At 44.4% G+C, this 72,089-nt stretch overlaps 1 protein-coding gene across 1 annotated transcript; it reads left to right on the top strand.

The window, feature by feature from the left end:
* The first annotated feature begins 13,480 nt into the window (after positions 1-13,480).
* On the top strand, positions 13,481-56,820 carry RPL3P (ribosomal protein L3 plastid). Its single transcript, XM_086815629.1, has 5 exons — positions 13,481-14,033; positions 52,845-53,054; positions 55,658-55,762; positions 55,846-55,959; positions 56,077-56,820. Exons 1-5 carry the CDS (start codon positions 13,605-13,607, stop codon positions 56,245-56,247), a joined length of 1,029 nt encoding a protein of 342 aa, XP_086671755.1. The 5' UTR covers positions 13,481-13,604; the 3' UTR covers positions 56,248-56,820.
* Positions 56,821-72,089: the final 15,269 nt, after the last annotated feature.

The raw sequence follows: 72,089 nt of genomic DNA, 5'->3' as shown, positions 1-72,089 counted from the left end.
ACATGATGAAACAAAAGAGAGAGCATATGTTTCATGACTCCTTGCAGTTTTACAAAATTTAAATAGAATTTTTTAAAACCAAGTCCTCAATAATTTTACATATAATTATAATTATAGAAATTGATTAACTGCCATCTTGGCCGGTGGTGGGTCTATGTGCCACTCCCATGCCTGAAATCCAATCACCCTCACCCTCTGTAAGGTGTAGCCACTGAAACCCTCTAAGGGGAGCTCGGATCCAATAGAAAAAGTGAGTAGACCACTGCCCCGTGGACTGCCACAAGAATATCGTGCTTGGTAAACACACCTAACCACACTAGGGGAGTTGGATCTGGGATAGGAGTCAGCCACTCCTGAGGAATAGCTGAGTTGATGTCGATGCTAAGTGTGTCTCTACCCTGGATCCCTGTTAGGCCTCTCTCTTGCACCTTCTTCGGGGGTAACTGCATGCATGCGATCCAATATCCAAGCGACCTCGTAGGTCCTATACTCAACGCGCCCCATGATACATGAGGTTGGGCCCCCAACATGTGGCCACTGGTGGGTAAACGGTTTAGGGTTCCATACCAATGGTTGCGGAAGCTACTCCTTTGAGGCTACCGGAGCTATGTGCCTAAGGACCGGCCTTAGGTGATCCCAAGCTTGCAGTAAACTGGGTACAAATCTGTCCTCAAAAGCTGGACTAAAACCGCGAGCCCACATCTGTGAAGATCCATTTGGTAATTTGCAGCCAAGGGCCCCCTAGACTCGGGGTGCAGGCTGAAATCCAGGCCAAGAGAGGAGCTCACCACCGAGGAGGAGCCCTCTAACAATCAGCTTGCCTAGTAGGACACATGACTCTGAATAACAAGGTCTATGAGGCCTAGCCCCCCTCTACGTCGGGCTGAATGATCACTCTCCATGCCACCTTGGCCCTGGCAAGCCTCCCATCTCACTGCCGGCCCATAAGTTTCGGATCAATCGCTGTACCTAGCCAATACATGCTCGAGAGAAGGCCTAGCGTGAGTGATGTACCACATGGTGGCAAGAAGAACCTGGTTCACCACCACCACTCTAGCTCTGCTAGTATAAGGAGAGCCTCGCAGAACTCCAGTATAAAAGCTTCTTCCGAATACTCAAAAGAAGAGGGGCGAGCTGCTACTCAGGAGAAATATCAATGCCCGTCTGATGATGAGGAGAAATTGCAAAATAATTATAGTTAAGTTCCATATAGAATCCAATGGGGAGTTGAGTATTAGATCATTATAGAGCACTAGGTTAAGAGTGTAGGAGGGTACTTATCTTTATGATTTGGGGACTCATATTCAGAGGCACTACCTTGATGTAACCTCTCCTTGGATGCATCTTTTTCGCTCTCTTAAAGAACAATAATATATATGCAATGACCAAACGTATTTCCAAAAAATCTTGTCATTGCAGGTTAGCTAACCAAAGAGTGTTCTCACTTGCCAATCAATATTACATGTGTTATGGGTGCTCTAACACATATAATATGGATACTCTAATTGGATATGGCATCCATGACATTTTATTCATAGTGGTGTAAGCCTATGTGGATAAATTGTTTTTGTTGAACTGAAAGGTGTTATCTCCATTAATGCCTTGTACAACATGAGCTTTGGCTTGGTAAAGGATTACATGTACAGATCATGGCCTCATATATTCTGCTAACATCAGAGATCTTGAATTATTTCTTTCCTTGGATCCTATACCTATGGAGAAGTAAGAACTTGCATTACTTCCTTCCTTAGATCCTTTACCTATAGTGGAGTAAGAATTTGCCAGATTTATGTGATAAATTCTTTTTCGATGTCTTTGTGGACTTCATTTGGAGTATTCTATTTTCCTCCATGCAGTGCTTATAGAAATGCTTATTATGGCTTATAAATGTCACCTCAGTGGCACTTATAGAGAGGAAACATAAGCAATTGCTAAAACATTGGAAATAACTGCCCCTAAGTCCTCATCTTGTTGTAGTGTAGTCCTATGTAAAAGAAATTCTTTAAGTCAAGAAAATGTTCTTTTTCCTTGATAACAAGTGTACTTAGTGAGGAAATATTTTTTGCAATATCAACAAAATATACTTACAATCCTTTCCATGATATAAAAAACTCTAGTTTCTTATAAAGATGTGTTGATGAGACCAATGTATGAACATCAATGCTATCTCTAAATGCCATTAGATATGGAAGTATATTTACTTCCATAAAGTCTTTATCCTCCTCATTTCCTTCATATACAAGTGGAAAGATGCAATTATCTATAGGATTCATGCTTAAGCTTTGTCTAAACATTTTACAGATGCTTAAACATTACTTTCACATTTTGTTTGTGTGGGCATTATAATATTGGAAATGGATTTTTATAGCAATTCTATTGACCCCACACCATAAACAACATCAACTAATATGGCATTAAGTTTTGTAATATCGTGAGAATTCTCATCTAAATTCTTTAATCTAATTGTAAACCAAATTCCTAACTCAAAATATTGACTCAACTTCATAAAAAAATCAACACAACCATGCCTAAAAACTATCAACTCCATATAATTCCTATTACCATGTAGCTTTGATATTGTCTCTAACATCTTTCCAATCCTATGTAAAAGCAAATTGCCATTTAAGCCGAGAATATTCTTTTTTTTCTTAATAGCAAGTGTAGTCACAATAGGAAATATTACAAAAAATACTTGCAATACGTTCCAAGATATGTAAGAGTATAGTTTCTTAGTTAAATGTAAGAGCATTTTCTATATTTATATGCTAGGACTTACCACATATTAAATCTAACATTAATGTTAAAGTTATAAACTACAAGTTAAATCATAGAGCATTATCTACTTGAATACTCTCATTTTTACCACAAAATAATTATAACATTGATCATCTAGTAAGCATATATCTGGAAATCACCACAAATGACGAGGCGGTAATGGTGGGTCGTCGATGAGCAGGAGTTAGTAAGAGGGTGATGTGGCCCTATGTGCCATGTCATATTTTCGAGCCTCAGCAATATGATGTGGCACACAGGGCCACATCACCACACACTGGCATCTGACGTGACGGCAACGCGAAGTGGCATCTAACGTGGCATCTCACATGATGTGGCGGTGGCGGCGTCTGACTGTGGCATCAGACGTGGCAGCGGTGTCTGTTTTGTTGATCCAGCTACCAGGCGACTGTGGCATCATCTCACGTTTTGGTGGTGACGAAAAAAATATGACATGGCATTCAGATGCCACGTCATCATCCTCAAAGTCTATAAGTGGCGAGCTTTTCCAACGTTCGTGTATTCGTTTCCACCGTTCATATTCGTCAAGGTTTTTGTTTATCCAGCGTGATTCAAGCAACCATGTTTGTTTATCCCGATGTGATTCAAGCATTCAAATTCATGTTCGTTTATTCGGCGTTTGTTCAATCATATGTTTCCATTATTTTTTCAAGCGTATGTTTCTCCTTTTTGTTCAAGCGTTTCTCACCTCTCATGATGCCCGAACATGTTTGATAGAACTAGGTTTAATATAGCACCTATTCAACTTCACGACTCCATCTCAAATTCGTGCAATTATATTCAACTAGATACAACTTCCCACTTAGCCCTACTCAACTTGATGGAACACCTTCAAACTTAGCCCTACTCAACTTGATGGAGCACTTGCTCAACCTTGTGCATCTTATTGTAGCAAGATCCAAAAAAACTAACTCAAGTGATTGTTGCTTTGGTTTCACATTAGTACAACATTCTTACCAATCTCATCGGTTGGTTGAGCATCATATTCTTGGCTGGGCTTACAGTTGAATGTGTTATCAATCCCTTGGCTTAGATTTGAATGAGTTATCAATGGTTGGCTTGGCCTCCTTCACCTTATCCTGCTACTCTCCTTATAATCTCTGATTAATCTGTCTAGCTCTTCAATGTGCACCCAAAGTGTATATTCTTCATTTGATTTCTCTTCCAGTTGCTTTTTGGTAGTACCATAACATTTGATTTCTCTTCCAGTTGCTTTTTGGTAGTACCATAACATGATTTCTCTTCCAGTTGCTTTTTGATTTCTCTTCCAGTTGCTTTTTGGTAGTACCATAACATGAGAAACATGTGTGAATTTTGCATTCTATACATATGGTGGAGTAAGAACTTGTATTACTTCTTTCCTTAGATCCTTTACCTATGGTGAAGTAAGAATTAAAGGCATGGATTTGGGGCACTAATCAACACACAAATTATCCTTGTTTATCACTAATTAATGCACAAAGCGGAAGTCCAAAGCATAGACTAGGTTTACCTACTAGAGATTTTGACAACTTTCTAGGGTAAAGAAGAGGGTAGCAGAGCTCCCAAAAGTGCCTAGAAGGAGGCACCTACTACTAGCTATATCTCCCCCTCTCATTTGTGTTTTCAGGGAATAGTAGGTATGTGGGGGTAGAAGGGAAAGTGGACACCTCTCCTAATTCACTCTATAAACATGGCTTCCACTAAAAGGATAAATGAAAAAAAAAATTATTCTATGCTCCGATATGCCTTGATTTTTTTAAGGAGGAATCATTTTGTGTGTGTGTGTGTGTGTAGCTTGTACCATAGAGAAAGCACTCAAACATGTTGCACACATTGCCTCATGAAAATTAGCTTATAAAGACTCCAGGGAGAGATTAATATGCTCATGTTACTCTGTTGATGATGTTGGATCAAGTCTATGCCAGGAATTTGGGTCCATGATTATGTATACAACACCCGCTAATTATCTTAGCCAACTATGGTGTAGATGAATAATTGGAGTGGTTAGGTTAGGTTTCGAATTGGGTTAGATTTAACCATGGTTAGTATATATTTTTGTACAAAAGGGCTTCTTGATGTCTTTTTTTTATATTGCCCACCATAAGGAGCAAGGAGGTAACGTTCTCTCTCTATGCATATCCCTCTCTCTCTCTCTCTCTCTCTCCCCCCCCCCCATACACTACGCACACATATTAAAACATAGTCATATACAAATACACTCACTTTGCAATGTTGTATGTTGCAGAATGGCTTCATCAACCCGATCTTGAAAAGCTCGTCAAACAACTAGACATCTTTAACATTTCTCAACCAACATTGTCTAAGAGCACTGAAAATGCAGGGCCAAGTGAAATTGTGTCAAATGTGGTCTAAGGAACAAATGTAGTAGGCTCCTCTACCCTACAGAGCTCTCAAAAATGGGTTGTCAGGCAATTGGTAGAAGAGAAGGATGAGAACTTACCCTCTCTATTGAAAAATTTTGGGAGGCTGGTGCAAACTGAGATGTTGCAAGACTGGTTGTCTTCACACTTTGTCAATGATGTGAGACTACCACATGTACCCTTGAACGTGCTTTGTGTGAATCCAGCCATTCAAACTACATATGACCATCTACTGGAACTTGAAGAGAGCTTCAATAGGCATATGGTTATGTGCCATCAATGGGAGAGTTCATTGTTTATGAGTTTTTCCCAAGGAAGCCCCCACATAACATAACCCTAAGGACCCAAGATGGAGGAATGGGTTTTGGTGGCAACAATCGAATATGTTTGATGAAAATCTCAAAGAAACACAAAAGTGGGCTCACCTTCCCAATAAAAATTTAGTTGTTTGGGACGGAAACCATAGACTTATGTCATAGCTTCATACCATTCAAACAAGTAAGTTAAATTCACACTTCTTTCTTTGGAATGTTTTCTATCTTTCTTGAAAGCTCCAATATGATTTTCTCCATTGTCTTGGATACGTAGAATGGTTACATTTGAAGGATATGTATCCTCAAGTTTGGTGTCGCGTCATTTCCTTCACAAAGGAAGAAGAGGCAGAGTTATTAATGAACCTTGCAAACCTTAATAGGTATATAAATATTCCGTAATACAGATGTTCAATGTCTTGTATGCAAGTATTCTCTCTGAAGCTATTAATTGTTGTTTTTTTTATCAGGGTGACTCGTGTGCATGTACCACACACACCAGGCCATGATATTTTTCTGATGCAATGTTTTGGTCTAGCAAACACGTGAATACTCTGCTCTGCAGAAGCTAACTGACATGAACGGAAGTGGGCAACCAAAATAGTTTCTCGCAATAATAAAAAAGTGGGCAAACCAAGTTGGTACAGTGTCCCAATGGCATTGTTATCCTAATTTGTTTTTCAAATAATATTTGTGCATGCCTCTAACATTTAATTCAACGACGTTACTTCTTTAGCTCAGGTTTTCTTAAAGTTTTCCATCTTGATTTGTAAGAACATGATAACTTCAAGAAGATGATTCAAACAAAAACGAGAGGATTGCCTAAGGAAGGGGAATGCACGGAAGATGAGGAGGAGGTGTACCAGAATTACTTGAAGGAAACAGAGATGATTTTCACAAAAAAGGGGTACACATTCATAGCCATTGCAACAACTCACAATCGAGAAGCTGCAACTCATTGCCCACTCTAGCTTGCCTCCAAATGAGTAAGTTTCATCTGCTGTGCAAAAACCGCAAGTTGGTTTTAGTAAAGTTTTAGAGTGTAATGCATGGCTACTCTATTTTTTTTGAAGGGCAAGTTGGTTCAAACCATTGCTAAAGGAGAGAATGCTATGAAGTCTGCATGAGTACCATGCGGAGAACTTGCATTCCGCACGTTCTTCAACAAATACGTGTATTGGCATCACTTAATGACCACATTACTTGATATGAAGTGCAAAATAGAGGAAGAGAAGCCAATCTTACGGGATGTTCATGCGGAAGGAGGAATCAAAGGGAACAATGTCCCTGAAAGATTATTTGAGCGATTGCAAAGCAAAACATTTTGACACCGCATTTGTATCGTGGCAAAAAGCAATGCGGTCTTCGATCATAGCATCGGCTCAGCCACGTCTCATATGTACATCAAGACGCGCCATATACAGGTGTGCTTAGAATAGAATATTTCATTCCAATTTTCTTGTACACTAGGTATAGGTATGCTGATAAGACTTCGTTATTATCCTATTTATTACCAGGTGGTGGATTTTGATAAGGGACATAGTTTCTTTCCCCGAGCTTCCTCATCTCGCAGATGAGTGGGTGTTGAGTGAGGTTGAGGAAAATGGCATATATCCAAAAATCTGGATAGAAGAACTTGCTCGAACAGAGGTCTGGAGTTTGTTCCCATGGTGATTAGATTACACCAATGGGACATAACCCCCTGACAATATTATCCATGCCGAGTGCTATGTGATATATTGCATGCATTGCTCTATGTTAACCATTTGTTTGACGTAATTTTGTGAAGTAGATCTACATCAACCTAAGCAATCTGGAGCTGAGGGATCCAAGCAACCTATAGGCCATGGCAAGAAAGGTGTAACCAGGGCAGGCAGTGGGGAAACATTGCCTACAAATTTAAAAAAAGATGCAAGTGGGCAAGGCAAAGGTGTCACTAATCTTGGCACCAAAAAAGGGTGGCAAGTCAAAAGAAAAAGGAAGAAAGTCACAAAGAAAAGAAAGGTTGTAAGCGAAGATGAGGAGGATGATGACGATTCAGAGGAGGACGATCACACAGAAGATGAGGAGGTGGAGGAGGACGAAGACAATGACACGAATACTTCAGAGAGTCCTCCAAGTAGTAATGGACACTAACCTTATTTTAGAACTGTTCAATCGTTTCCTTTAAAGCATGTGTTTAATTGTGTAACCATGTTTGCAAGTGTTTCAAAATATATCACCGAAGCACATGGCTATTTTGGGAAACATCATTGAATCACTGAAATAGCCGACAATATAATTGGGAGAAACATCTCACAGTAGGTGCATGAAAACCACAAATTGTATTTTGAGCATAAGAATTTGTAGTTCTAACAAGGTTCTAACAAGGTTCTAATACAAACTTAGCTCCCAGGCATTACAATGGGCTGGATAAGTTTGTTAGGGGCTTGAACAAGTTTTGAAATATAGGAAGCTAGCCCTCATCTTTGGGAGGATGTTCAATGGTGTGGACAGATTTTCCCACACGGTTGCCTATAGACAAGGACACTCCGTTAGTCCCTCACTGGAACATTTGGAATAAAGAGCTTGTTGAGGCTGCATGTGTTCTTGGAAATGAGCTCTTAAGAGAGGATGGAACCTTTGTAAGCACTTGCATTGGTGATCATTTTGGTGATGTGGTGGAGACAGCCAGAGCTAATTATTTTGCTCTACAACACACTTTATATCTTGAGATGCAAGAGAGCTACCGTCGCTCTGATAAGATAGATTTTGAAGAGGTATGAACCATAATTTTCTTTTCTTCTAGTATTGGGAAATTAAAAGAAAACTCTAAATTATTATTCAAACAAATGAGGTGTATGTCATGACTGTGCAGGTAGTAATGTTGATTGTTGGGGTATTTGTTTGACACCCACCAAACCTCCAACCTATATGGTAAGGATGCATCTGCTACGACCTCTGGGTTTACACACTATGACCTCTTAAGTGAGTCACTCCGCGCGACGTGCCACTCATATTAGGGGGATAGATAATCAACCACTATGGGGTGCAACTGAGTGACCCGTTGAGATTGCAAGGTATAGAATAAACACTACTTGTTTATAATTGGTAATGATTCGATATAATGTAAGACATTGATCTTAAGTTTTTCTTAATTTTAGCAGGTGGCTCCTTGATACTTTCACAAATTGAAGGGGAATTAGTGCTGGATTGCTTTGCAGGGACTGGTGTCATGGCTAAGGTATGCAAGGAGCTTCGCCAACATTGTATAAGCATAGAAAATGATTGGCTGTGCTATAATCAGGAGTTGGCTCATTTGCAAGATGTGCCCATAGACCTGGGTTCCACTTGGTTTCAAGGTAAAGAATCCAAGAAAATTATTCAAGCAAGCATGCAACCTCAAATTTTGTTGGAGGAATCTTGGCGTGGACAACCCCAATGGTTGCCAGGGTATGCTTCATATGTACCACGTGGTGCTGCTTTTACATCTCGACAACTTTCTTATTATCCACCACCACTAAGAGTAGAAATGATGCCATACACTTATGGTATACTACAGCCTAACTTAACCAACCCATATCAGTATCTGCATTGGGGGGAGCCTCCACGACCCAACATAAACCAGCAAGATCATACAACTTCAAGTAGTGCTGGTGCCTCACATGGAATATGAGTCATAGAGATGACCATGTCATTCGTTTCCAAAAACATTTATTGTTGCTTTCCATGGATTTTGTATTCATGTCTCATGTATGGAAGTGATATTTATCAATATCTTGCAAAAGTTTGAAATGTGTCAATAGAGAGAGAGAGAGAGAGAGAGAGAGAGAGAGAGAGAGAGAGAGAGAGAGAGAGAGAGAGAGAGAGAATTGTCCTATGTGTTACATGTGAAATATCTTACAAATGTGATAATGCATCAATATATATATATATATATATATATATATATATAGAGAGAGAGAGAGAGAGAGAGAGAGAGAGAGAGAGAGAGAGAGAGAGAGAAATGTCCTATGTTTTCAACCAAGCACACTTATTGGTGTTTTCCATGGAATTTGTATTCAATGTCTTCTGTATGGAAGTGACTTTTATTGATATCTTAGAGTCTACATGTGAATTGTGTGTGTGTGTGTGTGTGAGAGAGAGAGAGAGAGAGAGAGAGAGAGAGAGAGAGAGAGATAGATAAAGAGAGAGAGAGAGAGTTGGGAACAAGAGGTGCTCATGTGTTACGATTTCAATCGCTCGCCAGTTTTGCAAGACTGCTCGCCAAAAAAAGCACCCCCTCCCTTGGGAAGCTCTAAATGGGTAGACACTCTCATCCTCGACAAACAACTCATTGGTTTCGGTTGGCAAGCTTCTTCATGAGAGTACAATGGTTTAGCTTATCTATTAGTCTTATGAGTTTAGCTTATCCCTTAGTCCTATTAGTCTAGCTTATCCCTTAGTCTTATGAGTTTGGCTTAATAATCAATAAACTAATAATCTTACATTCCCAAGAAAAGGAATGTCAAGTAAATGTCAAAGAAAGTAGTAAATAGAGTCAAAGAAAGCAGTGAGTTGGAGCAATCTTTGAGTTTGAAGGAGTACAAACACAAGGCACGTCACTTGCATATATCACTATGGGCAACATATATTTTTTTTTTCACATCTCACATCTCACAGCATACACAAACATGTGCAATTGCAACACGAACCTCGTTAATGCCAACCCTTTAGGTACATATTTGGATGGGGAGACCATGGCGGGTGCAAGTCTCACCTAGGGTACAACCCATCACCTAGAGAACCCTCACCTTTGGAGGTACCTCCAAAGTGCTTTAATTCATGCAATTCAACACCCTGGCCAACTTATTTGCCATAAAGAAGCCCATTATGCTAGGAGCTCGATGTTGCACCAAAAGGATTCTGACTACCGTTTATCCATGCAAATCATTCCATGGTGGTCCTTGTGCTCATCATAGGGTGCGAACTGCTTCTACCAACTACCTAATTTTGAAGGGTCCCAACCATTTCCACAACAAAAGGAGGCCTCTTATGAATAAGTTTCTCATTGCCTATACATTTCATGCCACCTCGACAACCTACCTTACCACTAGGGCTATCTAAACCTTATCACTAATATGCCCTGCATTTGGTTGTAGATTGGTCCCAAACCATACAACTTAACCTTTCATGCCAACTTCATTGCGTCTTCTAGACCATACACACCTTTCCACCCTGTTAGCAACTTCACCACCAACTTCCACTTTGTCAACAACTTTACCACCAACTTGGGTGATGCGAGGACACGATCACCATTAGGAAGAGGGATATGCTAACCATTATGTAGGTTAACATGGTTTCACTGAAGGCACTTTGCCATCTTCCCTACTCGAACAAGCACTTAGCTTTTGTAAGACGATGCTAGAATATATGATGCAACCTTATCTTGTGCTTAATGTCATTTGGGGAAAGTCTAAGGACTTTGTATGGACTTGCTAGAAGACCGCATATAAGAACTCAATGATGAGCTTAAATCTATGGGAGAATTTGGTTTTGATCAAAACTCAAAAAAACTGTAGAGAATGTATGGCCTCTTGAACTATAAAGTCTAATTATCCACTTACATCATGATTGGTGAAATATTAACTCTTCAACCAGCCCTAGTTATGCAGTAAATTTAGGCAAAATTAGCTCTAATTACTTGAACGAAAAATTATGTAACTCTAATGTACTTGAGAGAGTTAATGGGTGTGTAATCATAACCACCACTTTGGGAGCTTAGTCAAGTCTCCCAAGCACCAACTTAGTATAATTATCCATATAATTATAATATAAGCATTTAGAGTCTCTTTTATTACTGTCCAAAAACTTTGTCTATTGTTCAAATTATGTTCATGATTGTTGTGATTGTTCATTCTAGTAGTTGGTTCATTTGAATTGAGCTATGATGCTTCTAAAAATTATTCATTTTTTACCTCATGTATCTCAAAGACATGTGAAATGTCAATAGCCAATGGCTTGCTAATAAGACATTGGGGGAAAAGAAGCACACCTCAAACTCATGACCCATTCACAAGAAAACAAAGGAAGAGAAAATCTATGGTGGAGGTGTCCAACAACTTTTGATGGTCCCATTATAAGATTATTACTTTTTGCTTTAAAGTTGTGAGGGTGGTGGGCCAAGTGGTGAAGGCATCTTTATTGATAGGATGTGGTTGGACATTCAATTGTACTCTATTGCCCACCACAGTGTCTATTGCCCACCACAGTGTCTATGCTAGACAAATCTTGAAGAAAAGTTATGCTACTATGCCCACATGGTGTCTATGCTAGACAACTTTGTAAGAAAAGTTTCCCTACTATCTGCATGTTGCTCATTGGTGTCTATGCTAGACATTTTTTTAAAGGAAATTGTTTATATGCTCTTGTGTGCAAAAATGTCATAGGACACCTCTTTTTTTTGGACAAATGAGTTCATATCATATCACATAATAATTGAGTTCAGTGGTGTCTTAAATTTTGTTCTACAAGTGTTGTTTTGTTTGAGCAAATTGATTTGGTCAAACATATCATATCACATAATAATTGAGTTCAGTGGTGTCTTAAATTTTGTTCTACAAGTGTTGTTTTGTTTGAGCAAATTGATTTGGTGAAAAAAAGACAAGTGTAATTGCCCCAATTGTGATGAGCCCAAAACATTACACAATGTTCTAGAGATGTTAGTTATTGGTAGATTCATCATAACTACCTTAATTAATGAAGCCTAGAATGCAAAATTAAGTAGGGAAAGTCCAGCTTTAGAAGACCAAGCCCAGCTCCCTATTGTCCTTGTTGTGATCATCTATAGGGTCTTTGTTAATGAGAAGGTCATTGGCTCCTTTTTTGGCTAGAGTCCAACTTCCTATTGTCCTTGTGATCATCTATAGGGTCTTTGCTAATGAGAAGTTCATTGGCTCCTTTTTTGGCCATCACACCCATGATGTCCTCTCCTCCCTTTTCTTCACATAGTAAACCTAAAAGGCAAAAAGGCGGAGATTGAATGTGGGTTGGGTCGACGATTTGAATTTGGGATTGGCGATCCAAAAGTGCATTTATGGAGGTAGTTGGCACCGATTTATATGTACTTTTTAGGTACTACATGGGTCGTTACTCAACTTTATACCCTCTTATAAGAGAATATTTGATTGGTACCTTGAGAGCCCCCATTCTTTACGCTCAAGTGTGTGGCAATGAAGATCATTTACCACAAACATCCCCTCATCAAACCACTTTCAGGCTTTGGTCACATCAGCGATCTGGACATGAATTTGACAGTCTAAATTTGTATGTGGTGGGCTCAAAGGCGAGAAAAGCACGAAAACTAGGTGATCTCAAAACTCATTTTTAAGGGAAAGGTAGATCTTAAAAGAAAAAACACAGGTGATGGCTCTTGCACTGAGCTACTCTGCTGATAGAAAAACATATTGTCTAAGGTTGCGGGGGTAAAGAACATGGGAGATGGATGGGGAGAGAGAGAGAGAGAGAGAGAGAGAGAGAGAGAGAGAGAGAGAGAGAGAGAGAGAGAGAGAGAGAGAGAGAGAGAGAGAGAGAGGACGAGAGTAGAGATTAAAGGCAACTCATACTAGCCCTTCCATGCCTTCAAACACAATCCACTTCCACCGTACTTTACTGCATGCAGCACCCATAAAGGTGACTAAGAGAGCTGCGGCCCTGCTTGCAAGTAGCCGAAAGAGGGAAAAAGAGCGAGGGCCTCCTCTTCTTCCACGACTGCCTCTAGCCTAGCAAGGCCACCCACAACCCTCCTCATCACTTCGCTTTTCTCTCCATAGTGCTTCATACCTACTGCACAAACAGAAAGTAACACCCACTCTTTGTGGTGGCATTTGTCATGTCATGGGAGTGCATAAAGGGTTAACTTAGGTGGTTCATTTTCAGCTATTTTTGTAGCTCACTCACCGGGCCGAACAGACCTAATTGGTTTTTGGTATTGGACCTAAGCAACCAAGAGGTTGGCATTGGTTATTAAGGGACCGGCGGGCGCGTGTGAAACCTACCTCATTTATATAGTAAGATACACGAGGCCCGGATGTCGGGTTTTAAGCAGGCGCTTGAAGGATTTGAGCTATGGTGAGAATTTAGCAAGGGTAGCAGGGATTTGGCGGGCAAAAGCCACTTAATGCACTTCAATATGCTAGCCAGATCGCTTCTTGCAAGGCTTGCTCTGCACCAGAAACCATCATCATCATTACCATCGGTGTCCACATTTCTGTTCTCGCCGTTGGCTTATCTCCGTCAATCGGTCCTTTTCGAGAGGTTTTCTGGCGACGGAAACTACCGATTTTTAAGCGACGCGGCAGCGGTTTCCGTCGCGGCGGCACCGATTTCCGTCGAAGATGCTGCTAGGGCTAACGGAATCGAGATAACAGCGAAGCCCAGAGAGATGACCCCGCAGTCTTTTCGAACTGGGGCCATTGCCATCAAATGTGGTATGACGGCAGGCTGGGATAAATGGGGCGCCCGCGTACCTTACACAGTCCTGTGGTTTGATGACAACGTTGTCACTCAGGTGAAGGTCAAGGGAAAGGACTGCACCACAGCCCTCCAGGTACATGTTAACCTAGATTAGGGCTTGCTGCTTTTTTTTTTTTTGGGTAAATTCTTTGAGAGTTTTATAAAAAGAGAAAAGCTTTAAAAGTTAGATTAGAGACTGACGGTTTTTCTAAAAAATTCATTTGAAGAAAGTTTTTTTTTTTTGGAGGGGGTTTTTTCGAAGTGAAAACCAAATAGGTCATCTGTAGCTTTTTAAAAAAGTTCTTTTTTTTCCAAAATTCTTTGGGAGTTTTCTCAATTGGGCCATTTGTAGTTTTTTTCCATTTTTTTGGGGGAGAAGTTTTTTTGAGGTGGTTGATTTTAAGAAAAGAAGCACAAGTCAAAATTTTCCAGACTTGGAGTAGCGAGTGACATTGTATTTACCTTGGTTAGCCTAAGATGCTTGCACATCGAGAGAAGGCCATGTGACATTGAGAAAATACCCATCTCAGGCTACCCAAGCTTTAAATATAGGCTACCCAAGTTTAATAAAGAAAGCCAGGCTACCCAGCTGGCGTGGCTCATCTTAGGCTACCTACTACTGCACGACTCTCATGGTCACTTAGGACAAGCAGAGCGCCACACAAAAAGCAAGGAGACGCCCTAAGCAAGAAGGTGGTTGTAGACTCGTGGGGGCAATGCCCTGGCGAGTTGGCAGCCTAAGCAAAAAGGTGGTCGTGGCAACGCCATGGAAAGACGGCACCCCGCCCCTCCCTCGCCAACCAATCATCACCAGTTTCTTCTGGACCGGCGGCCTAAGCAAGAAGGCGGTCTTGGGTGGCAAGTAAGGAGAGGGTTGTGGCATGGCTCAAGCAAGGCAAAAAGTGGTCATTGTGGCTCAAGAAGGAGAGGGAGGAAGCGATGTGTAACTTGGTTGAACACAATGCTAATCAATACACTTAAATACACTAAGATTTGAAGGACACTTGCTTAAATACAAGAAGTAAATTGCTGAATTGACAAGAGGCACACAATGAGCCGGAACGGCCGACCCCTCCCTTGAGTAAATTGTATTACTATTGGAGAAATTCAATACATAGCTTCACGGGCATCCATTGCCAAATCCTCCATGCCAATGCATATGAAATTCAGCATTTAGAAAACAATGGTATGTCGATGTAGATCACCAAGGAGCTGCCTTGATGTCCGGCCCGACTTCAGTGCCCATATTCTCTACCATTGGCTCTATGTTCTACCAAGCAAGGTAGCAACATCTTCAAGAGCACATAGGACAAGAGAAATACTACACAGGGCGGCTAAACAAGGAGTCCTGCGCTTCTACTGTGTAAGTGATGACAACACATTGTCCAATTAGCTTACCAGTCTTCATAGAAGTTGTTGCAAGCGGAAGCCTTCGCGTTGGAAGCTTTAGAAGTGTTGATATCTTCGATTTGCCGCAATCCTTCGCGACAAAAGTCTTCAAGAGGATGAAGGGAACCTTGGGAAAGCTTCCCCTATGGTTCAACTTGAGAAAGGAAGGCTGAAATTAGGGTTTTCAGCAAAAAGACCAGAAATTACAGCAAAAATGAGAGCTGTTTTGCTGAATTTCAGTCATTGGGAGTGAGTAGGAGAGTGATTAGCACTTGGAAACACTCTTGGAGGCTTGGAAAACACCCTAGCAAGTTGGATATGGCTATGGAGAGCTTGGAAATGGAGAGAAATGGTGGAAAAACAGAGTTTTCAGCCTCCAAAAATCCTCATGAAGAGAAAACACGAATTTCTCTTAATAAGTAAGTGAATTGGGGTCCAATCAGGTGAAGGGACATGGGGAGATGCCCATTTATGAGTAAAAAGGGAGGATCAGGTCCTGGACATTGAGTCTTGTCCGCCTCGGGACTTCAGTGAGTGTGAACTTGGAAGCGGTCATAATTTATAAGTGACTTTTGGGCGCCCAAACTTTAATGAAGTGGGAACACACTCACTTATAAATATTGGCTAAGTCCTAAGGGCTATTTGAGCCTAGATTGGGTAATACTTACCACCTATTCACATGCCACACAACCATGTCAGCAGATAGTTTCACACGCACGGTTCACGGGCGGGCGTTCCCTTACCCGGAACTACACATAGGTCATGTAGGCATGAAAACAGCATGCAATTTCATTTGCAGGCAAGCACATAAAGATGTTATGCAATGCAGCATTGGCATGAGCGATTTCCGTTCATGAAACCATATAATACCAGGATGTGCTCAGTGCTGCCACAAGTAAAGCATTTGCCTTCACGCATATATTGCTCCTTCTTCTCAGCACTAAGACCAAAGTTTGCCGGCTTATAAGGGCGCTTGTTAGCAAACTTATTTTCAGCTTTTGGACCTGATTTGGCTTGGTTTTGGTCCCTTTTAGGTGGCTGTCCATCATTTTGCAGGTTTTGGACAGCCCTCTCTTTGCCTTGAAATGAGGGTTTAGCCTTATTGGATCGACTCAATTTGAGTTCCAATTGCTCGGTGGCGGTGGCGGCGGCGGCTGCGATTAATTGGTGTAAGGTATGACCAGGATACATTTGTAATCCCGCTTTGTACACGGGTTGCAATCCCGATTGAAACCTTCTCTTCCTTTCCGCCTCGGTGACATGCATAAATGGAGACACCTCCAAGAGCACTTTCCAAAACTTTTGTACATATGCATTTACCGATTCCCCCTCATTTTGCTTTACCCAATCCCACTTCATTGTTATCGCATTCAATGCATTGGGAGGCAAGAATTGAGCATAGAACCTCTCCTTGAACTCTTTCCATGATCTAACAGGATTCGGTGAGAGCTTCTCCGTGAGCCACCAATGGGCAGCAGTGCCTTTCATGAACATGCTTACATGCCGGATCATGGATTTCTGAGTGAAATCCTCATCACTGAAAGCAATATCAAACTGGGCAATAAAAGCAAGTGCCTTTGATGCATCATATTCTCCATGATATGTGTCAAACTTCACAGATTTGTCTCCGGCTTTGAAGTCACGAGACTTTGATGCATGTGTGTGCATCTCAACATGTTTTCCCCCATGTTTGTCCATTGGGACAGTCCCTGTAATTGGCATCATTTTTGGACCAAAAGGTGATGCATAAGGCATAGATACATGTGCCCTGTAAGCATGAGGCATGGCTGGCCCCTCAACATGCATTGATACATTTTCAGCCATAGCTTCTTCCTCACGAGCACACTCGAAGGCATGAGTGGCATGAGAGATACGCGGAATACCTGCACCAACAGAAAATTGCAGCCCATGTTGCATGTGTTGTGCATGTACATTTTCAGCCGGCAATGGTATTTGACATACATTTTGACCACTGCCATAAACATTGTATCCTTCACGGGCTACATGAGATATTCCTGCATGGCGTGAAGTCACTGATTATTCCTCTCCCATAACATGGAGATTCATCCTCTTAGACATAACTTCTTGTTCGGGCACCAGTGGGGATTCCAAGACATGTGGGATGGTTGCCTTTTCTGCATAGGCATCCTCGGTACGAGCCAAGTATGCACGTGCTGCATCCCTCGGTTGCATGTGCAACTCTTGAGCAATCATTGCCATTGCATGATCCATATAAGATTCAGCTTTCTTGGCCTTCAAACGATCATGTACCAATGGATCCTCGCGGCGATAGAGATTCAATTCTTCTTGTTGTGCATGGAGAAGAGCCTGCATACGAGTAAGTTCAGCCCTCAAAACTATGGACTCTTCTTCTTGCATCTTCTCTTTGCCACGGGACGGCTGTCCCACATATTCATGTTCCCTATTGTGCACCACATGAGTTTGCTCATCCTGTAAAGCATTGGAGGCATGCATTTCATTGTCCCTGCCACTTGTATTAGCATCTCCAACATTCATTGTATGGCTGTCCATAATGTTCTAAGTGTAGAGATAGCTAGTGTTCACGGTGATCGTCTCTCACGATAGAAGTGAAAGAGAACCGTATGCTCTGATACCAATGTAACTTGGTGGAACACAATGCTAATCAATACACTTAAATACACTAAGATTTGAAGGACACTTGCTCAAATACAAGAAGTAAATTGCTGAATTGACAAGAGGCACACAATGAGCCGGAACGGCCGACCCCTCCCTTAAGTAAATTGTATTACTATTGGAGAAATTCAATACATAGCTTCACGGGCATCCATTGCCAAATCCTCCATGCCAATGCATATGAAATTCAGCATTTAGAAAACAATGGTATGTCGATGTAGATCACCAAGGAGCTGCCTTGATGCCCGGCCCGACTTCAGTGCCCATATTCTCTACCATTGGCTCTATGTTCTACCAAGCAAGGTAGCAACATCTTCAAGAGCACATAGGACAAGAGAAATACTACACAGGGCGGCTAAACAAGGAGTCCTGTCCTTCTACTGAGTAAGTGATGACAACACATTGTCCAATTAGCTTACCAGTCTTCATAGAAGTTGTTGCAAGCGGAAGCCTTCGCGTTGGAAGCTTTAGAAGTGTTGATATCTTCGATTTGCCGCAATCCTTCGCGACAAAAGTCTTCAAGAGGATGAAGGGAACCTTGGGAAAGCTTCCCCTATGGTTCAACTTGAGAAAGGAAGGCTGAAATTAGGGTTTTCAGTAAAAAGACCAGAAATTACAGCAAAAATGAGAGCTGTTTTGCTGAATTTCAGTCATTGGGAGTGAGTAGGAGAGTGATTAGCACTTGGAAACACTCTTGGAGGCTTGGAAAACACCCTAGCAAGTTGGGTATGGCTATGGAGAGCTTGGAAATGGAGAGAAATGGTGGAAAAACAGAGTTTTCAGCCTCCAAAAATCCTCATGAAGAGAAAACACGAATTTCTCTTAATAAGTAAGTGAATTGGGGTCCAATCAGGTGAAGGGACATGGGGAGATGCCCATTTATGAGTAAAAAGGGAGGATCAGGTCCTGGACATTGAGTCTTGTCCGCCTCGGGACTTCAGTGAGTGTGAACTTGGAAGCGGTCATAATTTATAAGTGACTTTTGGGTGCCCAAACTTTAATGAAGTGGGAACGCACTCACTTATAAATATTGGCTAAGTCCTAAGGGCTATTTGAGCCTAGATTGGGTAATACTTACCACCTGTTCACATGCCACACAACCATGTCAGCAGACAGTTTCACACGCACGGTTCACGGGCGGGCGTCCCCTTACCCGGAACTACACATAGGTTCTGCAGGCATGAAAACAGCATGCAATTTCATTTGCAGGCAAGCACATAAAGATGTTATGCAATGTAGCATTGGCATGAGCGATTTCCGTTCATGAAACCATATAATACCAGGCGTTTCCAGGCAAGTATATGCGATACCAGACCCAGTGGAAAGCCAATCCTCCAGGCGTTTCCGGGCATGTACACAAAGTCACAAGTCCCAGCGGAAAGCCAAGTCCTCCAGGCGTTTCCGGGCATGATAACATCAAGTCCCAGCGGAATATCATATCCAACTATGTAGCATGACACGTGTCAATCACCTGCATAGGCATATTCCATAAGCCATGGACACCAATCCAATATGTACATAGTGTGAAAGCAAGAGTGAACCATTTGGGTGGCCAAATGGTGACACGATGTCGGCTTAATCAGCAACAAGCGAAGAGGAGGCGATGGTTGTGTGGCAAGGCTTAGCAAGGCGGCGCTCAGTGTCCTAGGAGAGGTGGCTGTTGCAGTGCCGGAAAGAATTAAGAGAAGGCCCTGACGTGGTACAGCTTAGCACAACGGGCAAGAAGGGAGACGGAGTCAAGCACAGAGGGGAGGTCGGCCTGTCGTAGAGCAGTGCAAGCGAGGCAGCTTAGCAACAAGCAAGCAGGTGGCGTTGCAGCATGCCGAGAAGGACATGAGCCATCGTCAGCAAGGCGAGGGCGGAGACAATCGTGTGGTGGCAAGCTAAGAAGGTTGCGGGGACTCAGGAGCAGGTAGAAGCGATTGTCGGAGCAAGCATGGAGAAGGTGGAGGCGGCTTTGCTGATGTGACGCTTAGCATAAGCTTAGATGAGGCGGGTGTTCGGGGCGAAGATGTGCAGAGAAGGTGACCCGTCATATCTGTGCTGTTCTTTCTTTTTTAAAATTATTATTTTAATTAAAATCCCCTCCCCCCAACGTTCAAACAAGTATGCCCAAAAGTATATTTCTTTACCTTAGGCCAAGAATTACATGTTGAGATATATTAATGCTATTTGATCAAGACTCCTTGATAGCCACTTGCAAGAGAAGCGTTCTTGATTTGAACGTTTTTTTGTAGATTGTGGCGTTGGTTACAAGGTTGATGATAACTCGTACACATTGACAACGATTATTGCTCTAGAGTCTACATTAATCAGCAATGGTGAAACAATAGCACACGAGACTCGTTGCATCATCGACTTCAGTATTGCAGGTTGACAAAGGTATTCCTATTTTTCTCTCTTTTATATTCGAACAAACTAATAGACACTTTCAACACTGAAGGCATGTTTACCTTGGGTAGCCTAAGATGCTTGCACAAAAGCAAGCATCTAGAGAAGACCACGTGGATACCTAAATTTTGAAAAAAGCACGCTTAATAAAGCTACACACGCTTAATAAACCCCAAGGTAAACACAACGCCTTGCACTTTGCCCTGCGCTTCTCCCCCTCCTGTGCGCCTGGCCTGCGTTCGCCCGCAAACGCAGCCCCCTCCGTTGCCTGGTAAACACCTTGCCCTGCTGTGCTTCTCCCCTTGGTGCGCTCCACGCTTTGAAGCTTGCAAAACAAGATTGTTTTTTTACCTTCTTTTACTGTGTTTTGTGTGAGTGCTTGGGTAGCATACTTTGTGTAGTGTAGAGCATATTTGAAATGCTCGAACGAACATGAATTTGAAAGCATACTTGGAAGCAATGCTAGATTGACATCCGCAATTGATGAGCTTGAACCGTATTCTTATGTTTGATGGGGATTCAAAAGTACCTCGCAAATTAGAAAATTACAAATTCATTATTACATTTGAAAATGAGTGTCACCAATTGGCCGACCATTTGGTCCATCTCCAGTTTTTGTGTCTCGTTCACTTGAGGCCAGGCCAGTGTCTCATGTGAAGAGGCCAGTATTTCTGCTTGACATGGACGGGAGCCAGACTGGTGCCACCCGTGTGTTAGCAGGAAGGTGTCGTATGGACGGGAGCCAGACTGGTGCCACCCGTGTATGACCTGGAATGTGTTCTATCCATGGGATTGTCACGCCATGGAAGAGCCAGTATTCGTGCCGTGTCTTGCCTATGGGACTGTCACTCCATAGGGAGGCTCGTGCCTGGAATTGTCTTACCTATGGGACTGTCACTCCATAGGAAGACCAGGATTTATGTTTTATGTCGTGCCATTTTTGTGCCCAACAGATATTTTGTACTTGTTCCATGAATGGGAGATATGTCCATGATACTATTTGCACATGCACTCATGTTTTGCATGTTTGAAACTGTTTTCGCATGACTTGTATTTTTGTGTTTGCCTGTTTGACGTGTCACTTACTGAGCGGGGACGCCTGCCAATGAGTCGTGAAGTTTGCTCTGTCTTTTGACGAGTTTTGTTGTGTGTGAACAGGTGGTAAGTATATTGCACATGTTGGTTTAATACTTTATTCTCTAACCTTTCATTTTTTAAGGTTATATGTTCACATTCACTTAAAAGTGGGCACCCACTTAGAGGCCAAGGTGGGGAGCCACACTTGACTTGTGTGTGTGGGGGTGGGTGCATGGTCACCTACCCACACCACCATAGAGCTGGCCGCCCACATGCAAACATTGGGAGCCAGCTAGCTCTAATGGTTTACTCCCCTCCAACACCCATAAAAAAAGCGACCACCCTTCGAGGAAGAGCAAACCGGCGATCGTTTCCACCATCTTTCGTAAGCCGGCGACCATCTGTGACACATGCTCGATCTCCTTCAGGCTGCTCTTCCCCGTGGCTCTCAAGCGGCTGCAACTCCACAAGCGGCTGTGTGCTTTCCCATATAGGAGGCACAGGCTGCTGTTCCTTCAGTAGGCGGAAGGCTACGCTTCTGCTCCTATCAGGCTGCAGCCAAGCGCCTCCATTTCAGACGGCTGGTGGCTGCGCTGGTTATTCAGTGGGCTGCCCGCTACCACAGCAGGCGGCTGTGCGTGTGCCTCCAGACAGGCAGCCAAACAGGCTGCGCTGCCCACCACTGCAGCCGACTGTGTGTCCATCACCAGCAGGCTGTGTTCATCTCCTCCAGGCTGCCTTTTCTCCACTGCAGCCAGGCGACTATATTGGCTGCTCTTCCACGCTTCTTTAGGCTGAGCCACCTTCTTCTATACATCTGGTGGCTGTGTTCCTACAACGAGGCGTTACCTCTCCTAAGACGGCTGCTCCATCTCCTTTTTGCAAGAGGTTGCACTTCCTTTCCATTGGCGGCTACAAGAGGATTTTGCACCTCCTAGGTGGCTACACCTTCTACACAGGTAGCTCCTCCTCAACCTCCTGGAGAGGGTGCTATGCCTCGGTGTCTCTCTCAAGTAGCTGTACACAAATACCTCGGGTTTTGGTCCTCCATCTGCGATCTACAAGTAAGTGAATTTCAGATTTAAGTAAAGAACTTGGTGATAAATCTGGTAAGGAATTCTCTCTACGGCAACACCCGTTCGGTGCTGGGTAGTCCAAGCTCTTGGAGAACCACGGTCCAAAGGTGCTGAGATCGGGAGAGCCAAGCATTAGTACGGGAGCGCCTGTTTGTGCGTGGTCCTGGAACACCAATGGGGCGCTCTCCGCAGAGTCCAGTGAAGGCACAAGACCGTAGAGACGGGACCACGCAAGTGGTCGTTCTAGCACTATGTATGGTTCACTTTCCATCTCTTTTCATTTCTTCCTATCCGCACGTGAACGATTGGTATTGCCCTTAGATCTTAAATAGGTTATGTGTACCCTTGTTTGAACACATTGCAGATGAGATCACGAAGTTCAAAGGCCGTAGCCTCAGAAGAGTTTTTTCTTCAAAGCAAAAATCGCCGATTGCATGGATTGATTTCTCGACTTTGGCATTTGAAGCTCAAATCTCTCACCAATACACAAACAACATCTTGTTACTTTAGCTCCTAAAGATTAAGATTGTCATGTGCACAGTGTACACGCACACAAGACTAGCTTCGAGGTTTAGGGAAGCTTGGAGCTAGGCAGGCTGATTGGCGAGCTGGGCTAGGGATAGACTAACGGGCAGGCACCCAAGTGTGGACGGGCGGGCGCCCAAGTGTGGACGTCCGGTGACCGGCCAAGAGCCTATAAAAGGGTGGCCAAGGTTAGTCAATAGTTCATAGAGTCTCTCGTGTCTTTGTGAGAGCTCTATGGTCAGGAGCTTGGATCTAGTGTAGACGTGTACTTGCTTATGCAACCAAGGTCGACAGCAGTCTCGAGGCCCGCAAGGGTAGCTTCGTGGGCGGTATGGGACGTCACGAGGTAGAGATTGGTCGGCACGTCCATCTAGTTAGCTCAGCTCGTGGCTCGGCGGGGACAGCCAAGACTTGTGGGCTTGCCCACGGCTGTCAAGGTTGGGAGGTGAGTCAGGCCTGCACCCCCTTCATGTTTGCTTGGTTTGTTTTGTAGGTTTTCGAGCCTTGTATCCAGAGCGTTCTACGAGGTGATCCTTTGGGGATTTGACAGTGGTATCAGAGCAAGCCTCGAGAACGAGCAAGTCGGTAGGTAGAGAAGGAGAGGTCAAAGTAAAGGTATGAGTTCGAGAAGATTGCTGTTTTTTTGTGTGTATACAGCTGTTTTTTTCAGATTCAGCATGTTTCTTTGCATCATAAGAACCCGTGATGGGGATTTTGGTCTTGTAAGGGTTGTTTTGCTTAGTAAGAAGGGTTGTGTGTTTTTTCAACTGTGTGAACAATTTGAGAAAGAGAGAGAAGAGGTGAAAAGCCTGTCGGCTGTCAATCAGTAAGAAAGAGAGAGAGAGAGAGGGAGGCTGTCAATCAGTAAGAAAGAGAGAGAGAGAGAGAGGGAAGTTTATGGCTGTGTGGTTACTGGCTGGTTGCGTGATGCTTGAGTGGCTGCGCTTCCCTTATGCGGGAAGAAGCCAGCTGAAAACGCCTTGACTTAATCATTTGCAAGTATGCGCGGGCTTGTATACGTGGGTGTACGCAGGTATGCACGTGTACGCATGCAACAAACTCCAGTCATATATGCAGGCGGGTAGACTTGCGCACGCAGGCAAGCGGTGCTAAGATTGCTGCAGAGAAAACGCGGAAAAAGCACTCGATGGATAGCGGGTTTTTTAAAGCTTTTGTTAGAAAAAAAAGACTGACCCCATGCCTTGCTTTCTGCGTTTTGAACGTGCGCTAAAGGGTTTTAATAAACCCACACCTTGTTTTAAAAAAAAATGTATATATATATATATATATATATATATATATATATATATATATATATATATGTATATATATAAAACACAAAAGCAAAAGCTACATAAGCTTTTGGGGAAGCCTATAAATTTCCCTCAAGGAGGCTTCTTGCCACACATCTCTCAAGCTCTCTAGCACACTTCCTTGTGCAAGATCAATCTTTTCTCTTGTCTTACCCTCTTCAAGATGTCGACCCAAGAATCGGAGATGGAACCCGTTCCTGAACGTGAAGACTTGCCTGCTACGGAAGCCAGCGATGGCGATCTTTTTGACGATTTTGTTTCAAAATCTGATTTCCAAGAATTTAAAGTTACTTTCGAAGCTTCTTTCTTGGAATATCAAGCACAAGTCGTCGCGTAGATGTAGGCTTTAGAGAACTCCATCTCTTTATTGACCACTACTCTATCTACTCTTTTGGGTATGGATACTTTGGCATCTGTTTTAGGCCCCAATATTACTTCGGAACAGTTTGGGGGCGAGCAAAAGCAGCGTACCAAGGAGATAGTGGATACTTGGCTACATAAGTGGCAGGTCCATTTTCAGTTTCATCTATATGACGATGGCAAAAAGATCCAGTTAGCAGTAGGTTTTCTCTTAAGCAAAGCTTTGCTTCGGTGGAAAGAACTGAAACCTAAACCTACAACTTGGGCACAGTTTGAAGAAGTCTTCAAGAAAGAATTCCTCAAAAAGGAGGATGACTATGATATCGTTGCTCAGTTTGCTAGTTTGACCATGACCTTGCAGAACCTCACTTATGAGGTCTACCTCCAGAAATTTAGAGACTTGCAAATGAAAGCTACGAAGATGGATTCCACTACTCTTTTGGGTTTCTTCATAGTCGGTTTACCCGACTCATACCGTTTACAGATTAAAAACAACAAATGCAAAACTTTGGATGAGGCCATTCATTCCGCTCGTATCTATGATGATACAATGATCTCTTCCAAATCTAAACCCGTGATCAAGCAGGGGAATAAGCACAAAAAGAAGTTCTTCGCACCGATAGCTAGCATGATAGAAGGAAAGTCTTCGGATCAACCTTCGAAGAATTTTGCTTCGACCCCAACAAAGAAAAAACGTCTTCTTAAGGCTTTGAAGCTCAAGGAGGAGGGACGTTGCTTTATCTGCGAAAAAAAAGGACATATGCGGAACAAGTGCCTGAAGAAGAAGGGTGCCAAGACCAACGCAGGACCCAAGCTGAAGGCAGCTAATGAGTTGACTTTAACAGGTACTTCAGTCACTGTACTTTCTCGCTCTAGTTTATGTTCTTATTGTATGTTCAACTCTAAAGTTTTTGGCGTGCATGATCTTCTCGGAGTTTATGGAGAAATAAATGTCCATAGAATCCACATTCTTCTAGACCCTGGCAGCTCACACAATTTTGTTAATTACAAACTTGTGCAGAAATTGGGTCTTGACACAACACCTAGCGATCATACCTATGAGGTACGCCTACTTGTGGGTCGACAAGTATGAGATCGAAAGGTGGAGAAGCTACCGATCGAGATTCAAGACTATGAAGATACTCTGGAGTGCTATATTATGTATCTAGAGCATGTAGACTTGTTATTAGGGATTGAGTGGTTTAAGACTCTTCAAGTCCAGATAGATTGGTCTAGTCATACTTTTTCTTTTGAACATAGGAACACCCAGTATTGTATCTTAGGTGATTGTATGCATCCCTCTCATGGACCTCTTGTAAATACAGTTGATTTTGAAAATATAATGGATTGTTCTTTGTATAATGCTTTCCATTGTGTCTTGATTCCACTTTCTTCATTTCTCATACCTACTATGGATGTTAATGAATTAAGTGTGTTTGAAAGCAACGAATTAAAGAAGATACTCGATTTGTTTCAAGATGTATTTCCTAAGGAACTGCCATCAGGCTTACCACCTGAAAGGGCAATAGATCATCGTATTGACCTGGTCCCTGGTGCTCAACCTGTTAGTATTCCACCTTATAGGATGAGCCAAGCCGAGGAAGATGAGTTGGATAAACAACTCAAAGATTATTTGAGGATGGGCCAGATCCGTCCAAGTAAATCACCTTGGGGTGCACCTGTGCTACTTAGGATAAAGAAGGACAACACCTGGAGAATGTGTATAGATTACAAGAGATTGAACAAGCTGACAATCAAGAACCGTTATTCTCTCCCTAGATCAGATGACCTGATTGACCGGTTAGCCGGAGCGAAGTATTTCACAAAGATAGATTTACGTACTGACTATCACTAGATATGTATTCATGAAAGGCATATCGAAAGAACTGCCTTTCGGACTAGGTATGGCCATTACGAGTTTCTTGTATTACCTTTTGGGTTAACCAATGCTCCAGCCACTTTCCAGCAAATGATAAACGATCTTTTTCGTGAACATTTGGGAAAATTTGTGGTTGTGTTCTTGGATGATATTTTAATATATAGTCGTACTCTTGAGGATCACGTTAGACACCTCACGATTGTCTTAACTATTTTAAGACTGAATCGACTATATGCTAAATTAAGTAAATGTGAGTTTTTTATGACATAAATCATTTACTTGGGACACAAGATCACTAGAGACGGGTAGAGCATTGACTATGACCGAGTTCAGAAGGTTTTGGCCTGGCCTATACCGCAGACTGTGAAACAACTTCGTTCTTTTCTCGGTTTTGTTGTTTTTCTTCGGAAATCTGTGCGGGATACTCTTAGGTCACACTACCGATGACCGACTTCTTGAAAGGTCGTGGATGTAAGTCGAATCAGGCTATCACTTGGAATAACGATTTGGATATGGCCTTCAGACTTTTGAAAGATAAAGTCAAGGAAGCACCTTCTTAGCATTACCCGATCCTAGTCGGCCTTATGTTCTTAAAACTGATGCCAGTGACTATGCAATCTGGGCTGCTCTATTTCAAGATGGTAGACCTGTTGCTTTCGAGAGTAAAAAGCTAGACAATACTCAATCTCGTTGGCCAACCCTTGAGAAGGAGCTTTATGTTGTCATTCACGCTTCCAAGGTTTGGAGACATTATTTATATGGCTCCAAGTTTGTGGTATTGTCTGATCATCAGTCAATCAAGTAAATCAACCTAGATCACATGTTGTAGTGGGATTTTCAGGACTTCAGCATGATGCAGTACGTAATTTTCTGCAAGATATGCAAGAAATGTTACAAGTTGCAAAGGAATCTATTAGAAGTGCTCAAGACAGAGACATATTTTATTCTAATAGACATCGTTCACCCAGAGAGTTCTCTGAAGGAATGATGGTATATTTGCGAGTTTCGAAAGATTCCGAGACTTTACGTATAGGTCGATCTCCGAAATTTTCTCCTAGATATTGTGGACCATTTCGCATTACACGATGGATTGGTTCAGTCGCATATGAATTGGATTTGCCCTCTCATGTGAAAGTTGAAAGGGTCCAAAACAACGAAAAGAAAGCTTGGGACATCGTTTGTCCACTTGTTTCTATCTCTGTTTCGTGATATGCAAATAGACCCATTTCCCTTCCTTGAAGTGGATATCTCGTGTAGACTTATTTGCCTGTTTGTGAACTGAATAATGGGGGCTAGGCTCAGAAATGAGGGCCAAACTGGGTTGAGTACCAAACTCTGCGGAATCGACATACTGATCTTCTATGCTATCCAAGTCTTTTCCAGAGATGTTGAGAATGGTAGACTCTTGAATGGTTTGGATGCGGGTCTGTCTACTAAGAGCATCGGCCACTGGGTAATGCTTACCGAGGATATACTTGTTTAGTTCTCCAAACTGGTGGAAGAGCTGACTTCATCTGGTGTGCCAATCACTCCACTGGGCATTTGGCATCGTCGGGAGCCACTTAAGTGCTTGGTGGTATGTGGTGATTGTGACAACTTGTCCATAAGGAACATGTTTCAAATGTTTGAGTACTGATTGCTGCTCTAGCCTGTCCTTGAAATTCTTGGAAAGACCATAGGAAAACTTGCTAGAAGGTGCTGCCCTAGGGACCTAATCGATATGATGATCCTCAGGACGAGAGGGTGGGATACTAGGTGGGAGATCATCCTTAAAAATGTCTGAATGAGAAAGGAGATTTGCCAACTGAGGGACTGAAGAAGAAGATGAGAGAGTGGTTATCGATGAGATATAAGCTGTCTGAGCATAAATCAATGCCCCTTCCACTCCATTGCAGATAGCTCATCGGGCTTAGAGACGAATAATCAATGGGATGCCAAGAATGCTTCTATCCCCACGAATTATGAAGGGCTCAGGAAAACCTTTACAGATAGTAAAAGTATCTTGCTCCCAATTGGGAATAGGCTCATACTGATGAAACCACTGGATTCCTAAGATCATGTCACACCCCAAAAGAGGCGAGACAATGAAATCTCGTTGGAATGAGAACTTTTGAACTACAAAGGCAAACTTGCTGTGCATAGAAGGCATAGTCACAAGGGACGGGGGACGGGGACGGGACGGGGGACGGCCATAAGTAGGGAACGGGGACGGGGGAGGGAACGGCTCTCAAAAAATACTTTTTTAAAAAAGTTTTTCTACTCCACACTTATTCTACTTTGGAAGTACATCAAAATGAGCATAAATTTACACTAAAATGGTAAGCTTTTGAGTAATATTAACAAAATATGCCAATCAAAGAGTGAAGGCATTGACGATTGAGGAGGATGCTATGGTTGAAGATGGCTTGAGCCTTGAACAATGAGAGAGAGAGAGAGAGAGAGAGAGAGAGAGAGAGAGAGAGAGAGAACCTAGAGGCCTAGAGGCTTGGAAGTTGGAAGACTCAAGAGGCTTGAGAGAGAGAGAGAGAGAGAGAGAGAGAGAGAGAGAGAGTCTAGATAGTAGAGAGTAGAGCCTTGTGTGAGAGGCTTGGAAGTTGGAAGTTACTAAGTTAGAAGAAGCTTGAGGGAGAGAGACTAGAGAGAGTAGACACACTCATAGAGTGTAGCTTGAGGCTTGAGGCTTGAAAGTTGAGAGAGAGAGTTGCTTGAACTTTGAAAACTTGAAGGGGTGTGTGTGTGCTTGTAGCCTTGTAACCTTGTTCTTATATAGATATTAGATAGGCAAGAGAGAGAGGCAAGGGCAAGACTCGAGAGAGAGAGAGAGGTAAGGGCCAAGCCTCAAGGGCCAAGGCCCAAGGCTCAAGCCTAAAGGCCAAGCCTCAAGGCAAGAGAGAGGCAAGGGCCAAGGCCCAAGCCTCAAAGGCTCAAGGCCTCGCGAAACGGCTAGAAACGGCCAAAAAAAACCAGTCTGACTGCGCGCAATGGCTCCCAGCCGTCCCCGTTCCTACTGCCGTCCTCGTTCCTACTGCCGTCCTCGTTCCTACTGCCGTCCCTTGTGAGGGACGCCTCCAGAGGGACGTCCGACCGTCTCCTGCCGTCCTTGTTGTTGAACCGTCCCGACCCGGCGTCCCTTTGTTCCAACAGTCCGTCCCTTCCGTTCCTTGTGACTATGATAGAAGGTAAGATCTGAACCGCATTGGTGGTAGCAGGCGGGTCTGGAGGAGCGGGGGATATTGTGGCAATTGTGGTAGAAGTCTCTTTGGAGGCTTGCTCCGCTTGTCATTTTTGACAATCTTTCTTACCATGCCCAATGGTATGACAGAAAAAACATCTGTTCTTTGACTGGTACTTCCTTTGCTCCTCTGGAGGAAGATATCCTCCAGTGATGCTTGCTTTAGCCTTTTCCTCAGGGGTTTTCTTAGGCTTGGATTCCTTACCCCCTGAACTAGAGCTAGGATTGTTGTTTGTCTTAGTGTCTTTAGAAGAGGAATTACCCTTCCTCGGTTTGGGTTTGGTACTAGACTACAGTTGTTTTGGCTTGCCTCCGTTCATTCTCATGTCTTCATTTTGAGCAAGAGTCAAAGCCTTGTCATATGTGTTGGGTTCAAAGTTACGGACTGTGAATCGGATGTTAGGATCTAACCTACGAATGAATTGATCCATCATAGCCTGCTCAGATAACTCTAACTGTTGTACTAAAGTTATAACCTTTTCGGAAAACTGAAGCAAGGGTGACCCATTTTGTTTGAGTCCATAGAACTCATCTGCCAAGTTGGTCAAATACTGGAAAAGAAGAAATCTGGTCTTTAGGTCATGGACAAATGTATCCTAGCTGACACCTGTGGTTGGGTTTGTACGAAGACTAGACCAATGCTGCCACCAAGTAATAGCCTCACCTGTAAGGTGGGGAGCCACTACGTGGACTCTATCTTGAGGATCCGTAATCCTAGCTAAAGGAAAATGAGCAGTAAATTGATGAATGAATTGATTAACTGCTAAATGATCACACTTACCGTCATACTTACTAAAATTTGGTTGAGTTCAAATGATGGTATTCGATGTCGCGGGTTGCTGGCTGGTGGCACCTATGGCCGGGAAAATTGAAGAGAGGTGCTGATACCTCAGATGTATGGCCTCCTTTTCCCGTTGGTCGAGTAACATGCGCTCTCAATTGAGCTCTCGTTGGTGCTCCCGAGTGGCAAGTTTAGCCCGACGCTGGTCTTCGTCGATCTTGCGTTGGGCTTTCTCATAGTCTCATCTAACGGCTTTTTCTTCCCGCCATCTAGCCTCATCCTCTCGTCTTTGCTGTTCCATCTGGAAGAAGAGAGTGACGAAGTTGGAGGTAACTGAAGGTGTGGGTTTTGCTGCTGTTGCCTCCAAGAGTTGGAGACGCTTCGTGAGAAGCTGGTTCTGAGCTCGGAGTAGAGCTATGGTATCTGCGGCAGGTGGAAGAGTAAGGTCTCCTTCAGGGGAGTACTCTCCTCTGTAGACATGATACTAAAGTCGGTGGTCGTGTCGGAACGCAATCTGACCATCCAAGGATGCTCTCACGCTAGGATGCGGTGTGTGTGGACAAGCTGAATTTGATACCAATGTAACATGCAGCGGAAGTATTCGTAATTAAGGATCTTGTCACACAAGTCTCACACCGCCTTTTGTATCTTGAGATTCGCAAGTTTTAGCAATTGCACACCGTATGGGGTCCCGAATTACCCACTGAAGGACCCCCTATCCCATTACCGGAATAGTATTTGCTTTATTACTTTGAAGAGAATGACTTTAGACTGACGATAAGCCAAACGCAAGATCTCAGAGGACCAAGAGTCGGGCTGAACTGTACACGGTTGTAGAAGCACCAATAATGACTGATCTTGAGCCTATGCACTCTTCCCAATGGAATGAGGGAAGGTTGCAAATCTGAGGCTGAGATATGGACTGCTTGGGATTGTTCTAGGCCATGTATGAATGCATGCGGGTTACCTTCACCGAAGTGCTGTAGCAAAGCGATGATGACATGAATGCGGGAAACTGGTTCTATGCAGAAAATGCAAGGTCTTTTGATGGGCTGAATGCTGTGAACTGTTGCGTTTGGCTGATGGAGGCTGAGTGCTCATGCGTTGATGCTCCTAGAGGCTGTAGCGTTTGCTGAAAACGCTGAAGGCTGAAGTGATCTATATGCTGAATGGTCAATTGTTGATGCTCCTTATGCTGAAGGCTCCAACACTTGATGCTCCTTATGCTGAAGCTTGATGGCTGAATATATGAGATGATTGAAATGGTGCAAAAGCAAACCTATTTATATGCTCACAAGTGTTGGTCGGCCTCTATTTAAGAAAGGCCCCTGTCTCAATGCAATCACTCAGTCTTTTCTTGCAACATTTGTCTTATGTTCATTAATCAAGTCTTAATCATGTTAATTAAGCTATAAAAGCTTTACAGTGGTATCAGAGCAAACTTTTTTCCACCTTGTGACATGCCTAAACCCTAACCCTAAAATCAATCCTAACCCTGACCCTAAAATCATTCAGCCCAAATCCTAAGATTGGATGTAGCAAGTATTGAATGGAAGAGCAGGAGAGAATGTCCCATCAAATTCAGTCCCAAACTCCCAATTTTTGTTGATTAATGCCGGGCCAGCCATATGCAGAAAACTCTTGAACAGAGGCAAGACATCATACAACCTATCAATAAGGGAGCTTACCACTTTAGCTGGTATCCCTTCATGGAAAGGCACCCCTCCTACCCCCCCTCCGTTGAATAGCCACCCCCCTTCGTGGGTTCCCTCCAGCTAGTTGCCCATTGAGAAGCAAAGCCGGTTGCCCATTGAGAAGCAAACGACGACTTGATGTTTTTTATTAAAAAAAAAACAAACACAACACAACCACAACAAAACATTACGGGTCTAAGGTTTTAAATTGCCACGCATACAAAAAAAAAACAAACTATACAGGAGTCATAATGACCCGACGCCACCAGTTTCAGCGTGCGCTAGCCTGCAGCCGCCTCCTTTCTTGACGGCTTCAGATCACCTCAGCCCTTCGCCATGTGCTTCTTTCTGTCCACTCCCTTTGCGTGGACCAACCGCTTCTGGTTGAAGATTTTCGTATGATTGACGGCCACCTTCTCTTGGTGCTTCTCCTACAACAATAGCATTATTTATGGCAATATTTTTCAAGTTTGATTTTTCCATTTTCTTGGGCATTAAAATCTCACATAATGTGGCACATTAGAATATCGGAAACCCGTCACTTCATTCTTTTGCGTGCTCTCCACTCATCAGGGGCCAATATCACTTTTTACGGGTTTAAGAGCACCTCCCAGATCACGTGGACTCACATTACCCTCTTCTTCGACGGCTTATGGCAGAGGAAACCTAGGAATTCAATTATTTAATGGATACACCCTCACACTCCATAGTGCCCTCTCCTACCCGTGTTTCTCCACCGGTCTCTGTCCCTATTTCAATGAGTGTGCTCCCCTCTTTACAGCCCACTCATTACCATGTTAAGATAGCCATATCGACTTCTCACCTTCGAGAGTTTGATGTGTGGGTGATCCGTGTTCGTACTTCCGCACAGGATCCGGATCATTACTGTTTTATACTCGGGCGTCATCCTTATCTGGGCGCTATCCTTTCTGAGTGCAGCATCGTTTTTCATGAATATTGCACCTATTCTGAGAACATTTATCCATCTTAGTTCACGGTGTGCCCTTCTACACTAGATTATACACCTCTGACACCAGCACCTATCCCTATCCCTATACCTTCTTCTCCAGTAGCAGACTCTTGTTCGAGCCCAGTCCCAGAGGATCGCTCTCATTATACTGGATGGTCCATAGTCACTTCACCAGCACATAGCCTCTCCTCACTGGATTTACAGATGCCGCACCCTCCAGCCAATGGTTCTTACTAGAGCCCAGTGGCGTCATTAGCAACAAAAATCCCCAGAGCCTCGTCACCTTGCAGCCTCTACATCAACATCTTCTCTCATGGCTGAACCTGTTGACACACCGGCTCCTCTAGAATGGCAACAAGCTTTGCAACAACTTCAGTAGCAGTTCCAACAGCAACTCAAGGAGTCCATGGCATCCTTGGCTTCACAGATCCAGCAGCTCCACACGGATCGCCACTCCCACACGAGTTCAGTACCAGCAGCAGATGTTTTAGCAACAGTACTAGCAGACGAAGACGTCATTCCTTCCGAGGTAGAAGGCGACGACCTTAAAACTCTGTATCGTCTTTTACAAGCCAGTAAAACAAAAAAAATGGAAATTAAACCCCTTGAATCTTATGGTGGTCAGCGCAATAAGCGCATCTTAGACCAATGGCTCTACAAACTGCGGTTATACTTTGAAACCATGACCCTTTCTGATTCCAAAAAGGTGATTTTTGCGGTATCCCTCCTCAAAGACACTGTCACCTTGACCCAGAGATTGAAGATTCGGACTTCTCAAAGTGCTGTTATTTATGAAGTAGAGCTTGCCGATGGTTCCACATCCTTGTGTAACACCGTTGCCAAACACCTCTCCTTTCGAATTCAGCACTATCGTGACAAATTGGATTTCCTAGTCGCTGAAGCTCCCGCCCCCCTCCCTGCTCGCGATGCCTGCACATCTGCGCCCTTCGCCTCCCTGCTTGCTCGCCCCCTCGCCTCCCCTCGCTCCTCGCGCCTCCCCTTGCCCCCCCGCCTGCCTTCGCTGCTGCGCCCCCCCCTCGCTGCATTGCCCGCTGCCCCTCCATTAGGCCCCCCCCCCCCCCCCGCCTGCCTTCGCTGCTGTGCCCCCTCCCTAGCTGCTCTGCCCGCCGCCCTTCCTCACTTTCGCCCCCCCCCCCCCCCCCCCCCCCCTTCCTTCGCGCCCTCCTCCCCTCTGCAGCGCCCCGTCCCCCCCCTTCGCCAGCTCGCTCTCCACCCCTCCCTCTTGCGCGCAGCTCCCGCCCCCCCCCCCCCCCCCCCAGGGTTTCTCCTTCGCCTTCCCTCCCCCCCCCTCCTTTTTCTTGCTTCCGTCCCCAGGGGGTTTTGTTTTCCTTTTTTTCTCCGTCTTCCGCCTCTCTGTGTGCAGCTCGTTTCTAGCAGGATCTCCGCCTTCGCCTCGCCTTCGCCGTAGCTTCAGACTCTGATGGAGGCTCCTCCCGCCCCGCCTCAGAGGGACTCATCCGCAGCCCCCTCGCCCACCCTTGAGGACACCCCCATCAGGCTTTCTCTTTCGCCAAAAGAGGAAGCGAGCCTCACCGCAGAGGTGGAACGCCTCCAGGCTCATTCCACCATCTGCCGTATAGTCGGCACTCGCCCTAGCAGAGGGGAGATCCGGGATCTTCTTCAGGCTTGCCTTCTTGTAGATGTGGGCAAGATCCTGGACGTACAGCTACTGGGCCGTGGACATTACTAGATCGAGTTCGAGGCCACCCAGAGCGTTGCCAAGGTCCTTGCCATGAGTCCCCTTGACATCAGGGGTGCTCGGGCTTTCTTCAGACCTTGGCAGCATGGATTTGACCCAGCAGCGGCGGAGCAGGGAGAGCGCCTTTTCCATGTTACAGTTTGCTTCCCTGGACTCCGCCGGGAGTATCTTCCGCTCCTCTCTAGGCTAGGAGCATTGGTGGGCTCGGTACTAGAGATTGGCCCCTCAGCAGCTTCAGTGGTGGCCAGAGCAGCTGGGCTACCTTCGGTCAGAGTGTTGGTGTCTAACATCTCCTCCCTTCCTAAGGCCATTCAGCTACCTAGGATAGGGGGGGATGGATAGATCAGAGAGGAGTTCTCGGGGCTCCCGAATCAGTGCTTCATTTGTAGGCAGGTCGGCCATCTGGCCAAGGCCTGCCCTCGCAGGAGACCCCGACCCTCACCACAGCAGCAGGCCACTGATGGCCTGCCCACAGATGCGGCTCGGCAGGCTGCCTCCGGGACACCTGCTCAGGCCACAGAGACCTCGGAGTGGCAGCCTGGACAGGGGCGCCGCCGAGGGAGACAGCCACAGCAGCACGCCCAGAGACCGCTGCAGCAGCAGCCACAGTCTCAGCCTCACTGGGTTCCCGTGAGGAACAGCTTTTCTCCCCTCCAAGAGGAGACCCCGCGGCGACGACTGAGGACCAGGAGATGCCAGCACCCCCTCCTTCACCCCCCCCACCCCCGTCCCCTCCCACCGCCTCACTTCCACCATCGCCTCCTCCCGTCCCCGCTCCGGTTTCGGCAGCGGCTCTCTCTCCACCCCCCTCGCCCCCCCTCCTCCCCCTCCGCCCGCCTCACCTTCCCGGGAGGCCCTGGCAGTCCCCTGGCGTTCACCTGCAGTCCGGAGGGCGCTGAGCACCGGCCTCGCTCGAGCACCACAAAGGAGACCTACCATGCCGATTCGGGCTTCACGGATTTCATCTATCCGCAGTCGGCTGAGTCGCCTCGGCATTAGACAGCGCTCGGAGGCTTTTGATTACGCCTTCATACGGCTTTTTGGAGCTGAGGGCCCCCATGAGCCAGCACCCATCCGAGTTCATGTAGTGATACCTCCGGCCCGTGGGGAGGAGGCACTAGATTCAACGGTGGCCTTCTTGTTCCCTCTATGTGGTCCTTGCGACCGGGAGTGGACTCTAGAGCTCGCTCTTAGCACTTTGAAGACTCAGGCAGTTGAGTTTTCTCATCATATGAGCGATCTGGAGGTGACAGATGTGATAGGCCGACTATGGGAGTTGGCTCATTTTTTCTTGGATCCCGGGAGTGTGGATACCTCAGGGATTCGTCATTTGGTCGTTCGCATAGTGGCAGACCTTGCACGCGACCCTGGATATGTGTGTATACACGAGGTTGCTCTGTCAGAGCGGGAGGCAGTCGCCATGGGCCACAGCCCCACTGGCGCCTGATCCGTGATTCTTGCAGTACACCGGGTGGGCAGATTCGCAGCCGCTCGGATGGGGACTACTCTCCATCCAAGCCGCTTGCGAAGGCCCGCCGTACGGCTGAGATAGCATCCACCTCAGCAGGGCATCCATGAGGATCATCTCATGGAATGTACAGGGCCTTGGCGGAGCACATTTTATACGCTATCGTGGTTGCTTGAGGCAGGGGCTTCAGAGATGCCTGGTTGGTGGTAGCATTGATATTTTGATGATGCAGGAGCACCACTTGGGTGAGAGCAGGATCCGGAGATACGGTTCGGTGATGCTGCCTGGTAGATGGGACACTTTTTGGTCTGCAGGGTTTGGTCCTTTGGGTGGACAGGGAGGAGTATGCATGGTCATTGCAGATGTATGGCGGTAGGCCATTGTGGATCGAGGGATCATTGTGCCTGGTAGAGCACAGTATATCATTCTGAGGATGCATGATGAGCTATTGGGCGTGCTCAACGTCTATGCGCCCAATCATGCTAGTGCCAGAGCAGAGTTCTGGACCCAGGTTACGGATGCATTGCCAGAGGCTGCACATTGGTGTGTCGGGGGAGACTTCAACATGCTTGAGGACCCGGCCGATAGGGTGGGAGGCAGTCATGTTACAGTGCACGGCACGGAGCTTGCAGCTTGGGACCGGTTTTGCATGTCACTGAGGATCAGTGATGCATGGCAGTATGGGGCTTTCTCCCGGTCTCAGGACAGTCTTAGTTTCTCTCGATCGGATCGCCGACAGGGAGGGACTAATCTATCACGGATTGATCGCTTTTATGTGGGCGACTGGTTAGGGGAGCGAGGGGGCTCCGTCGGCATTCTTGGTAGCACCTCATTTTCAGATCATGCGCCAGTTATCTTGACATTGGAGGAGAGGACACGGGAGCCCAGCTTGCAGTTGAGGATCCCAGAGAGGGTACTTACAGATCCCAGTCTCGCTGAGGACATTGAGAGGATCTGGCATGATAGTCAGTGCTCTGACCAGGATGCAGCGGGCCAGTGTGCCCAGGGACTCATCGAGCTTAGCTCTTTTCTGCACGCTGCAGCTTTGACACGGCTGGGAGAGATTCGCGAGCGGGAGCATCGGCTGAGACGCAGCCTTGCTTCGCTACAGCGCCTTCAGGAGCTGCAGCCTGCATGTGAGTGGGTGGCGTCCCAGCTGAGCCAGGCATGCTAGGAGGTTAGAGAGGCAGAGGAGCAGAGACATGAGTTTTACTATCGTCGTCAGGCCTCTCAGTGGACGCAGCTTGGTGATAGAGTGACTAGAGAGTTTTTTGAGATCACTGGACCCCGCCATGCGCGAGCAGGAGTCCGTCAGCTTGGTAGACCGGATGGATCGGTAGCTACTGAGCTCGGGGAGATCAGAGCCATTGCCACTGCATTCTATAGAGACCTGCTTTCAGCGGAGCCAGCCACTGAGGATCGAGATGCTTGCAGACAGACTGTGTGGGCCCATGTGCAGAGGAGGGTCACAGACCGTATGCGTATAGTTCTAGGTGCGCCTCTGTCAGAGATTGAGCTTGCCGAGGCCTTGAGGGTCCTGCCGCGACATAGTTGCCCAGGGGAGGACGGACTGACGCCGGCCTTTTTTATGCGCTATTGGGATCTTTTGGGGCCAGGCCTTCGTAGGGGCTTTCAGTATGTTTTGGACAGTGGGGTGATGCCACAGAGCTTTTCAGAGGGCTTGATCTATCTTATCCCCAAGGGGGAGGGAGTATCAGATGATATTCGGCATTGGAGGCCTATTACGATCCTCAATACTGTCTACAAGGTCTTAGCAAAGGCCTTGAGTTTGAGGATCCAGCCCTTCCTGGGGGAGTTGATTCATGCTACTCAGACAGGATTTGTCAAGGAGCGCAGTATCCTTGACAACATCTTTACTTTCTGGGAGGCGACGGCCTGAGCTATATTTCTTGGCGAGGACTTGGTCGTGATGCTTCTCGATTTTGAGAAGGCATACGATAGAGTGGATTGGGGTTTCTTAGAGGGCACTATGCTTCGCCTGGGCTTTGAGCCAGGATGGATCAGAGGGGTGGCGGCTCTGTATTCCACAGCTCGCAGCCAGGTGTTGATTGCAGGAGGACGGGGGCCGAGTTTTGAGCTGACTAGATCAGTCCGTCAGGGGTGTCCCCTCGCCCCTTTTCTTTTTCTCTTCTTTGCGGAGGCTATGAGCATGTATTTGACGGCAGAGGAGGTTGGTTTGAGAGGACTCCAGCTCCCAGTCCGGGGGGAGGACCTGCTCGATGTTGAGTTTGCAGACGACATGGGCTTATTTTTGCATGGCCAAGAGGCCAATCTTCTTCGGGCAGAGCAGTCGCTCCAGGTTTTTAGTGCAGCTTCGGGAGCATTGATCAATTGGCGCAAGACAGTGGCCTTTTGGATCAGTAGTGCTGCCACTCCGGCATGGAGTCCGGACCCCAGTTTTAGATGGATTCCTCCAGGCACAGCAGTGCGGTATTTGGGATGCCAGATTGGACTAGATTTGTCACCTGAGCAACAGATTGCCCCGCTTCTTCTGAGCATTTGGAAGAAGCTTTTGTATTGGAGTACAGCTCGACTATCCTTGGCTGGGAGGGTGGTGGTGGCAAATCAGGTGCTGTTAGCGACCATGTGGTACATTACGTCTTGCTGGATCTTCTCGAGCTCTTGCATCAGCCAGATACAGAGGCTGATCAGGAACTTTCTGTGGTCTGGGTGGGACGGTCAGCCAGCCCGGGCAAAGGTTGCATGGGCAGTTATTACACTTCCGCTGGCTCAGGGAGGTTTGGGCATTATAGATCCAGTTGATCAGAGTAGAGCCTTATTGGGGAAGCTTATTGTTCGGGGGCTGCTTCCAGGCGCTGAGCCTTGGAAAGAGCTCCTCTTGCAGCGGCTGCAGGCTCGGGCGCCCCCAGCAAGGGGCACTTGGCCACCAGAGATTCGCTGGATCTTCATAAAGATGAGGAGGACAGGCCTAAGTAGAGGATGGGAGGACAGATTTGCTTTGAGTATCCTGAGAGCTTGGGAGCTGCTGAGACCGGGGCTCTCTCAGCGACCTCCTTCTTGTGTTGAGGAGCGGGCCAGACAGCCGCTCATCTGGAGCCCAGCGGTTCGCACAGAGCAGGGTCATATGCTGGGTTCTCGGCCTCGTCTAGCCTGGGGGCCTTTAGCGGCAAGCCCAGCACGTAGTTTTGGAGACTAGCAGGCCTTCTGCAGTCTCCCAGAGGAGATCTAGGTGGAGAGGCTGAGTCACTTCAGAGGGGGGTTGATTATGAGGGATGATATTCAGGAGGCACTCACAGAGGAGTGGTTCACGCCTCTCGAGCCAGTGGCCCCACGGTGGATGGGAGCCTTTACACAGTTGGAGATCCTGATTGCTGTCAGAGCTTGCACTGAGGATGGCAGATGCCTCTACTATGAGATTCAGGATGAGGGCAGACTTCAGAGAGTGGAGGTGGAGTCGCCTTTGGTTGCAGAGTGCACCTTTCAGAGGATACGGGTAGTGGCCGCCGCTTCTCGGAAGTGGCATATTGACCTCGACCCTGCTGATGTGCTCCCGGATTGGCGTATATGGGCATATGCAGCGCGCCCCTTGGCCCGGCTACAGTGGGACCCCGGGGAGTACGAGTGGCATGATCCTTATGCATCCCTTGAGGCCACAGAGATTACCTTTTTCCAGTATACTGTTCGGCTAGGGCGGCATATTTTGATGGCGAGGAGGACGGTCTCTCCAGCGGCAGAGCGGGGCATTGGCGGCTACAGGGACTCTCACAGGAGTTCCTGGAGGATTTTTGGGCTCGGCTCTAGGCTAGTCGACAGGCCCGCAGGATCTCGACTTTCCAGTGGCTGGTCGCCCACCACAGGGGCTCAACAGTTGGCACTTGGCTTGTTTACAGCGGTCTTTCGGCGGCCTGCGTCCGATGCGGCCACCCTATGGAGACACAGAGACAATGCCTTTGGGATTGCCCTCAGGCGCAGCAGATTTGGCTACGGATGCTGCGTATTCTGGCTCCCCTCTCTCCAGAGGGTATGTTTACGTGGGGTGCCGCTGCTTGGTCGACTTCGTCAGGGCCTGCTATGGGCTATGAGATGGAGCAGGGCAGTCAGGCCATCAGATTCATTAGGGGCCAGCCTCGCCTGGTTCCGGCACCGGATTTCTCGTCCGCCAGCTGGACACAGGAGAGGGATTTACGATGGGAGCTCCTCAGCAGCCTCACCATCTGGTTCACCTGGAGGGCCCGGTGCTTTACGGCCTTTGAGGAGAGATTGGAGCCACCAGCAGAGACTGTACGGGGGATTTTGCAGGAGTTGATCCACACCCTGCGAGGACAGTATGACCGCATCCGGGGAGACTCGGATGAGGCGATCTTGCGGCGCCAGGCCTTTCACACCACTTGGCGCTGTGGCCCCTTCTACACCTTACACACGGGATCCCCCCGTTGGCACTATAGGCCACCTGTTTGGCTTCCCCCCCCCCCCCCCTATTGTATGATTTAGCCTCTCAGTCCTTTGTACTGATGCTTGTATTTTGCAGCACCTAGGGAGAGTCTCCCGGGTTGCCTTGTTGTATTCACTGCTCTTTTTCTCTTATGAGCAGGAGAGATATTTTGTAGCCCTACGGGCGTTTTTTATATAACTAATGAAAGGATCTTTTCTCGAGAAAAAAAATAAAAAAATAAATAAAAAAAATTGGATTTCCTAGTCATGTCTTTGGCACATTATGATATGATTCTTGGTCAAGAATGGTTGTGTCAATATGATCCCCTCATCAGTTTCCGGAACCATTCCATACAATTTGCTCAAAATGATAAGCTTGTAAGTTGTAGCACTCGAAGGCAATAGAGACTAACCCTCTACACCAACTCTTTTAGCTCTTCAAGCAAAACGGTGGGTCCGTAAGAGTGGTTGTTCCTCAGCACTTTTAATGGTCTATTCAGCCAAAGATTCTCCCGAGGACATGGATACGAAGATGATGTACCTCAAGCAATTTTTCTTTGCTCCATACTTGGATCTTTTTTCTTAGGAGCTTCTTGCGGTTCTTCCACCTCGGTGACCAGTTGACCATGCTATTGATCTCCTTCTTGGCAGTGCTCCCCCTACTCGTGCTCCATATCGAGTTTCTTTTATGGAATCTCAGGAAATACAGCGACAACTTACTGAACTTTTGGAGAAAGGACATATTCGACCAAGCAAAAGCCCTTTTGGAGCTCGAGTACTTTTGGTGAAAAAGAAGGATAAGTCTATGCGCCTTTGCATTGACTATCGTGTCCTTAACAAGTTGACTATCAAGAATAAGTATCCTCTTCTGTGCATTGATGAGTTGTTTGATTAATTGCTCCATGCAAAGGTCTTCTCCAAAATTGATCTTAAGTTTGAATATCATCAGATTCGCATTCGCGAAGGTGTGAATATAGACAACTTTTCACACAAAATATGGTCATTATGAGTATTTGGTCATGTCATTCGGGTTAACTAATGTCCCTGCAACATTTATGAGTCTGATGAACGATCTTTTTCGTCCTTTTCTAGACAAATTCGTCATTATCTATCTTGATGACATCTTGGTGTTCAGTCGTAATATGGAAGAACAAGGCACATCTTAAGATCGTTTTCCAGGTGCTTCGTGACAATGCTCTTTACATTAATCCTGGCAAAAGTGAATTCTTCAAGACATCCTTGGAGTACCTTGGACATGTTGTTTCAGCAGACGATATTTTTATGGATCCGAAGAAAATACAGGTTATTGTCAATTGGCCAACTCCCACAAACATCCATGATGTTCGTTCTTTCTTGGGACTTGCCAACTTCTATCACACAAAGGTTTATCGGTTTTCAGAAATAGCTGCTCCGCTCATAGAACTTTTAAAGTTCGCTCGTGCATTCAAGTGGATTGAAGCCGCAACTCAAGCTTTTGAAAGTTTAAAGACAGCTTTGACCACAACTCCTATCATGGCTATTCCTAACCCTACTCTCCCCTTTCATGTTTATACGGATGCTTCTGATATTGCCACTGGTGCTGTCTTGATGCAACAAGGACGTGCTATTGCATTTGATAGTCATAAGCACTCTGCGATTCAAATAATTTATTGAGTATATGACAAGGAATTTTGGCCATTGTTCATGCCTATCGTGCATGGAAACATTATCTCCTTGGTGCGGATTCAGTGGTGAAAACAGACCATCATTCTTTGAAATACATCTTCACGCAGCCAGTTATGAATGCTAGGCATGCGCGTTGGGTCGAATTCTTAGCCAATTTCCATATGACAATTGAGTATGTTCCTGGTCTTACCAATGTGTTCCTGGTCTTACCAATGCGGTTGTGGATGCCCTTAGTCGTATGCCGCCAGCTTCGGTCTTGGCTATTTCTACAGTTGAAATGGATATATGCCTCAAAGTTTCAAGGATCGTTATTCAAAGGATCGTGATTTTGGAAATGCATTTTCTTAATTCTTAGAATGCAACTCCTTCCGAATTGAAGATTTATGGAGCATATACATTAGTGGATGGTTTACTATATTATCAGGACCGTATTTGTGTATCTCATGATACTCATGTTCGAAGAGTCTTGGTGAAAGAACATCACAAGGTTACTTATTGTGATATGCAGCGGAAGTCTTTGTATTGGAAGATCCTGTCACACAAATGCTCACACCGTCTTTTCTGTATCCTGAGTTTCGTGAGTTTAGCAATCCACTTTAATACTTCAAACTTTAAAGAGATGAGAGAGATATATATGAGAACTGTACACGAGATTGGGTCTCGAATTACCCACTGAAGGGTCCCCTATCCCGTTAAACGAGATAGTATTTGCTTTATTACTTTAGAGAGAATGACTGTGGACTGTAGATAAGCCAAACGCAAGATCTCGGAAGCCTGGCTGAACTGTACACGGCTGTAGAAACACCTCAATGAACTGATCTCGAGCCTATGCACTCTTTCCAAGGCATGAGGAAGGGCTGCACCCCTGATGTTGAGAAAGGATTGCGATGGCACTGCTAAATCTGCTGCGTTGGAGTACAAGGGATGCTGTACTGCTGCGTTGGACTGCTAGGGCTGACTGAAGCAGAAACGCAGGTTCTCCAAGGGGCTGGATGAGTCTATGGTTGTAGGCGTGGATGCTCCTAAGGCTGAGGATGGGAGGCGCCTGGTTTCTGAAGACTGAATGAAGAACTAAGCCCTGTGCAAGCCTATTTATACTAGATAGGGGTTGGTCAAGTTGGCTGGTCATAATTTAATAAACTTTATGTTTATAAATGACAATAAATGCTTAAATAAATACCATAAAATATGGAAAAATACTAGATAAATCCTAGTAAATTCCCTAAGGCTTTTGGGATGTTCTAAATGATGCACAGGCATATAAATGCATATTATGCAGGATGCAGAGTGCTTTCTGATGCAAACCCTAAGGCTTCTACTGACTCTCCATGCATGAATGATTCTCTCCAAGTGGGTTAAGGGACTTGACTGACTGACTGACCCGCTAAGGCCGAGGAATGACCTATGTAGCTCGTGCCTGACTTATCCTGGACTGAGGATGTACAAATGGGGTCACGACGTACGACAATTATCATCCTACTGGGTTCTAATAATGTACAAATGTTCCACTGTTGATGATGAGCCATCTTGTCACCATGCACTGAGTGCAGAGTGTATGTGACACTTATGTTGCACACCTAGGCATTAACAAGATGTATCGGCTTTTGACGGCTACATACTATTTGCCTCAAATGAAGCAAGATGTTATTAAGTTTGTCACAGCATGTCTTTCGTGTCAACGTATGAAAGCTAGCAGACAAGTTCCAGCTGGTCTTCTTCAACCACTTCCAGTTCCCAATGAACGCTGAGAAAGTATTAGTCTAGATTTTATCACTTTATTTCCATGTTCTTCTAAAGGCAATACACAGATTCTTGTGGTGGTTGACATATTTTCTAAGATGGCACATTTCATTCCGTGCAAGAAAGCAGCCCAGGCTTCGGATATTGCAATACTGTTCATACAGTATATCTTCAAACTTCATGGGTTGCCAAAATCTATGGTTTGTGATCGAGATCCAACGTTTACAGGACATTTTTGGACTTCGATATTCAAGTCTCTTGGTTCGAATTTACTCTTTAGCTCTGCTTATCATCCATAGACAGATGGACAAATGGAACGAGTTAATCAGATTCTGGAAGAAAGCTATGTCATTATGTTCAGTCTCGATTAGCTTCATGGGAAGAATATTTACCTTTGGTGGAATTGGCTGATAATAATTCTTATCATTCAGCTATTGGAATGACACCTTTTCAAGCAGCTTATGGCCATACTTCCCTTGTTCCTGCCAACTTTGTTCTTCAACATAAAGTGGCTTTAGCAGACCAACTCATTTAAGAGATGCAAGATATTATGTTTTACAGATTAAGGATAAGATGGTCAGCGTACAAGAGCAATATCAGCGCACAGCTAATAAGCATCGTCGTCACATTGAATTTCAAGAAGGAGACTTAGTATTATTATATATTGCCCCTCATCGATACAAGACAGTGAAATTAGTCTTTCCAAAGCTTCGCCCAAGATATTATGGACCCTTTCGTATTATTAAGAAGAATTCATCTCTCAGTTATAAGTTGGAATTACCGCCTTCTTGGGGTGGAATTCATCCAACTTTCCATATTTCTTGGCTCAAGAAGTTTGTGGACGGTGATTTTCCAGTTTTAGATGTTTTGGATTATGTTCCAGAAATCGAAGATAAACACATACTCTTAATTCCAATGATAATTCTTGATGTCAGACAGAAAGAAACATGACATAAGCTCACTACAGAATTTTTGGTTAAATGGAGAGATCTTGATGATTCCGACTCTACTTGGCAAAGTGATGAAGACTTATAGGAATATGCAGCACTTCTTCGGGAATTCTTTCAAAGACAACCATCTCTTCTTAGCCGGGCTCACTCCCAATGACTGAAATTCAGCAAAACAGCTCTCATTTTTGCTATAATTTCTGGTCTTTTTGCTGAAAACCCTAATTTCAGCCTTCCTTTCTCAAGTTGAACCATAGGGGAAGCGTTCCCAAGGTTCCCTTCATCCTCTTGAAGACTTTTGTCGCAAAGGATTGCGGCAAATCGAAGATATCAACACTTCTAAAGCTTCCAACGCGAAGGCTTCCGCTTGCTACAACTTCTATGAAGACTGGTAAGCTAATTGGACAATGTGTTGTCATTACTTACTCAGTAGAAGGGCAGGACTCCTTGTTTAGCCGCCCTGTGTAGTATTTCTCTTGTCCTATGTGCTCTTGAAGATGTTGCTACCTTGCTTGGTAGAACATAGAGCCAATGGTAGAGAATATGGGCACTGAAGTCGGGCCGGGCATCAAGGCAGCTCCTTGGTGATCTACATCGACATACCATTGTTTTCTAAATGCTGAATTTCATATGCATTGGCATGGAGGATTTGGCAATGGATGCCCGTGAAGCTATGTATTGAATTTCTCCAATAGTAATACAATTTACTCAAGGGAGGGGTCGGCCGTTCCGGCTCATTGTGTGTCTCTTGTCAATTCAGCAATTTACTTCTTGTATATGAGCAAGTGTCCTTCAAATCTTAGTGTATTTAAGTGTATTGATTAGCATTGTGTTCAACCAAGTTACAGCCACCCCTTATTTACATATTTTTTTGGGATTTTTTCTAGCCTGGATGTATTTTCCTAGTCGGCCAGCTTTATCATGTCCAGTCGGCCAGTAGTAGCATGTCCAGTCGGCCAGCCCTTCCTACCTATAAAGAGGTGGCTGGCCTCTCACTTTTCCATCTTGCCTAGTCTATCTTTTGCTCCCTCACTTATGAGACTACTTCTATCTCTTGCTTGGGACTGTATCACTTCAGTATATTCAGCATAGTTGCTCCATATCTCTCTCGCTTGCACTCTCTACTCATGGTATCATTGCTCCCGATTCAGCGATTCCCTCTACTGCCCAAATTCAGCCCTACCTACAGCCCCTTCACCTCTGCGTTTTTCTCAGATTTGCAGCCCTCTGGATGCTGCGTTTTTTGGACAGCTGCTGCTGATTGCTTTCCTTTCACTTTGGCTTCATTGCTTACAGCCTGAAGGTAATTTCTCATCAGCGTTTTCTTCTACTTGGAGTTTGGAACTAGGTGGCCGGTTTTTTCAGGACAACAGCCCCTCTTTGGCTGCGTTTTCCTTTCCAGTGGACATTCCCTTTTGCAGAGGGGGTATTGTTGTGGTTTGGGCTTTGGTGGCAACCTCGATACATGTGGTGGACACTCCTTCCGAGATTGTGCATATTTCTGAGATTGAGCCCAAGCTTTTGTGATGGCTGCCCTGACTACACTTCATATGTTCTCTGAGTCTGCAAAGTTGGATGGTTCCAACTATACTTTATGGAAGGTGAAGGTGAAATCAGCCTTGCGTGGCATGGATCTCTGGGATTGGCTTGTTACACCTGCCAATGCCACCCCTCCCCTCCCACCCTTTCTTCCGGTGGTGTGACTCAGGCATAGATTGATATTTGGTAGGCGAATGATTGTCGTGTTTTCTCCTTTCTGATGTTAAACTAACAGGATTCTGTTCTCTCTCATGTGCGTACAACAGATGCTGCACATGAAGTTTGGAAGGCATTTGCAGATCTCTACGAGATTAAGTCTTCGGGTCGGATTTTGGTGTTGGAAAAGCAACTTATGAACTTATTAGTTTCTGCCTTTCCATCTTTATGTGCTTTCATCTCGAAGATGAAAGATCTCCAGGATGAGCTTGCTGTTTGTGGCAAGGATATCTCTACAGAGGATATGGCTATTCGGCTTCTCTCCAAGCTTCCAAAGAGGTTTGATGCTTATTTGTAGTCTTTTGTTTCTGCTCCTCGTCCTGTTCCAGTTACTTGGGAGGAAGTTTTCCTCTCCATTATGCAGATTGAGTCTCACTTTGAGGAGCGGACTGGCACCTCAGGTGGTTCTGATGGAGCTTTGGCTACATGAGATAAAGGGAAGAATCAACAGAAGAAAGGGAAAGGGGGTTCTGACAAGAACTTCAAGGATGTGCTGCTGCTCACATGACACCCCATTGAGATTGGTTTGACGACTTTACTGCCAGGTCAGGCGAGATCACTTTGGGTCGTGCTAGTGCATGGACATGGCACTATCCCCATCTTGTGCACTTCCGAGGACAAGAGGTACTTCTCTGACGTTCTATACATTCCAGATTTGGCATTAACCTTTTGTCAATGAGTGCTCTTATATCTCGGGGTGCGGAGGTGATCTTCTCTCGTTATGAGATCACCATTCGTGATAAGGAGACTGGTAGCATCTTGGCTCAGGGAGTCCAAGATAGTGGTCTGTACAAGTTGACCGCTCTGCTTTCTTTTGGTTCTTCTTCTACTCTTTGGCATGCTCGGTTTGCTCTTTTTCGCTATCAGCTTCTACAGCGAGCTTCGAAGGATGGGTTGGTTGAGGGTTTACTGACCATCAAGGCTCCATCTTCTACTTGTTCCTCTTGTCTACAAGGGAAGCAACACCGAGCCGCCTTTCCAAAGGAGGCGACACACAAATCTTCGACATCACTTGCTCTTGTTCATGCAGACTTATGTGGTCCTATGAGTACCGCGTCTTTGAGTAAGGCGTTGTACATGCTCGTGATGGTGGATGACTTCTCCAAATATACTTCGGTTTTCTTTCTAAAGATCAAGGATGAGGCTTTTCAGCACTTTTGTGATTGGAGAGTTGAGGTGGAAAAAGAGACCGGTTCCTCGGTCAAGGCTCTTAGGACTGACAGAGGGGGTGAGTTTACATTCCAGGAGTTTCAACAATATTGCAGAATCCATGGCATTCGGAGATAGCTTACCACAGCATATACTCCATCATAGAATGGAGTTGTAGAGAGGAAAAATAGGACCGTTATGGAGATGGCCCGTGCTATGCTTGAGCATTCTTCATTACCTCGACGTTTCTAGGCTAAGGCAGTGTCTACTGTTGTCTACATTCAGAACAGGTCTCCTACTGTTGCTCTTCCAGATAAAACTCCATATGAGGCTTTCCATGGTGAGAAGCCCTCTGTTGTTTATTTCCGGATATTTTGGTTGTTCGGCGTATGTTCATGTGCCAAAGGAGCATCGCTCTAAGTTGGACTCGAAGTCTCAGCGCATGACTTTTCTTTGATATAGCACTGTGTCCAAGGCATATCGTCTTTATGATCCTCAGGTCGGCAAAGTTGTTGTGAGTCGTGATGTGGTGTTCGACGAGACTCCTACATCTTCAGAGGGGGGTGGTGAGCTTCCTCCGCCTCCTCCGCCTCCCTCTGCTTCTGTTACACCTCCAGCTGTGGATTCTCAATCAAATGATGATGACTTTGCTCCTCCTCCAGCAAGTTCGAGCATATCTGTGCTTGGATGGTTCTATCGGACAGTTCGTGATTTTGGGTTACGTGAGCTTTCTTGTGCTCCTACGCCTAGTTCTCTCAGGCAATCTTCCAAAGTTACAGGAAGACAAATTCATGAGGGCAACATGTTTGTTAACTATGCTCTTATGTCCTCTATCATTCATGGTCCTTTTGATCCTACTTCTGTGGACGAGGCTCTTTCACATGAGCCTTGGCGTCGTGCTATGCGGGTAGAGCTGGATCCTATTGAACGGAATGGCACTTGGATTTTGGTGCCTAGGCCACTGCAGTGTAAGGTGATTGGTGTGCGTCAAATCAAAGTTCCGAGCTGATGGTAGCTTGGACAAGCACAAGGCAAGGTTAGTTGCCAAGGGTTATGCTCAGCGCCCTGGAGTCGACTTCGATGAGACACTCGCTTGGACGGCCCGGATGACTACCATTTACACCGTTCTTGCTCTTGCAAGCTCTTGCAAGACATCATAGATGGCCTGTACTGCAGATGGATGTCAAGTCGGTTTTCCTGAATGGAGAACTTACATAGGAGGTTTATGTTGATCAGCTGCCGAGATTTGTTGTTCGAGGCAAACAGGATTAGGTGTACCGAGACTGAAGAAAGCTTTATATGGTTTGAAGCAGGCTCCGCGGGCTTGGTACCAACGGATTGATGAGTTCTTTTAGAAGCTCGGCTTGCGTCGTTCTCATGCAGATTCGAACCTTTATATCCTCCTTGAGAGTGGGTTGATTGTTATCATTGTGGTCTATGTTGATGACCTCATCTTTACAGGTTCTTATTCTGTGCGGATCCATTCGGTCATGGATGCTTTGGAGACAGAGTTTGAGATGACGGACCTTGGCCTTCTGCATTATTTTCTTGGCTTTGAGATTTGGCAGACCCCGAAGGGCATTTTCTTCTCTCAGCAGAAGTACATACGGGAGATTCTTGACAGATTTCAGATGGCTGGATGCAAACCAGTATCTTCTCCTATGGATACTAGTGAGAAGCCTTCTCTTCTTGATGCTTCTCCAAGGATTGATTAGGGACAGTATCGGATTCTCGTCGGTTGTTTGGTTTGGTTAATCTACTCCCGATTGGACGTGTTTTTCGTAGTCAATTTATTGAGTTCTTTCTCATCCAAACCCCGTCAGCACCATTGGCGGTGTGCTTTCAGAGTTCTTCGGTACTTGCGTGGCACTCTGGACTTTGGCATCTTCTATGGCCAAGGATGCACTCTTATTGGATGGTCTGATTCAGATTGGGCTGGAGATCGAGATACTCGGTGTTCGACCACTGCTTGTGTTTTTTCACTTGGGTCTGGAGGAGCAGTAAAAAGCAGCCTACTGTGGCGCTTTCTCTACAGAGGCGGAGTATTGTGCGGTTTGTTATGCTGCATGTGAGGCGATTTGGTTGCGGAGATTATTGGAGGAGATTGGCTGTCCTCCTATCGGATCTACTCTTCTTTGGTGTGACAATCAGAGTTGCAGCGCCATCTCCAAGAACCCTGTGTTTCATGCTCATACGAAACACATTGAGATACGGTATCACTATTTTTGTGAACGGGTTCTTGCTGGAGATTTGCGTTTGGAGTATTGTCCTTTAGCGGAGAATGTTGCAGATTTGTTCACCAAGCCGGTTTGTCAGGCGTCCTTGGCTCCTCATCTTCGGCTTCTCGGAGTATGTTCAACATCTGGTGTTGAGAGGGGGTGTTAGCACATTCATCCCCAGTTTCTGCCCATGTTTGGTGTCCTTTTGGTCCCTTTTGCATGGCCCTTGGTTGTGGGCTGGCCACCCCTTATTTACATATTTTTCTGGGATTTTTCCGAGCTTGGATGTATTTTCCCAGTTGGCCAGCTTTATCATGTCCAGCCAGCTAGTAGTAGCATGTCCAGTCGGCCAGCCCTTCCTACATATAAAGAGGTGGGCTGGCCTCTCACTTTTTCACCTTGCCTAGTCTATCTTTTGCTCCCTCACTTATGAGACTACTTCTGTCTCTTGCTTGGGACTGTATCACTGCAGTATATTCAGCAGTCTCTCTCTCTCTCTCTCTCTTGCACTCTCTACTCAGCACACTATAGTGCTTATTTGCTTCCGCTCTGTGCACTCTTTCACTAAGTCCTAAGGACATAACTATTGATTCAAGAGCCACACCCCTTCATAGGGATGTGCCTCCTCAATTGTACTTTTTCAGCCTCTATTTAAGAAAGGCCCTTGTCTCAATGCAATCATTCAGCCTTTTCTTGCAACATTTGTCTTATGTTCATTAATCAAGTCTTAATCACGTTAATTAAGCTATAAAAGCTTTACAGAGAGACTTCAGACAATGAACATCATATTATGTAGCAAGAGGCTTTTACAATGGCAATACCAGCTAGCAGATAGTGTAGAACAATGTGCCTATGTGAGTTGACAAGTGAGAAAGGAAGAGCCCTTTATATAGGGAAGGGTGAAGCTGGCCGGCTGCCCTTGTGGAGCTGGCCAACTGCAGCAAATAACCCCCACGACTTGCATAAATGTGAAGCTACATATATGCCCAATAAAAAGGTCCGGTCCCACACAATAGTGAGATGCACAAATTCTAACATGTCTTAATATCCAAGTGATGTACTTTCCAACCATGATGGGCGGCCAATGCAATCACGCATCTAATGGTGGTTATTTGGCCACAAGCCTTGCCTTCTTTCTACCTATCAATAGTACCGTCAGCTTTCCTCTTCACTGTGTATGCCCTTTTACTATGCATATCCTTTGGCCACAAGCCTTGCCTTCTACCTATCAATAGTACCATCAGCTTTCCTCTTCACTGTGTACACCCACTTAGTGCCAATTGCCTTCTTGCTAGGAGGCAAATCCATTGTCACATGCGGAAGCTTTGGGTAGTCTTCTTTCAGCCCTAAGCACTACATAGGACCTGTCTCCACATATGGTCTCCCATACTTGTCATCCTTTCTTTCTTGGCAACCTTTTCACTTAAAACTTTGCCTTATGTCTCTGAATCCATTCCTAATTTGCTGTATACATGTGCTCCACTTTGTCCCCTTGCCTTCTTGCCCTGTCCTTGAACACAAACATGAATCGTTTTTTTTGAAATTGATCCTAGCACCCTTGGCTCCACCCCTCGGATGAACTTCATCCGTTGGAGTGCTCCATGAAAGCTTCTTGGGCAGCCCTAACTGGCTACCAACTCTCATGAAACCCACCCCTTGGGTTTTTCCCGACACCAACGAGCTTTTGGGGGTCTTGACACATGCTGAGTTTCTCTCCTTAGACCTCTTCTTCTGGGACACCAACAGCACTTAGCGTAGCCGAGCGTGATGCTTTGATACCATTGTGACATGCAAAAGCTTTGGGAGTCTTCTTTCAGCCCTAGGCACTGAATAGGAACTCTTGATACAAGAACAATCAACATAGACAGAGAATAGAGAGAGTGAGGGATGGCTGTATATTCAGTATATTACAAAAGGGTACAAGATTCTGGCTACCTTAGGCAACCCAAAAGTCCTAATCTAGAGCTCAAGGGTCCTATCCTAGACCTGCCCCCAAGTGGGAGTGAGGTGAGTGCACTGATCTTAGCCCCAAGTGGCTTCTGGAAGTTGGAAGGGCTGCCACCTGGACACCGCAAGGCACGTGAACTGCACAGTTCATTATAAAATAAGCCAAAAATGAACAAAGTTCTTGAATCACTGTTTTCTAAATTTCTTTGAGAATTTGAAAAATTTCTATTAGTACACACACACACACACACACACACACACACACACACACACACACATATACACTATTTACTTGAAATAGAAAAATAATCTCATCTGTGAATGGCTCAAGAAGAACTTTCATGTCCAAGGGCCAGTGTCTAGTGCTGTGTCTGTCTCCATTCCACTGTTCTATCTTCTCCGTTATTCACTTGCACATTAGGCACAAGTCTGCCACAGGCGGGGTTGAAGCTTAGGTTAATGTGAGGTCAAGCTGCCAGATTCCTCTCAACTGCATTTAGTTGTCTGATGGTTTACATTTGAACCTTGTGATTTGGGCAGATTGGATGTGGCCAAAAGAAACCTAAACAACTTACCAAACCAATGCTCGGACACTTCAACAAGCAGGGAGTCCCTCTTAAACGCAAGGTGACAGAATTTCCTGTTACGGACGATGCCTTGTTGCCCGTGGGCACTCCGATATCTGTTCGTCATTTTGTTCCTGGCCAGTACGTTGACATAGCTGGAATTACCATAGGAAAAGGGTTTCAGGTATGCAATGCCTCTCATGTACAAGGAAGACTGTTTTAGTTTTGTCTGGTTTTTGGTGTTTGTATGCTCGCATTAAAATATAGTGATTTCTTTGGTGAAGGATTTTTTTTCTTAGTCCCCTCTACGGTAGGGGGCATGGAACACCCCAGTGCCCGGCGAAGGAGTTTTTTTCTGAGCTCTCCATGGCAGGGGACACGGAACTCCATGCTCCCCTTTTTTGGCACTCAAGTAAAAGTCTCTGATCCTCTCCAGCCTGAGGCAATCTCATCCAAGGGTTGCCTGGATGCTCTTTTTAGCCAGGCGTGAGCTCTATGGCCTGGACTGAAATCATAGGAGGCCCACATCTTGGATATCCTCTAAAAAGCAGTATAGGCTATATAGATGTGCTCCAGAATCTGGACTATCGAGGAAGTTTCCCCTTTGGCTAGTAGAAAAGAGAGGGGCCCAGTGGTGGTGGCTTGGGAAAAGCGACTGTACCCCCTGGGTCTAGAGCCCAATCATCTACATAGAACTTGTCAATCCTGGCATGGGTCCTAGCTACTACCCTCCTATTAGACCAGGAGAGATGCAAGCTGGAGGCCTCTATCTGTGTCTCATAAAAAATTATCCCTGGCTCTGAGAGCAAAAAACAACTCCCCCAAGAGGCTCTCTATAAAGGGAATGCACCTCCCTCTCTGCCTCCTCTCTTGTCCATGGGCTGCTCAACCATGTTAAAATCACCATATGACCGTTCAGGACTAGCAGATGATGCAAAAAAGAAAGAATCATCTCTCCGAAGACTAGGTGCATAGAGGGTGAGGAAGACAATCCTAATTTCTCCTTCCTGTATGTGCTGGAATCAAGATACCTGAGGCAAAATCCTGTCTGAGAAGGAAACGCATGTGCCACACTAGAGCCAAGTGGCCCCACACCACAAAGTATGCCCAGAGAGGAGTTTACCATGCCTAGCACATTGTCACTTGAAGCACCAAAATACCAATCCAGCCCCCTATCACAGTGAGTGAAGTTGTCTCCAATCAATTTCCTCCTGCAATGATGGGAACAGCTCCCAAACCCTGTATCTTCAAGTAGCAATCGTCATTGGGGGGTGTACTAATGGAGCTCCTTCGCTGATTGGGTGATTCTGGTCATTTGTCTGAACCCTGTGGCAGCAAGCAGAAGCGGACAACAATGGGCAGAGGGCAGGCAGAAACGGACAGCCACCAGAAAGCAGTAAAAAGAAGTGAGCACACAAAATCAGAGCAGGAAACAGGGAAATGGGGGGCTATCATGCAAGAAAGTCCTTTCCGATGAAGATAGTGACTGGAGCCTTTTTCTCCTTCTTGGCCTGAAACATGGGAGAGAGGGGTTAGATTCCTCCAATATGCCCAAGGCCGTTGCATTAATCTCATCTGCTCTCAGTTGAGCTGCACTCTCCTGCTAGAATCGCAGCTCACCAGGCACTTTGGAGGCATACTGCACATATGGTTATGCATGAGAGACAGGATGCTCATTTTTCGGTAGAGGAACTTGAGAGAGCTCTACATGCCTTTTAAAGTGAAGATGCTGAGGAGCTCATGGTTATGTTTTCGTGCTTTATGGTACTCATTTGGGTCTGATATTACAGGAGATTTGGCATTGAGGTTTGATGCCAAATACTCTTTCTTGTTGTATATTTTACGTATTTCTAGAGGTGGAGATAAGACCCCAATTTCTTAGTGGAGGATGATTGCGGGCATTGCATGTAAGATCATGGTTATGGCCATCAGTCTGAGACCTTAACCATATTTGCAAGCCTTGATCCTACGCTTTATGCAAGGCAGCAGTATATCGTCTTTCCTTATTGGGAGAGGAGGTGGGATGGGCCAAGGAAAGTGAGCTTGAGAATACGCTTGCAGTGGCAAGAACAACAGCAGCTTTTTCACACATGGCGCTGTCTTTTCCATTAGAAGGATTGGTTCCTCTTTGAGGTCGAAGACTTGAAGATGGTTTCAAGATGGTTTTGATCCAAGTTTCAATAATACTGTGCGAGTTGACCTTTTGACTTCCAGTAGTTTGTGCAGAGGGGGTGATTTCAACATGATTTACTCTTGACATCAAGGATTTTGATGGGTTTCATGGAGGTATTTATCTGGAAAAACCCTTCAGGAAAGCCTCTCAAAGACACCGGCTTGGAACTATGTCATATTTAGGGATCATCTGACATCACATGTTTACTTAAAAGTGTGTCGGCAGTTACAAACCTTGTATATAACATCTCAGGACGTGGCTAGCATGCCACATTGTATGGTTTACATGAAGTGAGAGATGGTCACCTAGGGGCTTTTATTTGGACAGAGTGGAAGAGGGGAGCTGTGATACCAAAATGAACCATGAGTCAAAGCTTCCATTCATTTGGGTGAGATGCCTTCATAACATCATGTAGCATGCAGACGAGGACAGCAATGATTCACAAGTTGGAACCGTTTTCCAAACCTGAAGCAATCCTGTGTAGTCCGTATGTAACAACCCTATATTAAAGTGCCATTCACAGTCACGTCTAATCTTACATCAAACCATGATGTTTTAGCTGTATCTTCCTGTTTGTGATGTTTTAGCCCAATCATTCTTTCAATGATGAACAGGGGGCTATGAAGAGATGGGGTTTCTCTGGAATGCCGGCTTCTCATGGAGCTTCTCTCTCCCATCGAAGTCTGGGTTCAACTGGTGGTCGTCAAGATCCGGGGAAGGTATTAATGGGTGCTTGAAAGGTTGGCTTGGGGAGATTTTCAATTTCAAGTCTCAAGTTAAATCAAGAGCTATGTTACTGTAGGTGTTTAAAGGAAAGAAGATGGCTGGGCGGATGGGAGGTAAACGACGGACGGTGAAGAGTGTGTGGGTCTACAAGATTGATCCAGCAAGAAACCTGATGTGGGTTCGTGGTCAGGTAGTGTATTGACATTTTTTAAATAATTAAGAACTTCTCACAGCCAAGCGCATGTAGGTCTATAATTAATAAGAGTTGGTTAATTGCTATGGTGGTTGCTTTTTGCATTGAGAACAGGTTCCAGGACATGCGGGAAATTTTCTGTTTGTGAAGGATGCTTTTCATAAAAGGCCAGATTTGTCCAACATGCCGTTCCCGACTTTTTTCCCGGATCCTGATGAGGACGAATTGACGGTGCAACCCACAATTGCTGAGATAGGAGATGTGGATCCCTTCTTGGCTGATTAACTAGAAAACGAGTGCGCCTTTAAACGAGTTAGCTCGAAAAGTGCAGCTTGGCTGACCTGACTCTTGCCCTCATTTTCCAAGGAGAGTATGTCCACATTAAAGAGGTGATAAGAGTGAAGCACAGGTCAAGCTCCTGGGTTCTTGTAAGCATGGCTGTACCTGGCTCTTTTGCTATAGGTGGTATGGTGTTAGAATAAGATGGAATGGATAAAGGTTCAGGTGTTTTTGTTTTGAAGTGCATGGCAACCATTTACATCAGTATCCTGGTGGGTAAAGATTGTTTGCATTGTTTTTGCTGAAGTCTTGAAGTGAGCTTTTGCTTTATTGCAGCACAAACCTGAGTGTGACTAGGTTGTTGCGCCTTAGTTATGCTCTCTTGACCCTTTTGAAAGAGCTAGCACTGGAAGGATAATGCAGCTAGAGTCCTAGCACCCATTGAAGCTTTCCTGTTATAAGATGTCTAGAGTAGATACATATCAAGAATTTTTCTTATCAATGCATATGCTACCTGGTGCTTTTTTTGAGCTATCAGATGATGAATAGTGCAGTTTTCTGAGCTTCTTGTCATTGATAGTGCTATTACCGTTACTTTTGCAAGGTGGCACTTGATGGTTTAGTCTCATTTTAGTTGGGTATCTAGACTTGAAACCTAGTTTAAAATTGGATATGCAAACATCTGTTGTGTAATGTAAAACATCCTAAAGCTTTTAAGATTACACTCAAAAGGGTTTCTGTCTATGTACCAGAAATATCCTGCACATGGATAAATAAGTGCCTACGGGTGGCCGCCTCCGGGCGGTGAAAGGCCAGTTGAAAAAAAAAATAAAAATCCTGCACACATGATGCCTTAATAGAGGAGGCCTTGAGTTTACTTCGAGTGAAGGATAACCCAATGCTACTGTTATGACACTGTTCTGTGTTGGCCGATCAGATTTGGCTTCTCTTTGCAACTAATTTTCAATGCTACATAACCAGCTTTGGGTGGTCAATGGGCATTGGTGAGCAAACAAGGGATCTCTCCCCTCTCCACAAGTTTGAATATCCATTGGATCCCAACAACTTTAGGACTATGATGATTTTTCACATTGGTTAAACTTTATGGAATTAGAACTCCGCTCCCCTATTACCAGATGCCATTGGGCAACCAGGTTTTTTGGAGGGCATGCTCCACATTGGATTACATTCACATTGAGGGCTATCATCGAGGAGGCTGGATCACAAAAATGCAAGGTTTTTTGTTCTGTTGGCTTGTGCAAAGCTATCAAGACCGTACCTCGGGCATGCTACCTCATGCATATGGGATCTAGGTATATACCTTTGATAGCACTCTTGTGAACTAGATGTTGGTCGGGCTTGAGCTCTAGGGGCATGCCAAAAGAGATCTCTAGCGCAATCGTGGTGAAATAGGGTTGTCCTCTTTCATCAGTTCTATTTGGGCTTTATGGTGACGTGATATTTGATTCATTGGCAAACAGGATGGCATGGCACCTTGATCCTTGATTTAGTGTATGCACAAATCTTTCACATGGTCACATGCGCTTTGACTTCTGGACAAAAATAGATTATGGAGAGTTGCTTCAGAGCCATGTCAACAATTGGTAAGAGTTGGTGCATGATAGGGTATGGCATATTAGTCACTTAACTGCGTATATGGGCTTCATACGGAGTATCTACCACTCTTCCAGGACAATTTACATCTACTCCATGTCACTCACCATAATGCTATGTGGATTGTCTGCTTTGATCTCATTAGCCTCACACTACATGGTTAGCGTTTTTAGAGCTACAATAGAAGATGCCATTGTATTGAGTTCACTTGAATGTCTCTTAATGAACTACTCTCTTTGAAAAAAAGTCATTTTTTAAAATTAATGACTAAAATTCCCATGGATTCAAATCTGGTCGAGGGCGTTGACATAAGCCTAAACCTTTAGTTGAAAACCATAGATGCTTTGGTTGATGGCGTTGAGAGAAGCCTGATCCAGCAAGCAAATGTTGATGAGATTAATGACGGTTTAGCAACTCATTCCAAGCCATTACCCTAGCACATGCTGTCCTGCATCGCGCACCACTTTCGAAACCAGGCCTATTAGGCCGTCTTTGTCCGTCGGACCTAATCTTCTTCCAAGGTGAGCCATTTTGTTGATCTCTTTGCCCATGATGCTGTACGCCGAAGGTGGTGGCGACGATGAAGAAGAACAGGCGAAGACGTTGCAACATCGTTTGAGTTTTCTAAAAAAACTTTAATTTCGAAGGTTACTCAAAAACCCATAAATTTGTCAGACCTATTAAAGTCTCCCTCTTCCTCCCATTAATTAATTGATTTCAAAAACCTATAACTAATCTAACCTTTGTCTTGGGCTATTAAAGCCTCCCTCTTCCTTCCATTAATTAATTGATTTTCTTTTTTTATTCATTTTAGGCCTTTATTGTGCGTATCTCGAGTGACAATAGAAAGACCATTCCATTTTTCATTATAATATAATGCCCTAATAAAAAATAAGATTGTACTCTCATCATTACAAAGACATTAATCTTTATTTCCTTTAGCATACTATGCACTAACAACTTTTTTAAAATTCTTCTTTTAAATTGGTGGTGTTTATTTCTAATTTTGTGCCTTAGTCAAGCTCCTCTCTCACCAAAGGATCCACCCTTCTTACAAAAGTAGGGTAGGACTTGAACCTTGGGTCTCCTATTTGGAAGGTATAAACTCTACCATTAAGCTCTATAACCATGTTGTATAGCCTTATAAATATAAATATACAAAATGTCTTTTGGTTGTTAACAATATTCAATGATAAATTTATTTATTGATACACAATTGTTTCTTGGCTTGGGTTGTGTTTGTTTCATTGTTGCTATGTCCCTTGTTTTCCATAGCTATACTTAAAACAAAATCTTTGCATTTGCAAGATTATGAAATTACTCATTCCTCCTCTAGTAAATGAAATAAAGGATTAATTTCATTTGCATTGCACTTATATTAGACATGTCGTAGAAATGGAATGTTCGAATGAGGGTAAACATGGCCAAGTTATTAGATATATGTACAAAGAAAGCAAAATTCAAAATAACATGAGTGTACACGAAATCTGGCATGCTTGTTTTTATACAATCCACAATTTGTAACCTTTTCTTTCATAATGCCATGCATTGCATAAACAAAACAAGCTATGGATTTACATTCATGTGTAACAATGATGATTTCTTAAAAAAGATTAAAAAATACCTTGTAATGAGATATTTATTTAAGTCTTGTTGGCATAAAGTGGCAAAGCTTGTTTTTTGGAAGTGAGGGAGAAACGATACATTGAATAGTTATCAAGAGGAAAATTTTTATACTTAAATCCTTTTTTCTTTATCCTCTCTCCACACACACACACACACACACACACACACAGAGGAGTTCAAGTCAAGAGCTTATCAAATAAAATCCTTTTTTCTTTATCCTCTCTCCACACACACACACACACACACACACACACACACACACACACACAGAGGTGTTCAAGTCAAGAGCTTACCTTAGCCTTGTTGTAACATGTGTCGTCCTTGGGTCTTTCCTTCTAGCCAATCACAACTCCCCATTATGGGTGCGTTGGCTCGTCCATTGCATCCTCCCTTTGTTGTCACATCAGAATGCTCCTTACCAAAGGGGCGAAGGGATAAATCTTAATGCTTAGATGGAGGTAAGAAGAGATCTGTTTTTGTGGTGGTTTTCTTTGACAAAAAATAGGGGGAGAAGAAGAAATACAAAAAGAAAACCTATCTACCATCAAGTAAGCAAGATTCAATAGCATGCAGAGCTCACAAGAAAACTATTATAAAAGAAGGATTGTGTATTGCTTATTATTAAAATGGACTTATATACATGTGACTAGTTTTCACACTAGACTGGCCAAACCTAAAAAATGGTCCGTTCTCTATTACAAGTCATAAACAACTATATATACTACATTGGTAAGACTTTTCCTATTTGAGATTAAGCTCATGGTAAGACTAGTTTATATGTTCCAGTATCATCTTATAAAAGTTAAGTGCCCATTTGTGTGGGTAAGATGGCAAAGTGTTACGGTAGGTTGGGTTGGCAAAAACACGTTAACCAATGGAGTGCTGAACATACCTCCCTTCCTAATAATGATCGCGTTGTCGTATCACCCAAGTCAGTGGTGAAGTTGCTGTCAGGAAGTAGATGATGTGGATGGTCTAGGATACACCATGGAGTTTGGTCGAGGCTAAGTGGCTAGTTTGAGATCGATCTACAACTAGGTGTAGGACAAAGTGATGGAAAGCTTTGGGTAGCCTTGATGGCATGTAACTTGTCGAGGCAGCATGAAAATGATAGGCAATATACAGGTTGTTTGTGCCAGCCTCCTCTGATGGTTTTTGAAGTGGTGTGGACCCTTTAACATGAGGTAGTTGGTAGAAGCAATCCACACATTGTGATTGGAGGAATGAATGCCAGGCCTCCATGGAATGATTGGAATGGGTAGATTGCAGTCCAGGACGTCTTGGCACAACACGATATTATGCTCTAATTCATTGTGTGATGCTTAAAGGTTAGGCTTCTTTGTGGCGAATATGTTGTGGCCATGGTGAGGTTTTGTGGATGATAAAGTGGAGTTGAATCAGAGGATACATGTATGCGGGCTCATTGGAGGAACCTGCAAGGTCAGGGGGTTCTTCAGGTGAGCGATAAGTAAAAAAGTTGTTATACCCGTAGTGAAATATGTAGATGAGGTGCATGGGCAATGGGTGGAAGGTGTGTTCGTGTGTGTACACTTCTCTAGCATGAAGGCTTCAACTTAACTTTTTTCTTCGACTCTTTGTTGCTGCTTTCGTTGACATTTACTTGACGTCCCTTTCTTTGAGGAGTCAAGATTATAAATTGATGGAGGCATGGCAACAGGTTGCACATGGCTGTACCCATAGTTGCGGCAATGGAGCGGGATGACCTTTGGGTCTGAAAGGACTTGGTATTGTCGAGCACTTGGCATAGATGCGGCGGTGTGGGCCAAATGAGTGGTGTAGTCAAAGTTGAGGAAGGTCCATGCAAAATACATTCATTTTAGGGGCGATCATGGGGATGGATGTAGACTCGTCAGCTACCGATTGAGTTGATAGGGATAATTCTCCCGGTTGATGGGTTGTACTATGGGCCACGCTTACGCCTGCCACGGTCCCCCTACCCAGAATCATACCAGGATGAATGTCGGTGATGAGGATCAATGTAGGCTTGTGATAGAACAATGCTTATGTGTCTACTACATGCAAAGCCTGTGGGTATATTGCAAGTGGCATGCATGGGCATTAGGCAAAGGTGGGCTTGTGTAGAAGTTTTGTTCGGTGATTGAAAACTCTAACACACACGGATTTCTTTGAAACTTATTTGTATGCTTTCTTTGACTCGGACATGGTTTGAGATAGGAAATTAGTTGATATGTAACAAGGCTAGCCGACAAGGCATACATGAATGAGATTGGGTTGTCCATGAGAATGGAAGAATTTAGGACACTCAATTTGGTAGGTATATACATGGGTAGAGTGTGAACTATGGGTGGCTTGTTGAACTTGGCCCGAAGGGATTCGGGTGCTTCTTAAGCCTCTTTTTGAAATGTTAGTGGCTATTCGGTCCACTTCCTTCTTGAAGCATGACGATGTCGAGTGAAAAGAAGGGAAGTATTACCAAGCTTACTCGGCTTGGGGGTGAAATTTAGAGTGCCGAACAATGCCAACCTTGGGCATGCGACTTTGGTGTGACCTTTTGTTAGTATATGTTCAATGCCTGCCTCTTTTTGTATCTCTTTCCTTGTGTCATATTCTTACATAGTATCAGAGCTGTAGGTGCTCTTAGCAACAATAGTACATAAAGTTTTGTCTTTCTTTGCATAGAAGTATCTTGGAGTGATGTCTACTTCAGGGTCTGGTGGTGGTGGTGCTGCTATTCTAGTGTTGTGCATCCATCCACCTGCCTTCATTGAAGGCAAGTTAGATGGGATAAACTAGACTCCTTGGAAGTTCAAAATCAACGCCATTCTTGATTCCTATGAGCTGCTCGAGATCGTTTTAGGAACGAACCAAGAGATGGTGGAAACTATTGACCCTAGTGATAACACAAGAATGTTTCCACCAGATGCTGCTCTTCTTCAAGCGTGGAAGCGGCACAATGTAGATGCACTTAGCGCCATTGTTACCAGTGTAAGTGATTATATTCTTACTCTGATTCAACACACAACCAAGGCATCCTTGGCTTGGACCATGCTGAGAAATTAGTATGAGACATGAAAGCATACCATGATTCAAAACCTGGAGAATTAGTGTGTTGCTAAAAAGTTTGCTGAAGTAGAGGCTACAGAAGCATTTATCTCTTGGATAAAAAAACTGCAAGACCGGGTGGCTGCTATGGGAATCATGAAGACCAACGAAGAATTGGATCGGAGATGCATCTGAATTTTACAACAGAAGTATAATAGCTTGGCTACGGCACTAAACACCCAAGTTAGAGTACCACCTCTTTCCTTTGAAGAATTTAGTGCTATGCTATTTGAGGAGGAGATGTGGTTAAAAACCTGTGATGGTGGGTGAAGGTTGAAAACATGTGATGGTGGGTGACATCAGATTTACGGCAAATGCAAAAGGCAAAGATGAGGCTACTTCTAAAGACAAGAAAAAGAAGCCCAAGAAGAAGAAGTTTTCTGGTATGTGCTACTACTATGACAAGAAGGGTCATGCCATCAAAGACTGCAGAAAGAAGTATGTTGATGAGAAGAATGGCACCATCAAGACTTAATCAAAGGGAAAGGAGTTAGCCAACAATGCCCAATCTGAGCTAGAACTCTGGGTTGCCATAGAAGAGATATGCTCATCTTCTTAAGCTCCAGTTGTTAACTGTTCATGGATTTTGATAGTGGGGCATCTTGACATATGACCAGCAAAAAGGATTGGTATAGTTCTTGGTAGCCTTTACAGGAATCTATCAATGTTATTGTCGAGAATAATGCTAAATGTCCAGCCGAAGGGTCTAGAACCATCTCGATTGTGGTAGCTATAGCTGAAGAAAAGAAGCTGTCCGATGTGCTCTATAAGCCTCAAATAAAGAGAACCCTACTCTTAGTTTGCTGCAACAATAGATCGTGGCCTTGAAGTACGCTTCAAGAAAACAAGAGTAGAGATTCTAGATGCTGTGATGGGAAGACAGTTGGTAAAACTGTGAGGAATAACAATTTGTATGACCTGAGTGCTCTTAAAGGGTGTTTTAAACAAGGGCATAAGTAAAATTTGGCATGAGCGATTTGGTCACATTGGTTTTGCTGTGTTGAAGTAAATGTAGAAAATAGGGATGGTGAAAAATTTATGTGCATTTGCAGAATTGCAGGAACCATGCGAAGCTTGTATGATGGGCAAGCAATAATGGAAGGCATTTCCACACGCGAGAGCAACCAATAAAGCAAAGTCTCCTCTCGAGATGGTACATGATGCTGATCTTTGTGGTAAGATGTCTATAGCATTGGGGGGATCTTTTTACTTTATGTTGTTAGTCGATTATTATAGTAGGAAGATATGGGTTTATTTCCTTTGATAAGGCTGAAGCTTTTGGCAAGCTAAACTTGCTGCCAAAAGCAAGAAATATCTCTTCCTTGGATACAGTACAGAGTCAAAGGCATATCGACTATTTGATCCAGAGGCTAAGAAGATAATGGTGGTTAGCTTAGATGTGGCATTTGTGGAGCATCCACATTCAGTGGAGAATAGGGATCTGTCCACTTTATCATCAAAACGGAGAAATAATGCACAATATGCCCAACCCAAGCACCAGAAAAGTGAAGCAGAGGGAGTTTTTGGATGATGAAGACCCTTAAAATCACATTAGCCTGCCCGTGCACACTGAAAGGATAGCCACTTCCTACATGGGTAAGGCAACTCTTTAATGATCACAACCCCCCACCTGATATTGCAGAAACTTCAGTAGATGGCTTACGTAGATTAAAGATAATAGAGGAGCAGAGAAGGTCTTCTGAACACATTGTCAATATGGTCTTGATGGGCTGAGATAATGGATTTAGTGAAGGAGCCCACAAATCTAGAAGAAGCTTTGGCAGATCCAAAGTGGAAGGCAACAATGTAATCGGAGTATGATAGCATCATCAAAAACAGCACTTGGGAGCTAGAGCTGTTTTTTTATTTTTTTGGGTGATGAGGTGCCAATGTAAGCTGACATGAACCATTTCTTAAAATAAGGTTTTGTTTTTGGATAGGGATGTGGCAATGCAAACCTACGTGATGACATGAGCCTACGTGATGGCGTGTGACAACTTTTTTTGGGATTCCAAAATTTTTTTTTTGAGTGATGGTGTGGCAACGTGAGCCTACGTGATGACATGGTGATGAGAGCTTCTTATTTTTTTTAAAAGTTTACTTATTATTTTTTCAATTTTGTGTGTGGAAATTTTCTCCTAAGAAGGGAGTGTTTCCAAAATTTTAGGGATAATTTTTAAGGATCTAGGGGGATAAAAATTAAAAGGCCTTGAGGAGGAGTAGCTTATAGGGGGGAGGGTTGAGTGTGCGTGCATGTATGTGGGTGCACATGATGCAGGTGAACCTGCGTGTGTGTGGATGCACATACGGGTGAGTGTGGATGTATGTATGTGCTATGTGCTCAGAGGTGCACGTGTGTGTTTTTAATTTTTGGTTGTTTTTTAGTTTCGTTTTGGCTTTCAAGTTTATTATTCTCGGGTATATGTGTATACACAATTAATAGGAAGTGCTACGTTACATATATATAATGGGTTTTAAGGTTTCGCCTTATCGTGTGGCCTTACTGGGCAAAGGTAAAGAGTCTCTTGCCCATCCATGATGAATGCTCATATGAGTCATAGCTCTCCTATTCAGGACTCTCGAAGTCTCGCTGGCACAGTCACCGAGCACTGTTATACTAGTACGGTTCCAGGAGGAAACATAACTGATTTGGACGGTAATACTGGCGGTAGGTATGACATTAGTGGTGGTTTGTACATACCTCTCGGTGGTATAGGGTTCCTCGATGAATGTGTGTTGGATAATGCATCGGTTTTGAGAATCATTTGGTATGGGCGATAGAGCTAGTGGTTGCTTTGGTGTTGGGAGCATAGGTTGTGGTGTTGGGTTTAGTTGGTACCAACGAGCTATGTCATGGTTCCCATGGCACTAAGAATGAGCACAAAATTATTGTTGTGTAAGACTTAGCATTAGACACTCCGTAATTGTATGATTTCAATAGCAGATTGTGCACCAAACCATATCTCTTCGTGGGAATAAATGTGGGTGTCTTGCTTGAGGTACTAGCTATGAGGCTAGCCCTGCCACTATTGGCATAAATGGTTAGCAAATTTTTTGTCTTGTCGATGCTCATGTCCTTGAATATGACTCTAGTTGGTGCTGGCTACGACTATTTTGGATGCCCTATCACTTGGTTCAGGTGGACGACTTCTACAACCTTGTCTTGTAGGTTATCTACCAAGTCTATTGCCTCAAGTAACACTCATCAAAGATGTAGTGTCTAGACATGTAGAGATGGTGGTAAAGCCTCTTTCCCTTAAAACTGATCATAAATTAATTGATGAGCGATAAGTCATCTAGTCTCTCCTAGGGTGGGTGGTCCATCTCATGTGGAGATACTTGGTTCTAGCAATGTAACTCTGTATCATTTCTCCCTCCTCCTGCTTGAGGTTATAGATCTGTGTGATGGGGCTTCATCTGGCCGCTCCACTACGTAAGAATCACACTATGAAAGTGTGTCTCAAGACCTCGTAGGTGGCCTTTTTAACCGAGTTTAAAGACCTAAATCATCACTGTGCTTTGCCTTCACGGAACACTCAGAATGAGTAGATCTTGGCAGGATTATCAATTCATCCCCTGGCCTCACAAATTTGATCAAACTTTTCTAGGTATTGAATGGGATCTCCAGTTCCATTAAACTTAGGCATCATCCTTGAGATGTGGATTGGCTTGGTTTTCCCAACTATGAGCCTTTCGGAGGTATGTTTATCATAACCCCCTTCCTATTTCAAACACCATCCTAAGCATATCTTTTGCATATTCATGTGGGAGTGGAACGTAAAGAGGTGATATCACAAAACCCTCTATTTTAGGGTACGGGCTCTCTTGCCCTATGGGGTTGGGTTGTGTGACGGTTTCCAATAGTTCTTATTCTCCGTCAGCTTGTCTTTAAGGCTGCATGCTTGCATTACTACGGCTTGTGGGAACTTGTGGATCCCTTTGTGTTGAGGTAGTCCAAAACATTAGCTCTTTACCCTTCCCTTTGTACCTTGTTCCTCATCCAAACGAAGAAGAAATGGAACTTGATTCTATGGTAAAGGCACTTTTATAATGGGCTCTTGTGGAGAGCGAGACTCCTGCTTTCTCTGTGTGGGCACTTGCTATTAAGGGTATTGTGGAGAAACACTTGTCCCCAGATAGTACTCCCTGATGGTATTGCAAAAGAGACATGTCTTATTTGTCGTAATTTCTATGCAGCTGTTATTGGGCTACTTGTCGGTGGGTCGTGGTCTACTTTTTGAGACAGGATATCCTGCCAACGGGATGGTTTGCTTGGATCCCTTGGATGTGAGAAGTAGGGGTTGGTAAATGAGGGCAGGAAGGTCTACTAGTCATATGTTCACTACCTCAAGTGAGCTTGCAAAAACACAACAAATCATCACAGTCCTTCTAAGAATGCCTTGCTTCAATGGGGCTGCTAATTTCAAAAACAAAGATCTCCTGCCTCAACGCTGGATTCTGTTCACTCTGCAAAATTTATGTGTAGCACAATTGTTCCTTCCTTCAACTTGTCCTGCAAAGGCGTCAATTTTGGGATTTTGCCCTTCATAGATAATTGTTGGAATTAGGGTTAGGGTTTCAACAATGCACACACACAAGATAGAGAAGCTTGAGAGCACACAAACTCAGTGGAATAGAATGAACAAATGTCTGCCAGATACAAAAGATAAGTACACACCCCAAAATGAGTAGATAAGAGGGTGTACATACGCACAGGGGAAAAAACCTCCTAGTGAGGGAAAAAGTGGCCCGGCAGTCCTAAGTGTGTTCACACACATCACTACCATATAATGCTACAAATCTCCCATGGAGTGATGATGTGAACATGTACAGGGTATGGCCAATCAATCCTGAAAAGGTAGTGTGACATGAAAAATTGATATCTTTCATTTTCAATTTTGTACATATTTTGATGGTTTCTCAATGGTAATAAGGTAGAAGCTTGTCCAAGAAGATTGCGGCGCCCACAATGGAATAACAGCGTGGTGATGCGACGGCTTGGCGGCTACCCTGATAAACAGCATTCTATCTTCAAATATAATGGCTTTACTTGATTTAGGGTGCACACATTGTAAATGCTACAAGTATGCTTGATAAATACTTTGGTATGGTAGATAGGCTAGTGATGTGGAAAATAAAAGTGGGCCTTCATGCTCACATGGATTTTAATTGTATTATTCATATAGTATTCACCATAAGACTACAAGTTGGGGAGTGTGGAAGGCATGTGGAGGAGTGTATGTAGGTGCATAATTGGGAAAGTCTTTTAGAATGCCTACGTGGAAGAGGAGAATTCCGCCATGTGTAAGTGGGATCTCCACCTACATGCCACTTAGACTTGGCTATTATCTCATCACACTTTCAAAGTCAAAAAGTCTTCAATTTAATAATCAATAGAAGACTTAGCCTAAGAGGACAATTGATGGTGACATCTACCCTTATGTCACTGAAGGGTTGAAGATTTTTATGTTGTAATTTGTAACAATGGAAGAGAGGGTGATTCTCCACCTATAAAAGGAGCCCTCCTCTCCCTTTCAAATCAATGAATGAAGCCTCCTCAATTGAGCATTTTGTGTCATTGCCATTGTCTTATCTTCAAACCTGTTGGAATTAGGGTTACAGGAAAGCACACAAAGCTTGGAGAAGAAGAAGCAAGAATGCACACAACACACAATGTATTAGATTGTGTCAATGTACAAAAGATAAGTTAGCCCTAGAATGATGGGCGTATATACAAGCCGGGGGAAAAAACCTCCTAAAGGGGGAAAAAGTGCCCCGGTGGTAAGTGTGTCCACACACATCACTGCCTATATATATGGCAACAAATCTCCCCTGGGAGTGATGGTGTGAACGAGAGATGGCACTCATGTATAGGGAAGTGCCATGCCCGAAGTAGATCAGTCCACAAAGGGGAGCAAGCCCAAAGCTTTGCGGAAAGCTTCGAACTTCTCACGAGGAAGCGCCTTTGTGAAAAGATTGACGAGGTTGTCCTGTGTTGGCACATAGACCAAGCTGATCTCTCCTGCTGAGAGTCTCTCCCTGACATAGTGATAATGCACCTCAATGTGCTTTGTGCGAGCATGAAAAAATGGGTTTCTCGCAATTACCAATGCGCTCTGACTGTCAGTGTAGATAGAGGTGGCAGACTCCTGTCCAACACCCAAGTCAGCCACCATAAGCCGTCTGAGCCACACACACTCAACCGTAGCTGTGAAAGCTGCTCTGTACTCAGCTTCACAACTAGAAGTGGCCACAGTAGGTTGCTTCTTGCTCAATCAAGATATGCATGAGCTACCGAGCATGAAACAAAAACCACTTGTGGACACTCTTGTGTCATAGCAACCAGCCCAATTTGAGTCCGAAAAAGCATGTAAATCTGGCGGCAACAATCCCCCCTTGGGATAAAACAACCCAAGATGTATGGTGCCACTCAAGTAGCGAAAGATGCGTCTAACTGCCTTCCAATGCTGACCCTGGGCTATGCATAAACCTGCTCACCTGTGAGACTGCAAACTGAATGTCCGGCCTCGTAATGCATACATAAATGAGGCAACCAATAGCTGTCTGATAGAGTGTGACATCAAAGTGATCTCTAGCATCATGAAGGCTCAACTTCAAACCTGTCTCCATTGGAGTAGCAATAGGCTTGCAGTCTTCAAGGCCAAATCTCCGCAACAATGTCTCAATATACTTTGACACAAAGCAATACCTCCATCACACTGCTTAAATTGTATCCCCAAATAATGACGCAAATGCCCCAAATCTGACATCTCAAAAGAGGCATTCAAATCAGCCTTAAAATCAGCAATATGACTCTCATTTGGTCATGTGAGCAGCATGTCATCGACATAGAGAGCAATGATTAGATGTACATCATCCACACGTTTAGCATACAAAGTGCTTTCTATTGGACTATTCTGAAAACCATGTGCAGTCAAATATGCATGTATCTTTTCATACCAAGCTCGTGGAGCTAGCTTTAAACCATATAAAGCCTTTTTCAACTTGCACACTTTGTTTTCCTGCCCTCTCTGAACAAAACCATGAGGCTGCGATCCATACATCTCCTCATCCAAATCTCCATTCAAGAACGCAGTCTTTATGTCCAACTGATGTACATTCCAACCATTATGAGCTGCCAATGCACAAATGCTACGAATGGTAGTCATACGACAAGTGGGAGCAAAGGTCTCATCAAAATCAATGCCCTTTTCTTGAGCATAACCCTTTGCAACAACAAGTCTAGCTTTATAGCGATCAACACTGCCATCTGGCTTTCGTTTCAACTTAAAAACCCACTTACATCCAATGGTCTTTTTACCAATAGGCAAATCACACAAAGACCATGTACCATTCTTCATTATAGCATCATATTCAGTTTACATTGCAGCCAACCAATTTTTTGATTTTTGTGTCTTATCAAATGACAGAGGTTCTTCCTCTTCACACATACTAAAAACAGCCAAAGCATAACAATCTGATGCATAAGAGGCATGCTAAAAACCTGAACGAGTACAACTAGATATAGGTGTATCAATTTTACTATCATGCAAGGTTTGCACCAGCCATTTAGGCATACCTCTAGCCTGCTCATTTTCAGCCCCATCCTCATGAATTACATCATGTAAATCTGCATCAAAAATAGGCTGATCTATGATGTCGTTTGAAATCTGCATAGGCTGAGTATTTGCCTCATTAGGACTTACATTTGAATTCCCACCTGTAAATAGAGGCAACAACGTATCAAATACATCCCGTGAGCTCACACCTGTCTCTTTGGTACATGATAACAAAGGCTGCACAGCATCTTCCACAAAAACAACATCTCGACTAATCAAGATACGCTTTGACTACGGATGATACAATCTGTAACCCTTGCTCTCAGCACTGTAACCAACAAAAATGCATTTGACAGCCTTATCATCCAATTTTCTGCGTTGTTGCACAAGCACTAAAGCATAGGCCAAGCAACCAAAGACATGCAAGTGACCAATAGAAGGCTTCCTGCCATGCCAAGCTTCGTATGGAGTAATAGACTGCAAGGCCTTAGTGGGACACCTGTTGAGTACATATGCAACACACATGACAGCCTCAAGCCAAAACGCATGTGGCAAAGCTTGGCTCTTGACCATACATCGTGCCATTTCCATAAGTGACCTGTTTCCATAAGTGACCTGTTTTTCCTCTCAGCAACATCATTTTGCTGAGGGGTATACGGCACTGTACATTGGTGTTTTATCCCACGACTAGCCAGAAATGCATCAAACTCTTTAGACATGTACTCCCCCCCTCGATCAGAACGGAGGGTGCCCACAGTACAATTGGATACATTTTCAACCATAAGCATAAACTGTTTGAAGCACAAAAACACTTCGGACTTTGCCTTCAGTGGATATACCCATGCATGCCTTGAGTAATCATCAATGAAAGTCACGAAGTACAAGTGTTTACCAAATGACGGAGTTTGTATAGGCCCACATACATCACTATGTACAAGTTGTAATTTGCGAGTGGCCCGCACTGAACCATCCTTTGGAAACACAGAACGCTGCATTTTGCCCAAAATACAGCCTTCACAAACATGTTTCAATGGTACCTCAAGAGGGGGCAATGAAGCAACCATATCAAATTTCTGCAAACGCAGCAAACTAGCAAAGTTCAGATGACCAAAACGAGCATGCCATAGTTTTGCATCTGAAACTACCTTTTCATCAGAAACTGCATTTGCTGAATCTTCCACACACTTGCCATAAGAATTGAGCCTATACAGCCCATGAAACAAGGTGCCAGATACAATAATCATATCACCAGAAGTCAAATCATGAACAATACATCTGTCATCCACAAATTTGACTACAAGTCCAAGTCTAGCAAGCGCAGAGACAGACAATAGATTCTTCTTTATCCCTGGCACATACAAAGCATCTAAAAGTGTGAAAGCGCTGCCATTTGCAGCAGTAAGCATAATTTTACCAATGCCCTTCACTGGGTAAGAAGCATTATTGGCACATGTGACAGTATTCCCATTAGGGACAGCCTCAAGACAAGTGAACATATCACGCTGCGAGGTAATGTGCTTTGTAGCACCACTGTCAAAATACCAAACATCAGAGTCAACAGAAACTGCCAAACATGTATCATGTGCAGATGGGTCATACTGGCAATACACGCTAAATACCCATTCTGTATCCTGCACAACATTTGCAGAATCTGCATTTGTAGAAGCATCCACTATTGTGGCTGCATTTGACTCTTTCTTCTTTACCTCTTTAGCCTTTAGCTCAGGGCAATTCTTAATGACATGATCAGTTGCCTTACAATAGTTGCACCTCATTTTTTTCTTGCCTTTATCAAGAGCCTTCTCAGACCTATTGTTGCTACCTGTGGAAGGAGAAGAAGTTGCAGACCTACTAATAGGAGAAGAAACAGTGGAAGGGGCTGCCTTACCACTTCTTCTCTGCTGGGCAGTAGCAAATGCCTGATCAACTGCACGCTGCCTACTAGCCCTGTTTTGCCTGGATTGC

This window comes from Cibotium barometz, chromosome 21, assembly GCF_041138505.1.
Source record: "Cibotium barometz isolate CiBa-2024 chromosome 21, ASM4113850v1, whole genome shotgun sequence".
Lineage (NCBI taxonomy): Eukaryota > Viridiplantae > Streptophyta > Polypodiopsida > Cyatheales > Cibotiaceae > Cibotium > Cibotium barometz.
This window is presented reverse-complemented; position numbering and strand designations above follow the sequence as displayed.

What these genes read in the sequence shown, in the direction of transcription:
- RPL3P (XM_086815629.1), top strand. Translation starts at nt 13,605, where the DNA reads ATGCACTTCAATATGCTAGCCAGATCGCTTCTTGCAAGGCTTGCTCTG. An exon ending in CCATAGGAAAAGGGTTTCAG is followed by an intron (nt 53,055 to 55,657) that starts GTATGCAATGCC and finishes AATGATGAACAG; the next exon opens with GGGGCTATGAAGAGATGGGG. An exon ending in GTCGTCAAGATCCGGGGAAG is followed by an intron (nt 55,763 to 55,845) that starts GTATTAATGGGT and finishes ATGTTACTGTAG; the next exon opens with GTGTTTAAAGGAAAGAAGAT.